Source organism: Galeopterus variegatus, unplaced genomic scaffold (genome assembly GCF_000696425.1).
Source record: "Galeopterus variegatus unplaced genomic scaffold, G_variegatus-3.0.2 Scaffold1151, whole genome shotgun sequence".
NCBI classification, from domain to species: domain Eukaryota; kingdom Metazoa; phylum Chordata; class Mammalia; order Dermoptera; family Cynocephalidae; genus Galeopterus; species Galeopterus variegatus.
This window is the reverse complement of record NW_007727262.1, coordinates 42,247-100,961: the sequence shown is the minus strand read 5'-3', so window position 1 is coordinate 100,961 and position 58,715 is coordinate 42,247. Positions and strand designations below refer to the sequence as shown.

Sequence of the window (58,715 nt, the reverse complement as noted above, 5' to 3'; positions counted from 1 at the left end):
AAAAAAAAAAAAAAAAAAAAAAAAAAAAAAAAAAAAACAATATATTAAATTTCCTCTGAGAACAATGGCCACGTCCCATCATAGCTAACATTTACTGAGTGATCGCAATGTGGCAAGTACTATGGTAAGTGCTTTACAAGTCTTACATAATCCTCGCTTCAAGCTGATGAAGAAGGTATTATTATTACCATCATTTTACAGATGAGAAAACTGAAGTTCAGAGAAGCTAAATAACTTACCCAAGGTCATACAGTTAATAATACTCATTGGCGGGAGAATTCTAATACGTACTGCCGCGCTTCCCAAGCGGCGCACTATCCAGTGCGCCACCGGGCCGGCCCGATATGTACAGTTTTTATTGTCTTCCACTGCCCCCCATCAAAGAGTTTATAATAGCAGCTTCTATTTCCCTTTTTACCCAATAGTTACTTAGGAAATTTGTTTTTATTTCCAAGAGATTAGATTACTTTGTTGTTAACTTTTTGGTATTATTTTCAAATTTTCATGCGTTATGACCAAAGTACTTGCTTGCACAAATTCTGCTTTCTGGAAACCAAAAATTTCTTTTTGACATGGAATATAATATTAAAAGACTAGATATTCTCTACTTAAGCCAACGTTACTATAGCATTCTGATTTTTGTATCTTCATTTTTTGTTATCTTTTGGCAAATCTTACAAAGGCTAAAAATGGTGTGTTAAAAATCTTCCATTGCAATTGTAGTATATCCCAGTTTTCAGTGGTGTGAACTTGACTATATAATCTACCTTCCTCGTTGTGGCTTAATTAATGTTTTTTGGCCTGGGGTCCACTTTATTGGTTTTTAATTACAGCTAACATTTACTGAGCATTGTCTCACACCTGTGCTAAGAGCTTCGCTCCTATTACTTTAATTATCAAAACAACTCTAGGGGTCAACAGGCGTGGATACAGGTTTTGCGAGGATTGGAATTTGTACAAGCACTTCTTAGAAAAAATCCCCAAAATTATAAACACAAGATTAGGTACGACGATGAATGTTTATTTAGGACGGGAAAATAAATCACAACAAATTAAGAGATCTCTTCTGGCATTTACGAGAAATGTTTCCTGGCTGCAACCTCCCCACCTGGAATACTACAAATCCCAGTGGTCCCTGCAAGTTGAATTTCGCAAATTTCGTTAGCTTCACGGTAAATCCGCCAGACGGAGTGGAGGGACAGGTGTTATCGTTAGCTCCTTTAGCTCTTTTTAGATGAGAAAACAGGACCTAGGTTGAGTAAATCGCTGAGCATCGCAGAGTCGGATTCTGAAAATCATGCAAATAGCTTCCAGAGCCCTCTCCTTTACCGGCCCGCTTCCCAGTAATAACTGAGCGTGCACGAGGGTTTTGTTAGGAGTGGCTGAGAGGGAGAAGCTAAAGCAACAGGAGGGGCTCAAGAAAGGGCAAGAGAAAACCGGGACGCAGCCCTCAGAGGGAGGCGGGCGGAAACGGGCTCCACTGTCCTAGTGGAGAAATGCGCCTTAGACAAGAGGGATGGGAAGAACGTTAAGGAGAAGAGCTAAAATGAATCCGTAAGTTCAGCGAGTTACTTAGACCCTAAATGCTTTTATTTACAAAAAGTACTGAGCCCAACCACGCCCCCGGCGTGGCGCCGGGTCCCTGCAGGGCGGTCCAGCCTGCGTGCCCAATGCAACGCGACAGACGCTGGAAGGAGGCGAATGGGGATCGGGACAGAGGCAGGGGAGGCTACAGTGGTCAGCCGAGGGACAGGACGGCAGTCCGCTGAGAACCACGCGCTTGCTGAAGTAACACCGCGGAGAAAAGGTGGGCGGGTCGGCAGGGAGCACGAGCCCCGACCGAAGGCGGAAGTGGGGCCTCCGAGCCCGGCGTCCCTCGCAGCCTATGGCTGCGGGATGCGTCGTCCGACGGTGGCCCGGGCACCTCCCGGCGAGAAAAGGCACGAGAGGGTACTATCCTTCTACGTTACCGATCGAGCTAGCAGGGCAGTGTAGCGTGTCTTCTCACCTCTCTCCCCACGGTTAACGCGGCACAGCCACCACGCCTTTATCCTGAGGCCCGCCTGACGCTGCACAGCTGCCCTCAGTAAAGATGGCTGACGGCGCGGAGGAAAAGCCGGAAGTGGGCGGGCCTGGGAGGAGCCGTAGGGCTGGCGGGTGGGAGGGGCGTGGTCAGCCGCCCCAACTGGGTTTGCCGTCTGCGAGGAGCCAGCCGCGTCCGTCTGTAGTCTCCTGGGGGCCGGTCCACCACCGGCTCCGCGCGCTCAGGTAGCTCCGTCTTGGAAGCTGCCCGCTGTGTCCCGGAGATTGTCTCTCGTGGTCGACTGCTAGCAGCGATGGAAGGCGCCCGGGAGAACGCCCCGGAGTCTGGCCACCCCGCCCCCGGGACCGAAGAGCCTGCCGGCTCGTCCAGGGGCCCCGAGGGGTCGCCTCCCGAGGGTTCGGAGAGCTGCTCCAGGCCCCAGGTGACGGCCCCCAAGAAACTCTGTGGGTATCTAAGTAAATTTGGCGGCAAGGGGCCCATCCGAGGCTGGAAATCCCGCTGGTTCTTCTACGATGAGAGGAAATGTCACCTGTATTATTCGCGGACCGCGCAGGATGCTAATCCCTTAGACAGCATCGATATCTCCAGTGCGGTGTTTGACTGCAAGGCGGACGCTGAGGAGGGGACGTTCGAAATCAAGACTCCCAGCCGGGTTATTACCCTGAAGGTAAATGGGATGGTTTTTCTCCTTTCTAGCCCGGGTGAGTTCTCGGTTCCCTAGGGCACGGCGGGACGCGGATGTGTGGCCACAATAAATTGACTCCGTGATCACGGACGTGTGCCCAGAGCTTTCCAAACCGCATTCACACCCATTTCTTCACTGGGTTCCCTCTAGGCGGGTATGACGGACCCATTTTACGGATCAAGAAAATGAGTCATAAAGAGAAGTGACTGGACCGAAGTCAGAGTCTAGAGAGTAGTGTAGTCCACACTGGGAATCCTGTCGTCTTTCTACCTCTCAGTGCTGTATCAAAACTTGTACTTTTGGGTGTGCCTAACAAGGCATTACCTTAACTTTCTTACTTGGGACTGAAGCGTAGTCAAGATGCACTCTTTCCAATCCTCTCTCAAGGCCAGAATTCTGATTCACTTTCTTGATGTTTTGGCCAAGGGGAGTGGATGCTGAGAAAACACTGGCTGGGGTTAGGAAAATAAACACTTAGGTTTCACTGATCAGCCTAGACTTTTCATCTAGGCCTGTCTAAACCTGTTTTCCCACCAGCAGCAAGGGGTAGGTTTTGTTTTATCATCATGTTTAATTGGAAATCCTGAAGCTGTGGAAAGGCCATGTACTTTGAAATCAAACAGACTTGGATTCAGATTGTACATTTGCTAGTTACCAGCTGGGCAAATAAGTTAGCCTCTTAGCATCAAGTTACTTTGTAAGCATCTGGCACATTACAGACATCTACAGTTACGGTCTGGCACCTATTGGGTACTTAACAAGTATGTGTTAAATAAACACACATGCACACACAGGGTGATGGAACCAAGGTTAGAATGCTTATGTCAAGAGGAGGTGTCCCATAACTTAATTCAAAAGACAGATCTGGGGCCGTCCCGGTGGCGCACTGGATAAGTGCGCCGCTTGAGAAGCGTGGCGGCGCTCCCGCCCGAGGGTTCGGATCCCACATACGGACCGGTTCCCGCTCACTGGCTGAGCGAGGCATGGGGGCAGCGCTGAGGGTTGCGATCCCGTTGCCGGTCCCCGGTCCGGTACGGGGGCAATACTGAGGGTTGCGATCTGTTGCCGGACACGGAAAAAGACAAAAGACAAAAAAAAAAAGACAGATCTGGGCTGAGTTCTGTGGGCGTCAGAGAAGAATGTGCCAGGAAATAGCCTCCCCTACCCCATCCCCCTCTTCCCACTCCTCCACCCCCACCTCCAGATGACTGAGTATTTATGGATGCCCACAGGTTCAGTTCCCCCTTTACTGACTGGGCTTGGCTGGTGACTGGGCTGGGGGACTCAGTTAAAATAATGGAAACTAGGAATTCCAGACCAGGGAAGGCATCTTAGAAGTCATGGGGTTCATAGGTCTTGTGTCACCTCCCCCAGGTTGAATGCTGTATACAGGGTCTCCAAGATGTGGAGCCATGTGTGTGCCTGCCTGGCTCTGCTGTAGGCTCTGGGGTGTGGAGCCAAATCAGAGCTGCTCCCCCTCCCCCACCCCACTCTGGTTCTCAGATAAATTCTGGTGGGAGAGACAGGTGGGAAAACTGGAAAGCATAGTAAAATATTCTGTAGAGACTCTACGGTAAGTCTGTGTGAGGAAAGTATGGTGACAGGAGGGGTCAGTTCCACTGAGTGAGAGGGGCTATCCAGACAGGCATCACAAGGAAGAACAACACCAGAAGCTTCAAAGAAGAAATAGGTTTTTTACAAGCAGACCTGAGGGAGAAGGGTATTCCAGGCCAAGAGAGCCCTGTGAGCAAAGACAGGAAAACAATACAGCCATGAGTGTGCAGGCAAATCACAGGAGCCTGGGATACAGAGGAGGCCCAAGGGTGGGACATTTGTGACTTAGGCCAAGGAGCTAGGACTTTGTCCTCTAGGCTGTGAGAAGTTGCCAGAGTGCCCTAAGCAAGGAAGAGCTGTGAAATTAGAATGTTTAGAAGGCTTAGTGTGGCTACTGGGTAGAGAACAAATCAGGGGAAGGCAAGATGGTAGTCAGGGAGCACATCAGGGGTGACCGGGAGAGAATGACGGCTGAGCTAGAGATGTGGCTGTGGGGAGGGAGACAGAGGGAGGGGCTCACAATGTTAGGGAGGTAGAATGTGGGGGACATCTCAGGAGTGGCTGGAGGAACTGGCTGACTGCCTGGTCAGTCACTGACAGGAGGGAACTCAGAATGAGGAGCCCATAGGACATCCAGGTATATGTCCCCTCAGTAGACTCTTAAGTTCCAAGAGAACAGGAACCATGTGGGTTGGCTCACCATGGTACCTCCAGTGCCTAGCACAGTCCCTGACACATAGAATAGGTGCTCAATATACACTTGTCAAGTAAATTAATAAAATGGGGTGCTTAGATTTGTTTAGAGTTCATCAGCATTAAGGTCATGCTGAAGCAATGGGAGGGGCTGAGTATGGATAGAGCATGGAAAGAGAAGACTGGTGGGCACCACTTTATCTTATTAATACCTGCACGACAGGCTGAGGTCCTCTTCTGTGGTGCCCACCTCTTCTGTGGACCTCTTGAGAGGCAGCATTGGCTCCAGTTGCCACATAGCCTGCTGCTGTGCTCACGTGGCTTTGATTGTGGGCAGCTCTGTGAGACTCATATCCACTCGGCGAGCTGCCTGTCTTCTGCAGCCCACTTCAACTGATCTCATGCCTTCTCCATAGAAGCTACAAATCTCTTGGCCATAATTACAACAAAGTTCTGGTCTAGAAGTGGGAGTCCCAGGTCTGGGACTGGTTCTGTCACCTCATGTCTGGGCAACGTCAGAGCTTTATTTTCTCCATCTGTAGATAGGGCTGATCACTCCTACCTTGTCTCCTTCCTGGAGGATCCAGCGAGTTAATGGATGTGAAAGTGGGCATGTGGACTGTCCACTGTTGGGAGACTAACAACGAGCATTTACCATTAACTTGTTTGGAGTGCTGTAGCGCACAAAAGTTGCCACCCTGTTGTCATAGCGTGCATGTGGTTTTCCAGTCTTCATTCATATCCATGAGATCAGTATACCCCCGTGCATGTGGTTTTCCAGTCTTCATTCATATCCATGAGATCAGTATACCCCCAAAGCAGGAGGGATTACCCTCATTCCACAAAAAGACAGCTAAGACTTAGAGGTGTCACACAGGGAGATAATGATGGCACCAAGGCCCCACCTAGGTAAGAATTCCAAAGCTCTTTCCCTCTCTCATTACCTCCAAATTCCTCTGTTCGGTGAGCGCATTTTGAGCACCTGTTGTGTGTCAGGTATTGTTTGAAGTGCTTTACTTCCCTTATCTCATTTTATCCTCATAACTGCTCTATGAAATGGGTGTTATTGTCACCATAGTACACATGAGGAAACTGACACCCAGAGAGGTTAAGGAATCTCTGAGTGGGTGACCAGAGCCTGATTATCTTCTATGGCTAAGAGGCATGAGGTATTTCAGAGTTGGGTGCCCACCCACAGTGACATTTTTTTTTCTGGAAAGGAAAGAGTTCTTAAGTCTCCCGTGACCTTCCCCATATGCTTCACTCAGTGCCACCCTGCAGGCACAGGGCCTTGCCAACTAATCCTTGTGCTTCTCAGGCTGCCACCAAGCAAGTGATGCTGTACTGGCTGCAGCAGCTGCAGATGAAGCGCTGGGAGTTCCACAACAGCCCGCCTGCACCTCCCGCTGCCCCTGATGCTGCCCTGCCTGGGAATGGGCCTGCCCTGCACCTGGAGCTAGGTACCCAATGAGCTGGCCTCCTGCCTGCACACCCGGGCTCTGGTGACAAAGCTTTTACTCTCCTTTTGGGAGTGAGTGGGAGGAGCCCTCTGCCAAGGAAGCAGAGAGCCAGGAATGTGACTCAGGATTAGTTAGGGCAAGAATATGGGCTCTGAGGCCAGGCTGCCTGGATTCAGATCCTAATCCTGTGTGATTTTAGACAAATTGCTTAACTTTTCTGAGCTTCAGTTTCCTTCCATGTAAAATGAGGTTAATAAATTAATCCTCCTTATTAGGGTACTAATTAACCCTATTTATTAGGGTTATTATGAGGATTAAATGAATCCATACACCTAAAATGGTTAGAACAATGACTACACACTGTCAGAGCCCAATAAATGTTAGCTACTATTACAATGACTATTATGGGAAGGTCTCAAGAAATGAAATTTTCACAGAGTTGCTGTGAGGAGGGTTAATGAGAAAATGCAGTGGTGTTGTTGCTTCTCACACAAATGCTTTTGTACTATAAGTTGTGTAGATCAGTGATTTTTATCCCTGGTGTTCCCATAAGACAGAATCCTTTGTCCCCTCATAACCCACAAATGAAGTTTCTTGATCCTAAATCCTAGAATATCCCAATGTGTAGGGGTCTGGGAAATCACACCCTCCCAACCCCATGGTGCAGCCAGGAACATGATTGGCAGGTTTTATAATATAGATAGATCACCCACAGCTGCCCCTGCAAGAGCACAGAAAATCAGGTCCCAGCACAAAGCAGCAGTGTGTTAAAATACCTCATCCTCAGTTGACTGGGAGGCCAAATAGGCAAGAGCAGGACTCATTACCAAGCATCTCCTGAACCTTCACACCTGGATGCTTTTTATGTCCAACACTAAGCCCATCCGTCCTTGCCCTTATTTTCCTCCCTCAGTTTCCCTTCCTTTGGTAGATCGCCCCGCATGTACCCAGTTGCTCCAGCAGCTGGGAGTTGCCCTCCACCCTTCCTCAGTCTTGGCCAGCTATGCTGGCCGTTTTGCCCTCTGACCCACACTTCAGACTCAGGCCTTGCTCACTGCCATTGCTTGGGCCAGACCTTGTCTCCCAGCTGGAAATTCACAACAGCCTCCTCTCCAGTTTCCCTGTGTCCAGGCCTGAGTGTGAACCCACTCCGCTCACTACAGCCTGAGTGAACTTTCTAAAATGAAAACCTAAGCGTGTCACTCCTCTTCCTGGCCACCTACCACCCAGATGATCCAGTCCCAGCTCCTTCACACCTGCCACTCAGATGATTCAGTCGCAGCTCCTTTGCACCTCTGCCTGCTCCCCTAGTGCCCACCTTGTGCTTGCCGCTTCAGCAACACCAGGGGTCTCTACTCTCTCTCTTTGCCTGGCCAATTCCTATATGTTCTCTACAGCCAAGCTCCAGTGTCACCTTCTCTTGCCAACCTCCTCTTGGAAGCCTTCTGGGACTTTGCCAACTAGAGTCTGTATGGGCTAGACATTTCTAAAGAGGCCTGTCACACTATGTTCTAATTACCAGTGTCCTTGTCAGTCTCCACCCACTAGCCCTTAAGGGCGGGGACCATTTCTTTGTCACCTATGTCCCCAGCCCCTGGTGCCCTGCCTAGCACATTGCATATTTGTGGTGTGAATGTGTGAGTGAATACATTGAACTTTACAGTTAAATGAGGAAAGGAATGTAAAGCCCCTAGTATAATGTCAGGCACATATAAGTGCTCAACACATGGTAGTTGTCCTAATAATATTGTTATTACATGTGTGTGTGTGTGTGTGTACACATATATATACCATTACTGTCATAATAATGGCTCCTTTTACTGTTAATAAGTAATCGGTAATTTCCTCAAAGAACTTCTGAAGGGTTTCTTTGCATCTGCCCTTGTACTCCAGCCCTTACTTTCCATCTGCCAGGAAGCCAGACAACCCCATCTGGAAAGAAAATTGCAGCCTGAGTTGACGCAATTGCCAAACATCAGCCTCAAAAAAGAAAGCCAGGAGAAACCTTCCCAATAACAGGATTCCTGTGTATCTTGAACTGAGATTTGAAGTACAAGATTGTCAGAAGCATGGCTCTGAGATCCCACAGGCCTCTTGTGCTGTGGCAGACCTGTTCCAAGTTCTTTAATCCAGTGGCTTTGCTTCAGCACACACAGCCCAGCCTCTTCTGGGCCAGCCCTGCTGTGGGCATGCAGGCAGGAGATATAGTTGCCGTGATGACTGGGGTGCTATGTTAACCAGTCTCCTAAGAAGGACGCTTGCGTAAGACTTAGGAAGCAGGGACATGGGCTTCTCCTCGTGAAGCCTTTCTCGCTCCATAGCAGGACTGCACCCTCCTGGATCTGGGCCATGTGAAACCTTTCCCAGCTCACCCAGCAGGACATTTCTGGAGTCTTGGGCAAGCCAGCAAGCCTTGAATTAGCTGCCTGGAGCAGGCTGCCCCCCTTCTCCACCCTTCCTGAGGAAGCAGGTCCTACTCCCAGGGCAGTGAAAAACCTTCTGACCCACAACCAGCTTTGAGTCACAGAGACTCCATCTTGTAAAAAGTGTCTCATCACTGCTCTTGAGCAATCTACAAGGCATGTTCTTTACAGCTTATAAGCATTTCCAGCTTTATTTTACACTTTACCTAAACAGTGGTCTCCACAGAGCCAAGAAAGATCAAAGGGAAGCCAACAGATTTACAGTAATAATAACACATTGCCAAAGTAGGCTGCAATTTACAAAGGACTTTTATAAATATATAGCATCTTAAAAATATGCATTACATTCATTGATGCTGCTCTAAAACTTTATACACATCATCATATTCAATCCTCACGATAATCTAATGAGCTACATGTTATTCCCATTTTACAGAAGAGGAAAGTGAGACTTGAAGAGGCTGGGGGCCTACCTGAGGTCCCATAGTAAGAAAATTCCATGCTGAAATTTGAACCCTAGTCCGCAGACTCACACACCCAACCCAAAGCTGAAGGGGCAACCAGCCACCTGTCCAGGGCCCTCCGGGAAAGCAGTGACCTCCTGGGCCAGGCCCTTTTCTGTCTAGGCAGTGACTTCTTCCCATTGGTGATAGGGTAGCCCCTAGGGTTCAGGCAAGAGGATAATTACAAATAAATGCTCCTGAAAATCTTGTGTGGTCACCTCACTGAAGAGGCATTTCTCCAGGTAAGAGAGGGGTCCAGAGGCCCTATCCAGAGCCATGGGTCATCAATTGTGTTTCCTATAGGATGTGCTCGTCTCTGCTGTGGCATCGCCATTGTGTGCTGTCCATGCCTTGGACACCCGTTTGTACTGGGAACTTGTACCTTCCTGGGCAGCCCCTCCCATCTTGGAATGGTCTGCTTATTAGAAAGGCCACTCTCATAAGCCACACGGTTTGGTGGAAAAAGGCAGAAGTGAGGAACTGCGTTTGAGTCTGTAACTGTGTCATCTGCTAGCTTTGACCTTGGCCACAAAACTCACCCTCTTCGAGCTGCTGTTCCCTCATTAGTAAAACCAGCCAGGGATGACAACTCCCAAGACTTAGTTCTCCGTGGCCTCAGAATAGATCCAGGGCCATAGGAGGCGGTTATAGGAAAACAGATAATGGGAGTGTATTAGTCCATTTCTGTTGCTTATAACAAAATATCTGGGACTAGGTGATTTATAAGAAAACAAAATTTATTGCTTACAGTTGCAGAGTCTGGGTCCCAAGGCCAAGGAACGCATCTGGTGAGAGCTTTCTTTGGTTGTGACATCAGCAACACAGGGTATCCGTTGCGAAATGGCAGAACAGAGAGGCTAACCTCCTCATTAACTCTCTTTTTAAAGCTGCGAGAACCACTCCCTTTATTCCAAGAATGGATCAATCCATTCATGAGAGTGCAGTCCTTAGAATCCAGTCACCTCTGGGCCGGCCCGATGGTGCACTGCTACAGTGCGCCGCTTGGGAGTGTGGCGACGCTCCCGCCGAGGGTTCGCATCCCACATACAGACCGGTTCCGCTCACTGGCTGAGCGAGGTGCGGGCGCGGCACCGAGGGTTGCGATCCTGTTGCCGGTCCCGGTCCGGTGCGGGCGGGACACTGAGGGTTGCGATCCATTGCCGGACACGAAAAAAGACAAAAAAAAAAAGAATCCAGTCACCTCTCCAAGGGCCCACCTTTCAACTACCACAGTAGGATTTTTCTACCCTCCTAACACTGTCAGTGGGGACCAAGCCTCCAAAACAGTAAACTTTGGGGAGACACAATTCAATCTATAATAGGCAGTTAGGGAGGTGCTTGCTAAGATAGTAAAATCCTAGACAAACTGTAAATTTTTTTTGGTATGCTCTGAATGAGGGAGAATAAGGATGGTTAAAGTATTGATAAACAAAATCTTATTTTGAATCAGCTCAAATACTACTTTGAAAGGTGAGTCCGCAGTATGGAGCTTCATGGTTTTCTAAACATTTTCATATACTTTAACTCCAAAGGAGACAGGGTGGAGAGTGTCCTGCCTGTTTTTTTTTTTGTTGTTGTTGTTGTTGTTTTAAGTGATTTCCAGCCAGGAAACAGGAAACAGGACTTGGCCTCAGATCTTCCAACCAAAGCCAGGTTCAGTACTTCATGCTCTTGCTCAAACCCCCGGGAGCTCTGTGTTTTCAGCCAGATAAGATCCAGCCTCAACCAATCCTTTCCCATTTGGCCTTCCCCGCCCTATCTCCCCTGGGTCTGGAACCCCTTCCTCTTGCCTCTACCTGCGCACACAGAAGAATCCTCTCTTGCTGCTCCTGCAGGTCCAAATCAACTCCAGGTCTCGAGGCCCAGCTCCAGTGCCCTCCTCTAGGAAGTCTTCCCCGGCTCGAGTTGGACTGTCTCTGTCTCCACATCCCAGAACTGCTCCCCACCAGGTTCCATGTGCCTGTTCTTGAGGAGTGCATTTATTCCCTGCTCCTAAGGCTGTGAGCTTCCTGCTCCTTTGATTCCTCTCTCTTTCTCCAGCCCTGCTTGGAAGCCTCAGGGTAGACATGCAGTCTGTGTTTGGTGAGAGGGTTAACTGAAGGAAGGACTTCAGTGGCTTTTGGTGTTGCTGAGTACTGGCCAGCCTGCCAAATCTGATGGAACTTATTAGAATTAACAAATGTATGTCTGTTATTTCAATGATTGCAAAGTTTATTTACTTAAGTAGGCCAAACAGCTCTCCCTGGTTCTTTTAATGTTTTTGCGCCCACACCCAATTTTTAGAAGTAGTGCAAAAATAAATTTCCTCTACCCCTAAATTTTTCACCCTCTCAGTAAGAGGGCTCCAAATGAAAGATGTCTGCTGTCCTGTAGGAGTCAGGGGCTGCCTAATCAAGATCATACCATCCCATAAGTGGACCTGGTTCTTTTCTACTTTTTGTAACACTCAAAATTAACTTTTAAGTATGTCACCTCCTCTCTCTCACACTTCAAATAATGTCTTCTGAGCCTTGAGACCTCCCTTAACATTAAACATTTTGAAGTCACTCACTGTAGGAGAATCATTGTTTAAGCAGAACATTTAGAAGACAGAAAAGCAGAAGAAAAAGTACCTATCACCCAGAGACAGCCAGTGTTATGACCTTCTGTCCCCCCCAACCCCCGCTTTTTTTTAAACATATTTTGGATCCTATAATAATATAAAACATCTTACTTTGCTTTCTGGTACATTGTGGCCCTACATTTTCCTGTGTTTAAAAATCTATAAAGTAAACATCTATTTTTGATGAATATATATTCTTTTTCTGTTTATAAAAGTAACCCATGTGTACTGTAGAAAATTTGGAAAAAAACAGTAAAGTATGAGAGTAGCCTGCCCACTTCTTTTTTTTTTTTTTTTTTCCTTTTTTTGTCTTTTTTTCATGACCGGCAATGGATCGCAACCCTCAGTGTCGCGCCTGTACCGGCCCGGGACCGGCAACGGGATCGCAACCCTCGGTGTTGCTCCCACACCTCGCTCAGCCAGTGAGCAGGAACCGGTCTGTATGTGGGATCCGAACCCTCGGCGGGAGCGCCGCCGCACTTCCCAAGCGGCACACTGTAGCAGTGCACCACCGGGCCGGCCCCCACTTCTAATCCCATCATGCAGCTCTAACTGATGTTAAAATTGCAAAGTATGTTTCTGTGAGACTTTTTCTATATGATTGAGATCAAACTGTAATCCCAATTTTTTTATCTGGCTTCTTCCACTGAGTATTATTATATACCATGTGCATCCCCTGTGTTCTTAAGCATTCTTCATTAACATTGTTTTAAATGGTTAAGTAATATTCCATTGAGTGAAGGCATCAGGATTTGCTTAACCCCTTCCCAGACTTTTAGATCTTTCAGTTATTTCCAATTTGAGGCTGTTGTAAACAATGCCAGGATGAACCTCTTGTCACATAAAGTTTTGTCTGCATTTCAGACTTCTTTAGGATGGATTCTCAGATGTAGAATTATCTGCAGGTCTGCATATTTTGAAGGGGTTTCTGGGAGGGCTGTAACAGCAAAATGCATCATTTTGTGGGCTGCAGAACATTTGGAGAAAAGCCTCTTTTGCTGGTGTTAATCTACAGGGAAGGTTTGTTTGTCCGTAGCTCCTCAACTCCTGCCTGCTCCCATTCAGGGCTGAGCACATATCCAGTCTTTCCAAGTGCATTGACCCTGTGTGGATTGACTTCCCTTTCCTTTGTTCACCAGGGCAGGAGGAGGCGGAGCTAGAGGAGTTCCTGTGCCCTGTGAAAACGCCCCCTGGGCTTGTGGGTGTGGCAGCCGCCTTGCAGCCAGTCCCGGCCATGCCCTTGGCCCTTCAGAATATTTCCCTCAAGCACCTGGGAACTGAAATACAGTAAGTGCCAGTGGTACAGAGAGGCTGGCCAAGCTGCAAGCAGCTCCTTCTTTGGAGTTTGACTGGTGTGATTCACCTGTAGGGAAGTGGGCCGGGGGAGGGGGTTATGGAGTTTATTTTCAATTAATCACATCATTACTTTAAAATATTACATTTGTTCATATTTGAAAAATAGTACATGTTTATTGTAGGAAATCAGAAACATCTGGGAAGGTATAAATTAAAAATAACCCATAATTCTATCACCCAGACATTCTGAGCATTTGGTATTCACATCTCTTTCCACTACTTTTTCCATATACATATGGATGTACTTCAAAAAGTTCATGAAAAATGGAATCAAAAGATAATATAGGGGCCGGCCCGGTGGTGCACTGCTATAGTGCGCTGCTTGGGAAGTGCGGCGGCGCTCCCGCCGAGGGTTCGGATCCCACATACAGACCGGTTCCCGCTCACTGGCTGAGCGAGGCGCGGGAGCAACACTGAGGGTTGCGATCCCGTTGCTGGTCCCGGTCCGGTACGGGGGCGACACTGAGGGTTGCGATCCGTTGCTGGTCACGGAAAAAGACAAAAAGGAAAAAAAAAAAAAAGATAATATGAATTTTTTCATGAACTTTTTGAAGACCCCTTGTATATGCATAATTGAGATCGTATTTGTAGTGATGGTTTCACAAATGTCTATATATGTCAAATGCATCGAATTACTCACTTTTAACGTGCAATTTATTGCATGTCAATCATATCTCAACTACTTTTTTCATTTAATTATGTATTATATATACACTCACCCGTTGGCAGGCCTTGTTTTAAATAGTTTATAAGGAGGTAGCCTCAGGAAGTAGGCTTAGGCTTTGGAGCCAAATGGCCTCGGTTTGTATCCTGTCTCCATCAGTCATGGGTCGTACTGCCATTGGCAAGTTGTTTGATTTCTCTGTGTTTCACTTACCTTGTTAATAAACATAAATACAACAGTGCTTACCTTATAAGGTTAGTGTGAGGGTTAAATGGGTATGCAAACTGCTGTAGAACTGTGCTTGGCATAGTTTTTATGTGCATAATAAATATTAGCTGCTGCTATTGTTGTTCTAGTTGAAGAAATGGAAACTTTCAGGAATTCAAACTACATCCAGTACTCATCCTGTTCAGGCACCTACTGAAGTCTGAGTGGACTTCAGATGACCTGAGACCTCTTAGAAGACAGAATAGATTGCTCACTGGACTTGGATTAGGGACCCCTGGCTGTGTCTGACTCAAGCACAGTATTTCCCTCTGCTGGCTTCAGTGTTTGAATTTGGGTGACTGGGAGGGTGGTGATGCCTTTCCCAGGAGAGAAGCAGTTGTCCTTTGGAGCCTGCTTGCTAGAGGTAGAGCTACCCCATATGCATTTGGATAGAGGGTCCTGGAGCCCAGGGGAGAGATCTGAGCTAGAGAGAAAGGCTTGGAGGTATAGGGCAAGGTTGAGCCTTCCAGGATGAATGGGCAAGAAGTGCACACTGCAGGGGACTGTTCCTCCAAAGGAGCCGAGGGTAAGTGGGTGCACTGGGAGCCTGCTGGGGGAGAGAGGAAGCCTGAGAAGTCCAGCCATTCAGTCAGCATGCACCAGGATTGTCTCTCCAAGGTGACGCTGAGTTCATAACTGATGGAAGCCACAGCAGCAGAAGTGGAACAGAGAAAATGCAGAGACCAAGAAAGGAAGGAAGTTTCAGAGGCTTAGTCAGTCACTTCCCTCCTGTCACTTGTAATAACCAACAGAAAATGCTAGGCACCATTGCAAGGAAAGTGCCCTCAGCTGCTGAGAGGCCCAGGCAACTTTATGAGATTACAGCTGCATTTATGTCCTGTACTTCTTTGCCTTGGTTGGTCTTGGAGCTTGCTGCTGGGGCTGCCATGAGCCTAGGTTATAATCAAGGGAAGGGACGGGGGAGCTTCTGAGTACTATGCTAGGTCATTTACACTCTTTTTTTTTTTTTTTTTTTTTGTGACTGGTAAGGGGATCGCAACCCTTGGCATGGTGTCGTCCGCGTCCGCACCGCGCTCAGCCAGTGAGCGCACCAGCCATCCCTATATAGGATCCGAAGCCATGGCGGGAGCGCCACTGTGCTCCCAGCGCCGCACTCTCCCAAGTGCGCCACGGGGTCGGCCCCATTTACACTCTTTTTGAGTTGTCTGGACAAACTTGTGAAGTGATGTCATAACATGGTTTAGTTCTCAAAGAACTAAGAGACATCTAAGTCTGATGCTCAGCCCCACCACTTCCTAACTCTGTGGCTCTGGTTACTTATCCTCTCTGAATCTCAGTTCTCCTCTCTGTCCAGTGAGGGTTATAATAGTACTTACATCATTGGACTGTTGTAAGGATTCAATGGGTAGATGCATTAAGTGTTTAACTTAGAACTTGGCCCATGGTAAGGGCTCAGCCATTATTTGTTATGGATATGTTCATTACCCCCATTGCAGATGAGGTAACTGAGGCTCAGGGAGGATAACTGGTTTGCCCAAGGTTATCATTCCAGAACAAGTTTTTATGACCACCAGCCCCATGCTAGCCAGGCCTTTCAGAACTAGAGCTAAACCTACACAGAAAATGTAAACTGCTCCAAGCAAAGTGGATACATTTAAGAAACAGATGGTTTAGCTTGGTGGTGGCCACCCGGACTATGCCAGAAAGTAGTGAGCTCCCCTTCCCCACAGATGTGTGCTAGGGCTCAGAAGACCCTTTGTTGCCCTGAAGTTGGAGTTTCTATGCCCTTCCACACCCCAGGGATGACTGCTTATGAGGCCCAGAACATGTTGGGGAGGTTGAAATTCCTGAGCAAGGGGAAGTGTGGGCAGCAGTGACAGTCACCCCACCCAGCCATTGCCTCTGGCTATAGGGGTGTGCCCCTGGGTCTCTCTCTAACTCATGTGGCTTATGATTTGTGAAATCCACGTTACAGGGCTTTCAGCACAGGACCCAGCACAAAATGGTGTTCAGTTAACAGAAGCTTCTATCATGGTCATTATTTTCCTTTTCAGTGTGACCACCACCCTTTTATATTTAGATGAGAAAGTAAGAACCAGGAAGGGGAAGCAACTAGCCCAAGGAGTCAGGGCTTCTTAAAAATAGATTCTGATGGAACAAAAGGAGTTAAAGACCAAATTTCAAGGTAGGATACTGGGAGTACTGAGTTCTAATTTCTTCTCAGTTCTTAGTTTATCTGATGAATTTTCCTCCATCAGTCAGCTATAATATCCACGAAAGTACAATATCATTCTTTTCTTATTCTGGACCCAACTATACCCCAAAACTGGATTTTGTTTTAAAGCTAAGTGTCACATCAAATGGTGGTTCTTTGAAAGGTCAACAAAATTGACAAACCTTTAGCTAGATAGATGAAGAAAAGAGAGAAGACTCAAATTACTAAAGTCAGAAACAAAAGAGGGGGCATTAATACCAATCTTACAGAAATAAAAGATTATAAGGGAATACTATGAACAACTATATGCCAATAAATTTAATAATTTAGATGAAATGGACAGATTCCTCAATAAGAAATAGGCAATCTGACTAGACATAGTAAATAATAAAGATTGAATTAGTAAATAGAAAACTACCCATAAGGAGAAAATTAAGGACCAGATGACTTCATTGGCAAATTCTCCCAAATATTTAAAGAAGAAATAATACCAATTCTTCACAAATTGTTCCAGAAAATAGAAGAGGAGGGAACACATTTCATCTCATTCTATAAGGCCAGTATTATCCCGATACCAAAACCAAACAAAGACTTTACAAGAAAACTACAGACCAGTACCCCTTATGAATAGAGGTGAAAAAATCCTCGACAAACTGAATCCAGCAGCATATAAAAAAGATTATACACCATGACAAAATGGGATTTATCTCAGAAATGCATGGTTGGTTTCATGTCTGAAAATCAATTTATGTAATATGCCATATTAATAGGATAAATGAGAAAAGCCACGTGATTATTTCAATAGATTCTAAAAAAGCATTTGACAATATTCAACACCCCTTCATGATAAAAACATTCAACAAACGGACTGGAAGGGAACTTCCCCAACCTGATAAAGAACATCTATGAAAAACCCAAAGCTAACATAGTTAATGATAAAAGACTGAATGTTTTCCGCTGAAGATCAGGAATAAGACAAGGTGTCCACACTGGCTCCTTTTATTCAACATTGTTCTGGAGATTCTAGCCAGGCCAATTAGGTAAGAAAATGAAATTAAGGCATTCAGATTGGGAAGGAAAAAGTAAAACTCTATTTGCAGTTGACATGATCTTATATATAGAAAATCCTGAGGAAAAACTATTAGAACTAAGAAATTAGTTCAGCAAGATTGCTGGATACAAGATCAGTGTAGAAATATCAATTGTATTACTATAGATTTGTAAAGAACAACTCAAAAATGAAAGTAAGAAAACAATAATGTACAATATCACAAAAAAGAATTAAATATTTAGGAATAAATTTTACAGAAGTAGTGCAAAATATATACTGTACTCTGAAAACTACAAAATGTTGAAAAAAATTAAAGAAGACCTAAATAAGTGGGAAGATATCCCATGGTCGTGGGTCAGATGACTTAATATTGTTAATATGACAATACTTCCCAAATTGACATACCAATTCAATACAATCCCCATGAAAGTTTTGACTGGCTTCTTTGCAGGTATTGACAAGTCGATCCTAAAATTCAAGATTCTGAAAATTCAAGAGACCCAGAAGACCCAAAACAATCTTGAAAAAGAAAAAAAAAAAAGTATGAAGACTTACTCTTTCCAGTATCAAAACTTACTGCTAAGCTATATTAATCAAGATACTGTGGTACTACTATCAGAATAGACATATAGATCAATGGAATAGAGTTGGGAGTCTAGAAATAAGTCAAAATATCTATGGTCAACTGATTTTCAATAAGGGTGCCAAGACTATTCAATGGAGGAAAGAATAGTCTTTTCAACAAATAGTCCTGGGACAATTGGCTATTCACATGCAAGAGAATGAAGTTGGACCCCTTCCTAATACTATACACAAAAATTAATTCGAATTGGAGAGAAGCCCTAATTGTAAGATCTAAAGCTGTAAAACTCTTAGAAGGCAAATAGTTGCCTAGATTAAGCAATGATTTCTGAGATATGACACCAAAAGCATAAGCAATCAAAGAAAAAAATAAATTGGACTTTGTCAAAGTTCAGATCTTTTGTGCTGTAAAGGATACTATCAAGAAAGTGAAAAGACAACCCATAGAATGGGAGAAAATATTTGCAAATCATGTATCTGATAAGGGACTTATATCTAGACTCTTAACAGCTCAATTAAAAAAAAAAATTTAAAAATGGGCAAAGGATCTGAAAAGATCTTTCTCCTAAGAAAATGAAAAGGTGCTCAACATCACTAGTCGTCAAGGAAATGCTAATCAAAACCGCAATGAGATACCACTTCACACTTACCAGGCCATGATCAAAGAGACAGATGGTAGCAAGTGTAGATGGTCCTGTCCAAACTTACGATGGTTCAACTTAATGATTGTGCAAAAGCAATATGCATGCGGTAGAAACTGATCTTTGAATTTTGAATTTTGGTCTTTTCCTAGGCTAGCAATATGCAGTACAATACTCCCTCACATTGCTGGGCAGTGGCAGTGAGCGTTTCTGTTTTTCACTTTCAGTATAGTATTTAATAAATTACATGAGATATTCAACACTTTATTATAAATTAGGTTTTACGTCAGATGATTTTGCCCACCTATAGGCTAACGTAAGTGTTCTGAGCACATTTAAGGTAGGCTAGGCTAAGCTATGATATTCGGTAGGTTAGGTGTATTAAATGTGTTTTCAACTTATGATATTTTAAATTGACCTAACCCGATGGTAAGTCAAGGACATCTGTATTGGAGAGGATGCAGAGAAATGAAACCCTCATACACTGCAGTTTCTCAAAAGGGTTAAACAGAGAGTTTCTATGTGACCCAGAAATTCTGCAACTCGTTATAGCCTCATAGAAATAAAAACATGTCTATGCAAAAACTTTATGCAAATGTTCAGAGCAACACAACCCTCTGAATATACTAAAATCCACTGAATTATATAGTTTAAATAGGTGAATTTGATGGTATTTGAATTATATTTCAATAAAGCTATTTTTATATATACACACACAGATGCACGAGGGTACTTCAAAAAGTTCTTGGAAAAATAAAATTAAACTATAATATGAATCTTTCCATGAACTTTTTGAAGTACCCTTGTGTGTGTGTGTGTGTGTGTGTGTGTGTGTTTAACTTAGTTTGAGTAGAACTATTAGGTCCTGTTGGGGAGGGGCAGGAGAACAGTAAACAAATCTTGAGCTATAACTGTATATGCATGACACCATGTTCTGCACTTTGTGTGAATTATCTCATTTAATTTGTGGAATGAAACAGCCTTTATTTCTCAGTAAGGGTAGAGCATCTTTTAATAACGAAGGTCTTGCATGTTCAACAAATAAACACTCAAAAGATTTCAGTTAAGTTGTACAGTTTTTTGCCTCCACTGTTTTGGGAGTCTTTTTTTTTTTTTTTTTTCCTTTTTGTCTTTTTTCGTGACCGGCAACGGGATCGCAACCCTCGGTGTTGCCCCCGCACTGCGCTCAGCCAGTGAGCGGCCGGTCTGCATGTGGGATCCGAACCCTCGGCGGGAGCGCCGCCGCGCTCGCAAGCGGCGCACTGTAGCAGTGCGCCACCGGGCCAGCCCTAGAGTCTTATGTTCTATTTCTGTTCATTCAACAGTTACTTCAGAAGTTTTACACTGCATATTTAACTTTAAGTCTGAAGTTGGTATCTCAGCCATTCTCTTAAACAACATAAGGTCATCAAAACACTTGAAATCTAGTCATTTTCCCGCTGTCTTGTGTTTTATTGCTGCTCAATCTTTTACTTCTCTCTGTTTTTCTCCCCTAATTAAACATTATTCATTCGAGGTGGTTTTTTGTTTTTTGGGTTTTTTTAATACTTCATATCCTTCTAAGTCATCCTCATAATTCCTTCTTGCATGCATACTTTCCTTTTCGGATTATTTTCCTTATTCCTCAAGAACATTCTCTAGAAGTTCTTTTAGTGAGGAATTATTGGTGGTAAATTCAGTTTTTCTTTGTCTAAAAACGTCTTTATTTCACTCTCAGTCTTAAAAGTTTCACGGGAATCAAATTCTCAGCGCACTGACTACATTATTCTGGTGTATTGTGGCTTCCATTGTTGCTGTCGTGAAGCTGGCTGATGGTCTAATTGTCATTCCTCTGTAGTCACCTGTCTAATTAATTTAAGAATTGAGTTCTCTTTGTCCTTGATGTGGATTTTTCTCAATTTATCCTGCTTGGGATTAGTGTGCTTCCTGAATCTGAAGATTCCTCTCATTAATTCTGGATAATTATCTGCCATTGTTTCTTTGTTTATTGGTTCTCTCCAACTTCTCTGTTCTCTCCTTTGGAAGCTCTGACGAGATATGTATAAATATATATGCCAGTGGCACTCATAATATGGTCTAAGAACCAGTAACATCAGTATTACCTGGGAGCTTATTACAAATATAAATTCTTACCCCAGACCTACTGAGTTAACAGTGGGTGGGACCAAGAATGTCTTTTTTAACATGATCTCCTGGTGATTCTTAAGCACATTAAAGTTTGAGAAGCATTGGACAGTTAGACTATTTCATTCTTCTCTCCATGTCTTTTAATGTCTCTGTCATACTTATCTCTGACTCTTTTGTTTTCTCTTTGCTGAATGCTGAATAATTTATTTAGATCTTTCAGTTCACGGATTTTTCCCATTATTTGTGTCTAATGTGCTGTTTAATCAATCATTTTATATTTATATAAAAAATATATTTATATATTATGGTTATATTTCACATTCTGTAAATTCTATTTGATTCTTTTTCAAATGTGCCCAGTTAATTTTGTAGTCCTTGTTCTGTGATTCCATGTTTTATTTATTCATTTAATATAATTATTTTATAATCACTACTTACAAATTTCAATATTTGAAGTCCTTATAATCTAGTAATTCTAATATTTGAAGTTCTAATTATACCATCTACTGCTGTTTTGCCTTCTATTCATGGTGTCTTGTATCCTTGTGTGTTTAGTGATATTATGTTGTGTGTTCATCTTTGGTTGAACTTATGGGATTCCTGAGGAGCATGGGTTGAGGATAATTCCCAGTATAGAGAATTTATATTAACCTAGGGATGTGACCAACCTGGGACCATTTTAATTTAATATCTAAGATTGAGGTTTCCTAGTAATTTCCTAGCAACTGCCTAAGGCGTGTTCCCATGATGAAAAGCAGGAGTATAGAAGGCAAGCCCTACGTGCAAGCACATGTTAAGCCTATGTTTACACTATAACTGCTAGCATACAGGTGGCCAAGGCAAGTCACATGGCCGCACCCAAAGTCAAGAGGAAGAGGTGGAAGTACTCTGCTTCCATGGAGGTATAGGGGAGGAAGTGAATATTTGCTGACCACTCATCTAATCTATACATTCATCTTCCTCTTTACATCCCACTTGAGTTTCATGTCCTTTTTCATGTTTAGTCCCTGGAGATTTCCCTTCTTTCCTGGAACTAGAGCTAGGTATTTTACAAATATGTTTTGTATTATTCAGTATCTAGGTATTTGTGGAATGAGTACTTTTCAGAGTAGTTTGTCCACTGTATTGCTAGAAGGATACATTACACATAGAGATTTTATTTTATTTTATTTTTTTTTTTTCCTTTTTGTCTCTTTTTTCGTGTCCGGCAATGGATTGCAACCCTCAGTGTCGCGCCCTTACCGGACCGGGACCGGCAACGGGATCGCAACCCTCAGTGTTGCTCCCGCACCTCGCTCAGCCAGTGAGCGGGAACTGGTCTGTATGTAGGATCCGAACCCTCGGCGGGAGCGCCGCCGCGCTCCCAAGCAGCGCACTGTAGCAGTGCGCCACTGGGCCGGCCCCACACATAGAGATTTTATAACACAGCTAGGTCTCCCTCACAGGTCTGTGGACTTCCACATCCTCTTTTTTGACTACACTGTTTCGGCCCTTTAAGTATATGCCCCCCAGTGCAGTATTTTTCAAGCTGTTGACCATGACCACAGGGAGAAATACATTTTTTGTTATAGCTCAGTACAAATGTATGTAATGCACAAAATATTAACCCTTTCTAAGTGGGATGACCTCTGATATTTTTTATTTCTCTCTCTCTTTTATTTTATTTTATTTTTGGTGGCTTGGCCTTTTTTGGATCTGAACCCTTGACCTTGGTGTTATAACACCAAGCTTATTATTGCTCTAACCAACAGAGCTAACTGGCCAGCCTTTTTATTTCATTTTTTAGATGCTGGTCATAACACTAAACTGATTCTGCAGTCCGCTAATTGGTCATAACCTGCAGTTTGAGACATACTGAGTTCATTAGAACTCCTTTAATCACGTTCTCTTCCCTGTTATTAATTTCAGAATATGTCTACTTTTATCTTTTTGCAAGGGAAAATAAATGCAATTGAACTATCTTTTCATATAGGTCATTATGAACTTCTCTGTGATCTGTGGTCTTAGGCCAGCCTTTGATGCTACCTAGTTCCTTCATGTACAATACATGAGCCTGGATTCTGGGCACACACAACCCAGTGCTAGGCACCAACAAGCATGCAGGTAGGTGAGTGCCCAGTTCTTAAAGTATTGACACCATGAGGCTTCAGCCTAGACAAATACTTGGCTATGGGGTGGCCCAGACGTGGGATGCAGTAAGCTCCTTGGAGGCTGTGAGATGATCAGTGAAGGATGCAGAGAGGATAGATCTGAGGAAGGAAAGAGAGCAAGGAGGGGAGGACACCAGGAGATGTTTGCAACTTAGCAGAAGTAGGGAGCCACTGATAGTTTTTGAGCAAGGTAGTTCTAAGACCAGTGAAGGTTTTGGGAAAGTTGATTCAGCAAGTCCATTCAACATTCATTCAATACATATGTAGTAAGTGCCTTCTATATTTCAGGCACTGTTCTAGGCATTCTAGATACATCAGTGAACAAAACACACACGTATCCCTGCCCATGTGGAGCTTTATTCCAGCAGCAGGGTTGGGAGGCACCAGAGTCAAACTTATATTACTTATAAGTAATACAGTGTGTGGCAGATGATAAGTGCAAAGAGAAGGGTGAGGGGTGTCGGGAGTGGCGTGCGTGGAGATGCGTCGTGCGGGGTACCTGGAAGCTGGGAGACCAGTCGGGATGACTTGAGAATCGGGGATGAGGCCTGAGCTCCAGCAGTCACAGTGGGAAGAGCAGAGGGACAGGACAGTGGGACTGTTGGCTTCATACTCCTCTGTTCTCCTTTCAGAAACACAGTGCACAACATGCGTGGCAACAAGCAGGCCCAAGGAACAAGCCATGGACCTCCAGGAGAAGATGGTCCACAAAGCAGGGAGCTGCAGAGGGAGGAGCAGCCCTTGGCCCCTGACCCCAGTGCCTCAGGTGAACCTCTGTCCCAGTCTGAGCTGCCTACAGAGACCAAAATGAGTACCTTCTCTCCTCCCTATCTGTTTGTGTGTGTCTTTGTTTGCTTGGACTGCTATAACAAAATACCATAGACTGTGTGGCTTAAACAACACTCACTTATTTCTCACAGTTGTGTGGAGACTGGGAAGTCCAAGATTGTGAGGTGCCAGCAGATTCCGTGTCTGGTGAGGGCTATCTTCCTGGCTTGCAGATGGCCACCTTCTCACTGTGTGCTTGTATGGCTGAAAGAGAGAGCCGTGGTCTCTTCCTTTTCTTCTAAGGGCACTAATTTCATCATGGGGTTCCTCATAACCTTATCTAAATCTAATCAGTCCCCAAACCCCCACCTCCTAATATCATTGTGGATTAGGGATTCAACATATAAATTCAGGGGGAGGAGGGGACACAAACATTTAGTCCACAGCAGTGTGTCAAAGATGAAATTCTCTAGGTCACTATTTCTGGGTTTCTAGAGGTCTAGGAGCAATGACTTTTTTTTTTTAATTGTGGTAAAATGTATGAAACAAAAGTTACCATTTTACCACTTTTAGGTGTACAAATTTAGGGACATGATTCACACTGTTGTGCAACTATCATAACCATCTATCTCCAGAAATTTTTTACCTTCCCAAGTTGAAACTCTTAGCAGTGATTCTCTTTTATTTATTTTTTTTTTTGGTGTGTGTGTGACCAGTAATGGGATCGCAACCCTTGGCTTAGCGTCATCCGCACCGTGCTCAGCCAGTGAGTGCACCGGTCATCCCTATATAGGATCCGAACCTGCGGTGGGAGCGCTGCTGTGCTCCCAGCGCTGCACTCTCCCGAGTGGGCCACGGGCTCGGCCCTTAGCAATGATTCTTGAAGTAATAAAGGAAAATACCACTCTCTTTTTTTCTTTCTTTCCTTCTTTCTTAATTTTATTTGTTTACTTATTTATTCATAGGGAGAGGGTATAAAAATACCTTTCTGGAGTGATTAAAATCAGATCTGCCCAAAGATGTGGAGCAAGTGACCTTTAGATCAACATAGCATTTTAATATTTCTTTTACAAAGTGAGTGACCCACACCATCTGGGGGCTTGGATTCTTTGGAGTTGGCATTGGTGCCCTTGGAACATATTTTAACCTAGAAACGGGATAAAACTGGCTAAGGCAGCACTGTGGGGTTGTCTTATGGCTGAGAGGACCCCTGGGCTGTGTAGAAGTGACTCTGGAAAAAGCGCCCCTTTCAAGCAGTCAGTGACTGATGAGGCCCCCGGAGATCACAATGCACAGTCCAAAAGGAGGTCAGTATTGTATCGAATCAGTAATTATAATAATAATAAAACTAGCACTTATATTGCAGTTACTTTGTGTCAGGGCTGCACTGAGCACTTTTTTTTTTTTTTTTGTATCATCTATTAAGATATAATTCATATACCATACAGTTTACCCATTTAAAGTGTGCAATTCATTGACTTTCAGAATATCCACAGAGGTATGCAACCATCCCTATAATTAATTTTAGAACATTTTTATTACCCCAAAAAGAAACCTATACCCCTTACTCATCACCTCCCAAACTCTACCTCCCCACAACCCTAGGCGACCACTAATCTACTTTCTGTGTCTATGGATGTGCCTATTGTAACATTTCCTATGAGTGGAATCTATAATGTGTGGTCCTTTGTGACTGGCTTCTGTCACTTACAGAATCTTTTCAAGTTTAATCCACATAAGCTAAGCACTTTACCTACATTAACCTGTCTAATTCTCACAGCAAGTAGAGATTTAGATACTGTTGTTATCCTCATTTGATAAATGAGGAAACTGAGGCCCTGGAAAAGTACAGTGACTTGCTTGTGGCCACACAGTGAGTGACAGAACCAGGATTCAGGCAGAGCAGTCTGGGCCCATACTGCTACCTGAAGCCTCATTTTCTAAGTCAGTGATTTTTCAAACTACATCTTTATTTATTTATTTATTGAATTGAAACATAATTGATTACACGTATTTATGCAGTACAGAGTTGACTATTATTATTTCTGTTCAATATGTGATGATCAAATCAATATTATTAGCATGTTCATCGTTACAAATTGTAATTATTCTTGGTGTCTCTTACCCGATTTCTCCCTAACCCCCCTCACTCCCCCTTTCCCACCTCTAGTAACTACAGATCTTTTCTCTCCTTCTGAAAGTTCAACTTTAAACTACATCTTTATTGCCATGAAACCTTGTCCCTTAGAAAAAAAATCTAATATACAAAGCAGATAAAACACAACTGGGGGGCTGGCCCGTTGCTCACTTAGGAGAGTGTGGTGCTGATAACACCAAGGCCATGGGTTCCGATCCCCTTACTGGTCATCTTTTAAAAAAAAAAAACACCCAATTAAAAAAAAAAAAACACCCAATTAAAAAAAAAAAAACACCCAATTAAAAAAAAAAAAACCACAATTGAAAAAAAAAAAAAAAAAAAAAAAAACAGTTGAGGCAGGTAGTCTGGGCTCCTCCTCTATAGATGCAGAATCCACAAATATGGAGGAGAGCCAAATGTACTGAATTCTGCCTTTGAGGAGTGAAAGCAGCCATAGACAATACTTAAACAAATGGGCATGGCTATGTTCTAATAAAACCGTATGTACGAAAGCAGGCTGGCGGCCAGATTTGGCCTGTGAACCATAGGTTTCTGACCCCTGCTCTAGAAGAAATTAAAGGACTATGCAGCCTTGAGGAAATCAACTATGGGAAATATGTCTCCTCATTTGGCTGGTAATAAGAATCAAATAAGAGTCTGAGCTACCCTGGGGCAAGAGTGCAGAGTACAGATACTCAGTCCATGCTGCTATCAACAGACAGATCTGTGTGCTTCGAAAATCTCCCAGCAGGTAGAGGTGGGATCCTGAAATAAGAAACAAGTCATCCTGCCAGGGCTCGTGCCTGAGGAGAAAGGCACCTGGCAGATACCAGCAGAATGATATGAGATGGACCCATGCAGGTTGGGAGTGGAGGGGAGGAGACAGGCACAACTTAGGGGATGGGCAAAATGACTCGGCCAGCACACTGTAAATAATGTTTCTGTAGTCCAGTGGTTCTCAAAGTATGATCCCTGGACAAGCTGTGTCACCATCACCTTGGAACTTTTTGGAAAGGCAAGTTCTCAAGCCTTGTCCCAAACCTATTAAGTCAAAAACTCTGAAAGTAGGGCCCTACAATCTGCATTTTAATAAGCCTTTTAGGTGCTTCTGTAGCAAGCTCAAGGCTGAGAAGTACTGATGTTATCATCAATCATAACCTCTGCCTTTCTCCTCTTGAGCAGGGAGAGAGCCAGCAGATTCTCCAAAGCCTGCACCCAGGTCCTCTCTGACAGTCAATCTCATTCAGAAAGCCAAACGTCAGAACAACACCTTCCCGCTCTTTTCCGAAGGGCTCACGTGGAACCGAACTGCCCAGGAGAAAGTGGTGGCCTTGGAGCAACAGGTTCTGATGCTCACCAGGGAGTTACAGTCTCAGAAGGTGAGCTGAGGCCCCAGGCTCCAGTGGAAGCTCTGGATCTGGAGCCTTCTGGACAAGTTAGATGTGATGTGTTAGTCCACTGGGCACTGGCCAGTCTGCGGTCTTTAAAGGTCAAGCTGCAAAAGGTTGGAAATGCGCTGTTGATTACTTAGGAACATACTGTCACTCAAACTAGATGACAGAAGGTCACCAAGGGCAGGTTATCAGTGGAGACCTACTTTAATAATTGTCTCATGGACCCCGCCTAGAGGGCCATGCATGGTCCGACCCCACTCCTGTCAGGGGAAGGGGAAAGGGTGATCTGGCCACAGGGTTTGGGAGGGGCCACTGAAGGAACTGGAGAATGTTTGACCTGGCACCTGATAACTGGGTGCAGGTATGTGCAGGACTATCACAAGACTCAAAACAAAAAAAGCAGGCAGAGTCTGTGTGGCCTCAGGGCTGAGCCAGGTCCAGCACAGCACGGTGACAGGGAGGAATATTTAGGCTTAATATAGCAAGAAGTTAATTACAGGAGATAACAAAAAGAGCTACATGGTCATTGAAGAAAACCGATCTCACACACACAGAGACATTAAAATCATTCAAAAATCCTACAACGCAAGGAGTCAATTGTGTTAGAATCCAGGGGCTACCTCTTAAAGGAGCAGGGGTCATATGGCAGTGATGTCAGGGGCTTACAGCACTGGGCAGGAACCTTCCCGTTAGCAAGATAAAAGCATTCCTATCCCTGTACTGGCCAGACGCCAAAAAAAAGTAAGTTAGCACAGTTGTTACCATAAATCCCAAGGGTGGGACCTGGTGGGGCCTGCTGCGGAGTAGTGGGCTTCACTGAGGGCCCAGGCTCTTTTTCCTTGGAGAAGAAGGCCTAAGCTTTTGTGTTAGAGCTTTTGCTGCCCAGAGTTGCTTTGTGCCTTGTTTCTAGGCCCTAGTTCCAGAGGACTTAGGCTGGGGAGATCGGGGGTGTGTACTCTTATTTACTTCTGAATATTCTCCCCCTTGTACATTTCTTTGTTTCCTTTCTGCTCTGTTTTTGGAGGGAAAAAAATCCAGAAAAATACTCTCCTTAGCTAGTTTTGCCCCTCCTCTGCCTTTCCTGACAACTGTCAGCAGATCTTAGGGGAATGGGCAGAGGCTTCATTCCCAGCAGGTCAAGGGTTACATTTAACAAAGCATCAGGTGATTAGAGTTCTCAAAGGAGGGTGCTCCTTCATTCATACCTTTTCAGCTCGTTTGTTTATTCAGCAGCACATAACTGCTGGTATTAAGTGTGGCCCTGACACTGTTCTGGGACTTTCTGTGCATTATCTCTAGTCCTTACAACAGTTATCCCCCTTTTCCAGAGGACGAAACAGGTTCTGAGAGCTTCATGCCCTGGGTCTTACAGGGGCTGAGCTAGGGTTTAGATTCTGGTCTGTCTGCCATGTTATTGAAGGCCTCTTTTATTTGCATACAGTGTTCTAGATGCTGGGAAAAGAACAGTGAGCAAAAGATACAGGCCCTGTCCTTACAGGGCTTACATGTCATGGCAAAGACAGGCATTAAGCAAATCAACACCCTATGTTGAAGTCCCTCTGCTGCCATTTAGTGGCCCAGCTATCTCTTCTTCCCATCATCTTAGTGTTTCTGTTGTGAGGCTGCTGGACGCTCCTGAGAGCTAAGAGAGCATTAAACTGAGCTGTAGCAGCTGCCTGATCCCTGGACTAGTACAGCTTAAGACCCAAACCCAAACCTGGGAAGGAAAAGAAATCCTGAATGTAAACACCGCCTGTCATTTTATCACATCTTCCCTTCTTTCTGGAATATATGGGCAGCCTCCCCTGACTCAGCTTTTCTCTGAGGCATTACAAATTATCAGATAAAGTAGAAAGGTCCTGGGAGACCTAGATTTCATTTCGATTTGCCCCTGATTTCTGTGCACCTCTGGAGGCCTCACCATTCTTCAATAAATGAATGCAAGACTCTGGAGATTAATAAGGGTTGCCCGGGCTGTTGACAACTCTCATACATTTAGAGTGAAAATGTCAGCAGGAAGTTGTTCAAGCATGAAGGAATCTGGATTTTTTTATTGGGTAACTTTCAAGTAAACCCTAACTTCATTTCCTGGGAGAGATGGTCATGAGGAAAAGAGTCTTGTGGCTTAGGCTTTGACTTGTGAGTGGATTTCCCTGCTATCCCACCCATCTCACAATGCCCTTCAGCCTGGAGGGTGACTCAGAGCACAGGCCTTTACAGGAGAATGCACAGGCCCAAATTCTAACCCTGAGCAAGTTTCTTAACCTCTCTAAGCCTCAGCTTCCTCTTCTGTGCCTCTTCATAAAGCCTAGTTCCTGGCACCCAGCAGCTGCCCAACAGATGCAGGCTTTGGTTATTTTGGCTCTTACTGCAGCATTCCTGGCCCTCGCTGTTGATTCCTTCCTGCCTTGCAAGGAGTAAGGCATCCCCCAAGGGCCTCTGAGAAGATGGGGAAGTGAGCCCATTAGGACCTCCAGGAAATGTGCTCATGGGGCTATAGCAGAGATAGGAAGAGCTCAGGTTTTCATTCCACATTAGGGAGGGGGGAACCCCAGCCCCACCAAGTCAGGGGTTTCACCTGTAGTCCAGATACCAAAGCCGAAGGGGAGAAGGAGAAAAGGAGACTGACTTTTGACCCAGAGAGGGGACAGAGAAGCTGGCACAACATTTGGGAGCCTATTGGTGCCCCAGACACTTAGATATGCTGGTTGGAGAGTAACTCTCCATCTGAGACCCTCAGAGTCTCATTCATCAGCTGGGAAAATGGCACCCTGGACTTTCCAGGGGCCACATCTACAAGATGCCTTCCTGTGTCTCTTTAGTAAGAAGGCACTATCTTTCTACCTCAAGCTTCAGAAGGACATGGGAATTAGAGGTCTTGTCTGGGCTCAGATAGCCAGGTGGCCATTGCCAGTTGCTTTAGTGACCCTTTAGGAATCTGTATCTCAAACTCTGGAGGGCACGTTATGACTAAGTTCCTGCCCTCAGAGACTTCACCATCCAGTGGGGAAGAGAAGATAAGAGCACAAATAACTGCTGGTATTAAGTGAGGCCCCAGCCCTATGCTGGGTCTTTCTGTGCATAATCTCTAGTCCTTACAGCAGTTATCATCGCCATTTTTCTGAAAAGGAAACTGAGGTTCTGAGAGCTTCCATAAGCCCGAGGTCTCCCAGGGGCAGGGCTAGGGTTTAGACTCTGGTCTGTCTGCCTCTGGAATCTCTGACCTTTTCACCATGCCATGCTCAAGGGACTCAGAGAAGGTGGGTGACTTGCCTGAGGCCACACAGCTAGAAACGGGGGCCCTAGTCTCCTCCAGCTCTAGATCCCTGGCTGCCTCCTCTCCTCTATAATCTCACGATAAGGCCTAGTATCGTACATAGCACTAGAACTGCTCTTTGGAAAAAATTGAATGCACTCCCTGTATCTCTCTGATGTAATATTAAACCCCAGGATGATTCTGATACCCATTAAGCCATTATCTATCCCAGCACCCTCAATGCTGGCCCCATGAGAGGTTTGGACTCCAGGAGATAGCACCAGATGGCTGATTGGTTGAGTGACTCCAGCCCTGAGAGTTGACAGCACTGCACCTGGTCTGAAGACTGTCTGTTCTGGCAGATGGAAGGCTATTGTCTGTGGTAATGTTGGCCATCTGTTTGCTGCTGGGAATGATGAACCCCTCCAGGGCCCTGCCTGGGGCCCTCTAGGGCCACATTAGCTCAATCAGGATTACTTGGTAGAGTTGTGTAATTGGTTTAGGAAACGTGGTGCGGATAACGCGCGGCTTCTTACTTCCCTAGAACACCAGCCAGAGAATTCATAGCTGATGTCCCCCAGCCCTGGGCCCTGACATCATGGAGGGAGAGTCAGGAGGGACCTTGGCTATTCACCTTGGAAAGGGACACTTGGCACGCTTTCTCTCTCATCCTCGCAGCAACTCTGCATAGAGTAGGGATCTTTAACTACATTTTAATTATGAGAAACCGAAGTTCAGTGAGAGACCAGCCTGAGGTCATCCTCATTAGGTACACACTCATGCATCTGGAATGGGAACCAAGGCCTGCATGATTCCAAAGCTGGTGCTCCTTCTCTTGACCCCTATTGGGCCCACCTTCCTTGATTTTAGTTAGTGATGAAAGTGTCAACACTTTAAGAAAATAAAGGATTTTTTTTAAGTTGATTTATTGCCTTTAAAAACTTTAAATAAAATGACAACTTATGACCACTTATCAAAATCTGAGATGGACCAAACAAGGATGCTATTGAAAAGTATTAAAAGTATCATCTGATCAGCTTTTCTAAGAATTGATCCTAAGGCATTGCTTATAATTGTGGAAAATGGAAACAACCTAGATGTCCATCCTTAGGGGATTCGGATTAAGGGAACTGTGGTGCAAGTACCTTGAACTGCTGCAAACAATGGTTTTGCTAGATATTCACCAACATGGAGAGAGGCCATACACAAGGACAAAACCAGCCTCAAAAACTTGATGTATTGCAAACTTCCCTTTTTGTTTTTAGTATTCTACATGGTGTGTGTATGTGCATAGATGTTGCCAACCTCTCATATTATCAGTGTAAGCCTGGCATGCGATTTATATGTTCACCTGGCCAGACAGTGATTGCATTAAAAAAACCACGCACCTTTCACTACTTTTCCACCAATCTCTGATCCTGCTCTCATTGTGCTTCTGCTAATGTCCCATGCATCATCAAAGTCCTAACAAATATGTCAACAACATATTATCTTTTTTAAAGGTGAGAATTTTTTAAGACTGTGCTAACAGGGCCGGCCCCGTGGTGCACTCGGGAGAGTACAAGATGTTCACAGGAGGGTAGAAGCTGAGGGAGGGACACAGGACACATATATTTTGTTTCAGATTCTCCAGTATGATCCTAGTGACCCTGTCCTGTCCTCCCAGAGTCTTCCTGGAGCCTAGGGCAGCCATCAAAAAAGGCTGCTTAGGGCAGTCCCATGGCGCACTCGGGAGAGTGCGGCACTGCTCCCACCGCGGGTTCGATCCTATATAGGAATGGCCGGTGCGCTCACTGGCTGAGCGTGGTGCGGGCGACACCAAGCCAAGGGTTGGGATTCCCTTACCAGTCACAAAAAGAAAAAAAAAAAAAAAAAAAAGACTGTGCTAACAGAATTAGTGTCAATCTGTTTTACATGCATTAAGAAGTCTCTAAGAATATATATGAAAAGTAAATGTTGGTTCTAAGTGGTGGTCTTATACTTCTTCATGTAGTCCAAAAATTTTTATAAAAAGCATGAATTTTTTATGATCAGGAAAAACAATATAGCTATTTTTTTAAGTTGTTCATCATGGATTTTTCGCATTAATTTGATTTTTTTTAAATGTTGAATTAAAAAATTTTTTGGTTAGTGCATTATTTTGGCACCCCTTTAAATTTTATTTTTAATTGTGGTAAAAAATGCATATAAAATTTACCATTTTAACTGTTTTTTGATGTAAATTCAGGAGTGTTAAATATATTCACACTGTCGTATAGTAGATCTCTATTTGTGACTGGCTTAGGTCCCTTAGCATAATATCCTCAAGGTTCATCCATGTCGTAGCATGTGACAAGATTTTCTTTCTTTTTTTTTTTTTTTTCCTTTTTGTCTTTTTTACTGACCGGCAACGGGATCGCAACCCTCGGTGTTGCGCCCGCACCGCGCTCAGCCAATGAGCGGGAACCGGTCTCCACATGGGATCCGAACCCTCGGTGGGAGTGCCGCCGCACTCCCAAGCGGCGCACTCTCCAGTGCGCCACCGGGCCGGCCCAAGATTTTCTTTTTTAAGGCTGAATAATAATCTATTATATGTACATACCACATTTTGTTTATCCATTAATTGGTCAGGGGACACTTGGGTTGTTTCTACCTCTTGGATATTGTGAATAATGCTGTTATGAACATGGGTTATTTCCATTTTTTAAAGAAATTGAAAGAAGCATTTCACTGCAAAACCCATGAACTACACAGCATGGAGAAGTGAAAGGATCCTGGATTATGAGTTGGGAGCCCTCTCTTCGAGTCACAGTTTTCCTACATGAGGGGATCCACTGGCTCCCTTTGGCCTCACCTTTCATTCTTAGGTTTCCATCTCCCTGTGTGACAGCAAGGTGACTGGACCAGAAGGTCCTCCAGGGCCTTTCCAGCCCCCAGGTTTTCCAAATCCTTGGTCCATTCCCACTCCTCATCTTGTACGTACTACTGGGGTCCCATTCCTCTGCCCTGGTTCCTTTTTCCCCCGAGCCTGTCTCATTCAGGTGCAGGGATTCTAGGGGTGAGAGGAGAGCCTCCTGGGCTGGGGTCTTGGTCTTAGGTCTTGAGAACCAGAAGTGGGGTGGGGTGGGGGAGAGAACTGGATGTAATGAAATGGGCTTTAGAGGAGACTCTCCCAAAGTTTGGGGTAATATACCTACCTGATTCCGATCCTATGGCAAGTCTGATCAGTGGTGTCTGTTGGTTATTTCACTAGGTAATCTCCACATCTCAGCTGAACCAGAAATGGCATAGGCTGCTTGGTCACCCAAGAGCCAGAGGAATGTTAATCTCATTCAGTTCTCAGGAGCCCTGGGAAACTGACTTCTTCATGCCAGACATGCTAGACATTCCAGTTTGGTTTGTAATTTCTGTCCCCATCTCACCTTCCTGCCACACCCAGGGACTCCACAGCTCCAGCTCTGCTTTCATTCCTCCAGGCCTTTGTCTGCACTTGTATCTTGAGCTTCCCTCATGGGGAGCCAAGTCTGGCATGCTCTCCCCACCTTTATCTCCCACCTGCTGCTTGACCATCTCCATCCCTCATTCTTTTTGGCTAAGTTTAGACAGCTCTGCCTTTCTCTACAATGTACATCTCCACCCCAGGTAGAAGTCATTGCCCGCTCCCATTCTGTGTCCACTCAAACACCTTCACTCCCCTCTCTTGCAGTAAATCAGTTCCATTACAGTAGTTCACCTTCACTCCCTCCAGCCTTTGCAGTCCTCAGAGGTGGGAACTGTGACTGCTCTCTCCCTCTCTGGGCCTCATCACCTGGCATGGGGCCTGGCACTGAGTGGATGCTTGATAAAGGATGGGTGGCTAGATGGGTGGGTGGGTGGAAAAGCAAGGACCAGAGAAGAAACGGTCAGTAGTTTCAGGAGGTTTCAGGAGATGCATGCTAATGTGGTTTTGTCATTAGCTTCTCAAATAAAGTCATGATTTTTGGCAGTTCTCCTCCAAAATGGAATTGTTCTTAACAAATAACCCTATCTAGCCGATCCATTCTTTAAATACTTCGTTGTAGGTACAGTTGATGTGTCTCTAGGAAACCACGTTGAGCACAGAGCTCACATGGCACTGAGCCCAGCAATGTGGCCTAAAATCCCTATTTACTAAGTGTGAGGTCCACACAGGCCTGGCTGCTGGGCTGCCTAGCTTCTGTCTGATATTCTGATCCTGGCCCTGAATGAATTTATGTCCTGGGGAGGCTTAAAGGTACAGGGACCAAGGAAACCTTGAGTTTCCATGTGAATCAGTTGCCCCTGCTGAGGAATAAATCGAGGTCTTTGTTTCTGAACACTCTGGTGCTTCATTGCACCAGCCTTGCAGGCATCATTTGGTGGGCTGAAGATGCCAGGCACCAGTAGATTGAATGACGCTTTCTGTGTGTGGCTTTGCATGGAGGTTGCCAATGTATTTCCTCTCTAATACTCCCTCAGCTTGATTGGTAGTGACTGTTTGGGTGCTATATTGAGAAGGATTCTGAGGCCTTAACTAGGCTTTGCAGGAAGGAGTGTCAAGATTAATTAGTGATGTCTGCCACAGGGGTGAGAGGAAAGAGTCATGCCCATGTGCCACAGAGCTGCCAACTCTGGTTTTATAACTCAGCACAGAATTTGGAGTCTGGATGATTTGGGATTGAATTCCACTCTATTCTGCTGGGCCTGTTGGTCCATCCCTGAAATGGACATGTATAAGGCAGGGTATGGGCTCAACTGCTGTAACAAAGAAGCCTCAAAGTACTGTGGCCTAAAACAAGTTAGAAGTTTACTTCCCTCTTACATTGAAGAATACAGAGGTAGAGGAGCAGCTGTGAGCGGGTGGGGCAACTCTGCCGTCCTCAACATGTAACCTCTGCTTGTAGGTCTAAGGTGGCTGCTCTAGTTCTTGCCATTTCCTAGCCTTAGTCCATCTTGTGCTGCAATAACAGAATACCACAGACTGGGTAATCTATAAGGAACAGAAATTAATTTGACATGTGGTTCTGGAGGCTGGGAAGTTCAAGAGCACAGCACTGGCATCCTGCAAGGGCCTTGGTGATCCATCATCCCATGGCAAAAGGCAGAAGGGCAAGAGACACATGGGGGGAGAGGGAGGGAGACCAAATTCATCCTTTTATCAGGAACCCACTCCAGAGATAAGTAATCCACTCCTACTAATCCACTCCTGCAATAACGATGTTAATGCATTTAAGATCTAATCTCTTAAAGGTCCGTCCTCTCAAAACTCTTGCACTGGGGATTCAGTTTCCAACATGTGAACTTTGGAGGACACATTCAAACCATAGCAGAAGGGGACCTGAACCAGTGGAGTATGTGTCGAGTGACCCAAAAGCTGCCCACATCACTTCTCAATTCCCATTTAGGCAGAATAGTCACATGGCCACAGATAGCTGTGACTTGGCTCAGAAATGTAGTTTTTAGCTGGGAACCATTTGTCTAGCTAACACTCTCTTGAACAGAAAAGGTTAGAAAATGGGTGTTGGGATGAGATGCCCCAGGGGGTGCTGTGAGTCACCTCTCAGGGTTGTTAGGGAACTGGAGGACCCTAATGGGTCTTCCCCGACTTCACAAGACACTTCTCTTTTCCAGGAGCTGGTGAAGATCCTGCACAAGGCACTGGAGGCTGCCCAGCAGGAGAAGAGGGCGTCCAGTGCATACCTGGCAGCGGCTGAGGACAAGGACCGGCTGGAGCTGGTGCGGCACAAAGTGCGGCAGATCGCAGAGCTGGGAAGGCAGGTGGAAGCTCTGCAGCAGGAGCGGGAGAGCCTGGTGCACACAGCCAGCCTGTTGGAGCAGCAGGTGCAGGAGCTGCAGCTGCACGTGCAGCTGCTCATGGACAAGAACGAGGCCAAGCAACAGGTCATCTGCAAGCTGTCTGAGAAGGTCACCCTGGACTTCACGTGCCCCTCTGACCAGCCCCCAGGGGCTCCTGACTGTGCCAACAGGGACTTCCTGAGCCAGCAGGAGAAGATGGAGCACTTAAAGGTAGGGGCCTTCCCTCCAGGCCCTGCCAGTCCTCTCCCTGGGCCCTTAGGAGGGTGCTGCTCTTGACCCTAAGCATTTTCTTTTTTATTTTTTTAAAAAATGACTGGTAAGGGGATCTTAACCCTTGAGTAGGTGTTGTCAGCACCACGCTTTCTCAAGTGAGCTAACCAGCCATCCCTATATAGGGATCCGAACCCATGGCCTTCGTGTTATCAGCACCACGCTCTCCCGAGTGAGCCATGGACTGGCCCAACCCTTAAAGTTTTCTAGATGGAGTGGGGATAACCCTTCATACTGGAATATTCATAATAACAGAAATATTGCTATGCGCTTCTTTACTTTCTTGACCAGAAGCTCCAATATATTTGACCTTTTCGTGGCGTCCTGGGCTGCTGAAAAGTGAAGGTTTCTCTAAATTATCAAATTAGAGATGCAAGAGCCCAAGACCAGCTAGGTCTGGGGCCTGCCCTGGCCAGCCTCCTTTAGTGCCCTATTGATACCCCCTGGAGCCCCAAGGTGCCAGGGTGGACCCCTCTTTAGTCCTACACACAGTACAGATGACCCGTGGCTTGTTATAATAGTGGCAGTAACTGCTGCTCCCCTTCATAGGATTTACAGAATGTTTACTGGGTGCCAGGTACTGTCCTCATTGCTTTGTTTGCATCATCTCATGTAATCCTCGCACCAGCCCTACAAGTCAGTCACTTGTATGTGCTCCACTTTATAGATGGGAATGCTGAGGCCAAGGAAGGGTAACCAGGGCCATGTGCTGAAGAAGCGGGGGAGCTAGAATGGGTTGGGGCTCACATCCACTGACTAGTCTGCCTGCTCTGCTGCCTCCCAGCTTCTCTGCCTCTTTTGGCTACTGCCACCCTGCCTGCCTCACCCTTCCTTCCCCTATTCTGTCCTTGTTTCTCTCCCTGGGCTGCCCCATCCCACAGGACCAGTTGTGGCACAGGGGACAGGAACTCTGTAAGGTGTGATGCCTGCCATGGGTTGCGGCCTCCTTTCTAAAGCGTTGTGTCAGGAGCTGTCCAACCACCCAGAGGCCTGAGGCTATGGATAGGCACTCTTAGCCCCTACTGTCTCTTAATGGCTGCCATATAACCAGGGCCAGTCCTGCCCCAAACCTTGCCATGCATGGCCACACATGTACATACATAGTAGAACCTTGGAAACTCCCATACTGCTGAATCAAGGAACTGCTGGGTCGGGGGAGGTGGAGAAAGGAAAGAAAAAGAAATCAGGAAGCTTTTGAGAGACGAGTGGGCAGTGTTGAACAGTGGCCACTGCCCAAGCTTTGAAGTCAGACAGATCAGTGTTTGCATCCTGGCTGTGCCTCTTACTAGCTGTATGGCCTTGGTCAAGTAATCTCACCTCTGTATAAAGTGGCCTAACCATTTCGCCTTCCAGAGTTGTTAGAAGGATGAAGGAAGAGAACATAAAACCCAGATTCCCTTCCTTTTCTTTCAACAAAGAATTAAAAACCGCATAACCAGTCCCTGAATCTTTTCTTTTATGTAATCTGAAATCTGTAATCAGAGATTCTTTTGGATTAAAACAAAACAAAACCTTTCAAATGCAGATGCAGCTAGATTGTTAGAAAGCTGCCAGTCCTCCACACAGCAGTGAAAATTACTTCTATCAGATTCCTTTTCTGCCCTGCACCACCTCATAGCTAAGTGTTTTCCTCTTTTTTCCACTGATTCTGCTGGAATCCACTGTTCAAGACCTAACAGACAGCCAGGGGTGAGAGACATAGATCAGCTGGCTGGCTCCAGACTGCCCGAAAGCTAATTGTAATCATAGCCTCACCTAGGAGACTGTGTGTGTCCCTGACACACACATGTTCAGGAATTTATTTGTCAGCGAGCCCAGATATGAGGAGACTCAGAATATGTGATTCATATTAACCAAACTTACATTTGCAGATGATCCTCAGAGGCCTAGTGTTTTGTGCTTTAGAGTTGCATGTACTAGGTGTTTCTTATTTTCTAGCATTTAGGAGACCGAAATATTGTCTTTAAGTATGGGAACAGAGAGTATTCACATTTCCTGCTTGCCCTGTGATTGAGGACACCCAACCTTAGGGAAATGCCCCCTTGTTGAGACTCATTTTGAAAATAGGATCATTGGCCTCTTGGATATCAGATCTGGAAAGGCTCAGAAATCTAGTCTGCCAGCTCATTTTCTGATAGGGATGGCTGAGCAGTGGAGAGAGGGAAGGACTGTTCCAGGGTCATGAAACACGCTAGTGGCAGGACTGCAGTTGAAACCAGCTCTTCCATGCCCAGTCCCCTGCCTTCCACACTCGAGCACAAGGGCCTCGTCCATGGGCATTTCGCAAAGAGAATTTCTGGGGTCATGATCCTTGCCAAGGCAGGCTGGCAGGCAAGCAGGCTCTCCTCTTCCCCCACCCCCCTCCTCCAGTCGTGTTTTCCTTTTTCGCTGCACTGGTTGCTGTCACGTGGCTTTTCTCTTCTCTGAGGTCTCTCTTTTTCCTCCCTACAGTTCTGAGCCGAGAAGAACACTCAAGGTAGGGCAATGAGCTGAATGGCAAGGTTCTGCCCAGACGCTACCCCTGCCCCCGCCTGTGCTGCGCCAAGGGTGCTCACACCTGCCTACCTGTCTGGGCACGTCTGGGCCTTCCCTGGGATGGAGGCGGGGTACCTTATGTGACAAAAGCCTTGGAACTAGCTGTGAGCAACTTCTAGGAAGGGGTAGTAACAAGGAGGCAGGCCTGATCTCCAGCACTGGAGGCGGATATGCTCTCGCTGGGTGGTATTTGTTGAGCACCTACCATGGGCTACACATACCTGGGTTTGGATCCTGGCACTTCTGTACCAGCTGCGTGACAGGGGAATGTACCTTCTCTATGCTTGTGTCCTTTTCTATAAAATGGGAATTACAGTACTTAAATACTCATCCTACGGCAGTGTGATAAAGGTTATATTAAACAAAATAATGGACTTAAGGGAGATGGGCCTGGCACATAATAGGCACTCAGGTAGTGATAGATACCTTCCTCCCTTGCCTGGGGGCTTGTTTGTGAAGAATGTACATTAGCAGCAGTGGGGAAGCTATCAGCAGACAGCTCTCCCTGGCCACAGGCTAGGGCACAGGCTAACAGCATTCTAAGCCTTTTGCACCTATTAACAGGCAAATCCTCCCAACAACCCCTTGAGGTCAGGCTGTTATTATCCCCAGTTTCCAGATGAGAGGACGAGGCACAGAAAGCTTAAGTAACTTGTGCAAGGGCTCGGTGGTGAAGACAGGAGTTTTAGGCAGGGACAGGGTTGGAGAGGAAGAGGAAGACTGGGCTGGGGAGTTGGAACAGCCTGGGTCCAGGCCAGGAGAGAACAGAGAGCAAGCTCAGCTGGAGGACATCTTTCAGCCTAGGCACAGAAAGGGAGCTGAAAGCAGGGGGACACCACAGACAGCCCCAGTGGAGTGGTGAGAGGCCACGTAATGAAATCAGCCTGCAGTGTTCACTTCGAGCTACTGGAGTCCTGGGAACAGAGGCCCTCCTGGCAGCATAGAAAAGTATTTACAATGTGACACTAAGTAAAAAAATCTCTGCATTATGATTGCAAGTATATGGTAAAATGTTAGTTTAAAAAACAAACACTACTTGAGCACTCGCTATGTTTTGGTCCCTGTACTAGTGTTAATACATATTACCTCTCCCAGCTGCCCAGTGGGGTGACTGGTTTGCCCCTTTTACAGATGAGGAAACAGTATCAGAGTGGTTCAGTATCCTGCCTGAGGCGTCCCAGGCAGGACGTCAGAGTCAGGACTTGAACTCTAGGCCTAGTACTCTCTCTGCCACTTCTTGCTGGGATCAAGAATAGAGAAGGAGAAAATGAAAAATGAAAATAAAATAAAAAAAAAAAGAACAGAGAAAGAGGCTATGGATGGTTTTTTTTTTCTTTCAGCCTTCCTTTTTTGTTGCCATTATTAGAAATTTCTAAAGAAAGGAAGCTTTGGCAGCTCATTTGAGGGTGTGACTCTCAGGACCAGGGAGATGTTTATGGTGTAGCTCATAAAATGCTTTGCTCTCTTCTCCAGGATGACATGGAAGCCTACCGAACTCAGAACCGCTTCCTCAACTCGGAGATCCACCAGGTCACAAAGATCTGGAGGAAGGTGGCTGAGAAGGAGAAGGCCCTCCTGATGAAGGTGTGAGGCGGGAGCCCTGTTCTGGCCATCTCCATTCCTGGCTACCCTCCCCGTCCCCACCTGCCTATCCCCATCTCACTCATCCTGTCTGCTTACCCTCCGCATGGAGCCCTTTGGGAGCAGGGCCTGTGTCAAGTTCTTCCCCAGACTCCTGTGGTCTGGCTGATTGGGTCATCCATTCAGCATTGTTCATAGTGCAGCTATGGAGTAGGGACAGCCAGACCAATAAGCCTAGTTCCTGCTCTCAAGAAGGGTGCAGTCTAGTGAGAGAGTTGAACACAATCGAGTTGCAGTTGGGCTCACAGGATTCTTATGGATCTAAAGGGAGGAAGGGAAGTCAGGGAGGCTTCCTGGAGGAAGTGCTCTCTGAGTTGCATCTTAAAGGTGAGTTAGTGTTATCCAGGCAAACAGAGTAGAGAAAGACCTTTCAGGAAAAGAGACAGTGTAGTAAAGACCTGTGGCCTGAGAAGCGGGGAGCAGGGCTGGGGAGGGTGAGACATAAGGCTGGAAGTGAGGTGTTTGGAGCTCCCTCCTAGGAAACTGGGGAGTTGTTGAAGGATTTTGAGTGGAGAGTCCTCAATCGGACTTATGTTCTGAGAAGACCACTATGGCTCTCGGTGGAGGGTGGGCCTGGAAGTAGGGAGAATGTGGAGTCTGTAGCAGAAATCTCTGAGAAAGCATGGGTAATGGGACTCAGGAAGTGGCTCTGGCGATGGAGAGAAGTGAAGGTGGAAAAGTTGGGAAATAGGGTAATTTAATCAGGCCCCCTCACCTCAGGTCCGGTTGGGGGTGGTGCAGCACATTCTTTGTAAGTAAGTTGTATGTGGGTGGAGTTAGTGTGCCTGTGCAGTGTGGCCACTTGGCTGGCATTGACTGCCTCGGGTGTCTGCCCCACATGGCCATGACCTCAGACCTATGGCTCCAAGGACCTTTTTGCCAGTTACCTAGCTCGTAGACCTGCATGTGAGGGGTCTGGGGACCCAGCCTGGCATGTGAGGGGTTTGGGGACCCAGCCTAGCATGTGAAGGGTTTATGACCCAGTCTGGACAATGGGCTTGAGGGGTCTGTGAACTCCAGACCCAGCCCTAGCTCAACATTTGGCCCAGTCAGCAGGATTACAGGCAGGTAAAAGAGCTCAACAGGGGCCAGCCCCATGGCTCACTCGGGAGAGTGCAGCGCTGGTAGCTCCAAGGCCGCAGGTTCAGATCCTATATGGGGATGGCCGGTGCACTCGCTGGCTGAGCGTGGTGCAGACAGCGCCAAGCCAACAGTAAAAAAAAAAAAAAAAAGAACTCGACAGGGAGCCAGGTAGGAGATCAGGCTCAGAGGATGGCTTGGGTTGATGCTTGGCAAACGTTTGGAGACAGTGACCTGGACAGGGATGCAGCAGCCTTGCTATGAGGCTCCCCACTTGCCACCCCAGGATGAGACAGGAGCCCAGGTGGCCCCAAGGCCATGGCAATGCTATGAGATTTGTACTGTCCCCATCTCACAAAGATGGAAAACAAGACCCAGAGATGTTCTCTGACTCACCCAGCACTGTCCAGCTTGTGTAAATAGAAACAGAAAAGTTCAAGGCAAGGGGGTGGGGTACATGGGGGAGTGTCCCAGGCAAGAGACGAGGGTACATGAAGGCCATGAAGTGGGAGGGATGTGGTATGTTTGAGGAACCGAAAGAGCCCATGTGGCAGCAGCAGAGGGCATAAGAGCAGTGTCCATCCCGTGGGTGCTGCTCACTCATACCACCTACAGGGAGCTGGCTCTGTGCCAAGCGCCCTAGGAAAGGCTTTACACACGTCAGCTCGTCTAATCCTCACCAAAATCCTGAGGCAGACTCCATATAAGACCCGTTTTGCAGATGAAGAAGCTAAGGTCCAGAGAGGTTAAGGAACTTACCACAGTCCACACAGCTAGCAGTGGCTGCACTAGGATGGGATTGTAGGCTGAGCGAGAGCTGTGCTGTCCCTGCCTTGCTGTAAACCACTATATTCAGGGCCCATCTTCTTTCTCGTACTTGAAGTTCCTGGAGTAGGGGAGATAGGTGATGAGAGCTGGAGGGGCCATGTTGCCTAAAGCCCTTCAGGCCTCAGGCCTCCAGGGCAGCCCAAGCCCAACCAGCTGGCCTGACCAGCCCTCCCCTCTCTCTCGCAGTGTGCCTACCTCCAAGCCAGGAGCTGCCAGGTGGAAAGCAAGTACCTGGCAGGGCTGCGGAGGCTGCAGGAGGCCATGGGGGATGAGGCCAGCGAATGCTCAGAACTGCTAAGGCAGCTCATCCAGGAGGCACTGCAGTGGGAAGCCAGCGAAGCGTCGGCCAACGATGTGGAGCTGAGCCCCATCAGGTGAGCCTCGCAGCCAGCCAAGGCAGGGCTGGCCTGCCACCCATTGCTGCTGACCGTGTGCAAGCACAGCGCAGCCTGGAGCGTTAGCCCCTCTGATCTTCAGATACTAAGTGTGGTTACAGCTGAGCAGTCAGGCTCAGGGGAGACAGCCCCTTGCCCACAGCCAGACAGTGCATTAGTGCACACATGAGGCTGCTCCCCTTCTCCAGGCTGCCTCCCAGACAGGTCTGTCAGAGAGGGGAAGAAGGGAGACAAGCCCCTGCTGAGAAGTGGGCATGGGCAATTAAGTATAACAGGGAGGAGCGTGGCTGTGCTGAAAGGCCCTTGAGGGCTGGGTGGCGCAGTGGCAGGAGCCTGGGCTTTGGAGCCAGACCTATCTCTCTTGCTATGTGACCTTGGACAAGTCACTTTACCCTTCTGACCCTCATACTCAGCCTCTGTAAGCTGTGGGCTAAGACACCTGCTTTGCAAGACCATTAGGATTAAGTGAGATGGCACATGCAGGGCACATAGCAGGGACAAATAAGTTGAATAAAGAAAGGTCATCGGGAATAGGTCCCCATCTCTCCCATCCCTGCTTGTCATTGGTGCTGTCTGTTCCCCATCCAACCTTGGGCTTCCTGGCTGTGGTAAGTGAGGTTCTGTATTAGCAGTGTAGGACTCCCTGGACCTAAGGCTCCATGGAGTAATAAGAGGGTCCTTCATATTTGCACAGAATGAATGAGTAAATATCTCTTGAGCACTTACTGTGTACCAGGCACTATTTAGGCCCCCAGCAGTTTACAACAAAGGATCTCACTGGGTCTTTGTGAGGCAAAGCAGGAGCTCCTATACCTATTATACAGATGAGCAAACAGATTGGGAGAACTGAAGTGACCTGTCCAGAGCTGCATGGCTAACCCTCAGGGAAGCCAGAGCAGGAGCTTTGCCCAGGGCCCACTGCCTCCCCACTGCCCCTGATCTCAGGAAGGGCTCTACAAGGCATTGCTAATGTGGGCTTTTGCTGACAGTGAGCATGATGAATATGGTTTCCTGACGGTGCCCGACTATGAGGTGGAAGACATGAAGCTGCTGGCCAAGATCCAGGCGCTGGAAGTGCGCTCCCACCACCTGCTGGCCCTCGAGGCTGTGGAGCGGCCGCTGCGGGAGCGCTGGGCTACCCTGGGCGAGCTTGTGGCCTCAGCCGAGCTCAAGCAGCTGCTGCGGGCAGGAGTGCCCCGGGAGCACCGGCCACGTGTCTGGAGGTGGCTGGTCCACCTCCGTGTCCAGCACCTGTACACTCCCAGCTCCTACCGGGAACTGCTGAGCCGGGGCCAGGCCTGCAAGCAACCTGCCGCCCGCCAGATCGAGCTGGACCTTAACCGGACCTTCCCCAACAACAAGCATTTCACCTGCCCCTCCTCCAGCTACCCTGACAAGCTCCGCCGGGTGCTGCTGGCCTTCTCCTGGCAGAACCCCACCATTGGCTACTGCCAAGGCCTGAACAGGTGAGCCACCATAGCCCACTGAGGGCACAAACTTTACTTTTCAGAGCACCACTTTGTCTCTTTGGAGCCTCCCAAGAACCTGGAGATAGGAGCCCAGGATTCCCACTGGACAGATGAGGACAGGCAGGTGAGAGGGCACATTCAAGACAGAGATGGGCCAGATCAGAGAGCTCAGGTCCCCTTGTCCCGTGCTCTCTCCTTTGAGTTGTGCTCAGGCACCACTCACATAGAAAGCTTCATGAATGGTCCACCAGAGCATTTCATGCATGGCCTGGCTCACTTGTTGTAGGACTGCCTGGGTCAGGAATCATTTGCTTTAAGTGAAACCCACTCAGAGGAGCCCAAGGAAAAGGGAATGTGTAAATGTTGCAGGGGAAGCTCGCAGAAACCAGGAAAACAAAATAGAGCTGAGGACCAGATGGTCATTGGAGGCCGAGGCAACTGCTCTCTGCAGCAGGGCAGAGGCACTGCACCTCCCCAGAGTCAGGCCGTCCCCTGAGGTGGTATAGCACCATGGTCCTGCCCTGCAGCCCTGTCTGTGGCCACATGGCCTCCCTCTCTCCACATGTCTGCTTCCTTTCCTCTCAGCAGACCAGCCTCTGCCCACTCATTCTTTGGACATTTAGGGTCCTTCCAGGCTATCAGAATGGAGACCTCAACCCCTGCATCTTGGGCCTTTCAGTGAGTCTTCCCACCCCACCCCTCATGCGCTTAACCTCTCATGTTCCAGTCCTAAATTCCCAAAAGAAAGAATCTGAATGGCCCAGTCTGGACTAATTTCTACTTCTGTGCCAATCAGTGGGGGAGGGGAGGGGGTGGGGTCACCTGGTTCATAGGGCTGCCCCCTCTAAGACTGTGGGGGACTCTCATGGATGCCCCAGTTATCTCAATAGAGGTTGCATAGTTTCAAATATTTCTCAAAGCAAGTTTTGACTCAATTTAATTTAAACACATATATACTCATACAAAATTTACATATGCTGTTCTGCTCTTTTTACAGAATAGGTGGTGTGTGACATTTATTTAACACAGAATAAACATTCAGAGTGTCCTTACTCAAATTTGAATGGTTCTCAACCGTAGATACTTTTGATACGCTATTTCTAGCCTGAGTTGGGTGAAATTGAGCATGTATATGTACAATTACTGGAAATGAAGAGTTAAACTCCAACAATAATACCTCTCAGTCTGAGCCTCCTTGGAAATTATGTTCAGATTTCGTGCTACTCTAAATGTCTGCTACAGGTGATGTCTGTAGAAATTTCATTTATTCATTGATTTAGTGGCCGAGCAAAAGCCTGTGTACTTCTTATCTGTCTGAACATGTTAAAATCCGGAAGGGACAAAACTTGCAAAGCCTCTTTAAGAATAGCTGTGAAGGGAGCTGGAAGCTATGAGATTAGTATGAGTAATAATTTTTATACTTCATTCAAAGGTCAGGTAGGAAGTAATGCTTAATGAGGGCCTCTTGGATGCTGGGTGCTTCCTATACCTGACATTTAATCTTCTTGAAAACCCTGTGAGGTGATCATTGGTGCCCCTATTGTTCAGGTGACATAAGAGGGAATCCAAGAGTCTGAGGAACCTGCCCAGCGTCTCACCACACATGTTGGCTGGGCCAGCTGTCAACCCTGGACTCTGGCCTCCAGACCCAGTCCTTTCTGAAACCCGACCTCACTCAGAATGGTAACTGTGGCAGAGGGTGTACTTGGGCCACCCAGAAACCTTTTTTCCTGATCACACGTGACCTCTCTTGAGACCAGAGATGGGATTAGCCACAAATAGGCTGTGGTGCTCTGGAGTTCAATCTGTGCCAAAGGGGCAGGGAAAAATCCTGAGGCAGGAGGGGGCCTTGAGATAAGCCTCGTAGGAGAGAAGCCTCTCCCTGTGTGGAAACAGGCAGCACACAGGCCACAGAAGGGTATATAGGAACACCTGAGACCAAGAGAGGTGGAAGACACTGTGTATTTTTAGTATCTTTCTCTGGATGCTATTTTTACTTAAATTTGATATGCGAGCACAGATCATTGGTATTTATGCAAATGTTTATACTACTGCTTTACATAGAAAGTTATTTGTAACAGAAAGAACCTGTTTAAATGTGGAAAGTGCAGTGTACTCTTGAAAGACCTTAAACCTAAGACTGCAGGCCACACTTGTCTGAGTTGCCATCTGGTGGTGACCATTAGTACTGCGTGTGTGGTGTCTTAAGGTGACAGACCCTGCTTCTAAGGCAGCAAATCCAGCCTCTTTAGGTAGTGACAAATATCATAGTGATGATCTAATGCTCATTTAGAGCAAAACTTTCAATGCCATTTCCTGTGAAAATAAGTAGAATGCTTTTATAGTAATTTGTTCTTGCCCCCACTGACACACTCCTCCTTTGCTGGCCTACTTGGGCCCTGAATGCCTTGGGTTGGAGTCCAGCTGTAACCCTGAGCAGTTAGTAAGCCCTAGTGGGTACCAGCCTCAGATAACTGACCTTTTAATGTGTGCAGAAGTCTAAACTAGTGCTGGCAGCCAACTCCTGGACTGAGGACATCCTGAGGTAGGGTAAGGTGGAAAGAGCCCCAGGCTGGATTTGGGGAGTTCTGGGGTCTGTTTCCACTCTGCCACCAACTGACTGTGTGATCTTGAGCAAGTCACTTCTGCTTTCTAGGGCTCAGTTTTCCTATCTGTGCAATAAGGAGTTTGTCTAGACCAGAGATGACCAGTAGGAAGCAGCTACCTGGAGCCCTGTGTTGAGAGAGTTTCTGAGGCAGCCTCTAGACTCAGTGGGAAAGAGCACTATGATCAGTCAGTCTGTCTGCTCAGCACAGACAGACAGAGTGGTCGCCAGTACCACACATTTGCTACCCTTGAACTCAGTGACCTCTGAAGGCCCCCTTCCACCCAGCTCTGTTTTGAGGCAGAGCCTCGTGTTTCCCAGGAGACCTGTGACTGTTCTCTTCATTCATTCAGCTCAGACTCAGGAGGGTTTGTACAAATATTCGAGCCGGAGTAGGGAGAAATTCCTTCCCAATCTACTGGAGGAAGAGAAGGGATTTCCTTTTTCTTTTGAGAATAAACCTTGTTTCTAAAAGAGTCGTGAACCTCAGAAGAAGATGGTGGTCATGAATCCAATCTAGTAAGAACCCAGAGAAGCATATATATCTGAACAATGAAATGTGCTCTTTAAGTCCATAGGGAGTGTGAGGCTTCACATGCTGTAAAGCGACATTTCCCTAAGGGTGCTCTGAGGAACACCAGTTCCACTAGGCCTCGGTGGGTGTCATGTACAAAAAGGCATGGACCCACTGGACAACCCTGGGTTAGCGTCACATCGGTTTTGCTTCTGCAGGATTTCTCAGAGGCTTTACCAAGATAGCGTGCATCGTAAGTCTCTAGGAGGAGGCTGGAGTGTGCAGCATTCCCCAGACATCTCTGAATATGGGACCTTGTGTTCAGCTAGCATCTGGGGAGACCAGTAGTCCATGGAAGACATTTTGAAAATGTTTTCTTAGATGGTCCTGGATAAGGCCTGACAGGGAGGATGGGAGGAATAGAGAAAACAGCACTTCTCCCAGGAAGACTTCCCTGCTCAGCCCTGTGGGTTTTTTCTTTCTTACCCATGATCTCATTAGGGCATCGCGATAACTTCTGGGGTGGGGGTAGGGGGAGTAAAGGAACAAAAGATCCTGTGTATGAGTACCTGGTGTGTATATATATAGATATATATATATATGTGTGTGTGCCAGACAGTTAGCAAGGCACGGTCGGTCTGTCTCCTCTCAAAATACCTCCCAGCCCAGGTGGAGGGGAGAGTAGATACTGTTAAACTCACTTTACAGGTCATGAAACTGAGGCTCACCCAGGTTAGTGTACTTGCCAAGGTTGCCAAGCCTGTGACTATGAAGGTCGAGAGTGGCTGACACTGATAACGAGCTCACCACGTGTCAGACACTGTGCTAGGCATTGAATGTGTTAACTCTGTCTCCTCACAACGGTCCTGTGAGTCTGATGAGGATGCTGAGACTCCGAGGGGTTAAGTAACTCACCCACCGTCACCCAGGAAGCAGCAAGACCAGGATTCACACCCAGGCAACCTGACTCCAGAGCCCCTGCCCTGAAATGATTCCCGTTGCTCTGGAAGTCTCACAGGTCGTCCTCTCCAAAAGAGTGTTCATCTCACCCCAGGTGCCAGCCTGGTTAGGGGGTGGGGCTAGACTGGTGGCCATGTGGAAGGACTCCCCCGCCAGGACCCAGGGAGCCATCTCTGCCACAAGCTGCCTGGCAGGGCTGTGACTTCTGTGGATTACTCCAGGCCTCCTTCCCTCCACTCCAGGCTGGCGGCCATTGCTCTACTGGTCCTGGATGAGGAGGAGAGTGCCTTCTGGTGCCTGGTGGCCATTGTAGAGACCATCATGCCGGCTGACTACTACACCAAAACCCTGACAGCATCCCAGGTGAGCGGGGCAGGGAGGGGACTTGGCGGCCATGCAGGGCAGTGCCCCTGAATTGTTCCTACAAGCCAGTGAGTCTGGGAAAGTTGGGAATCTCTCAGGCCTCCATTTCTCCGTCTGTACAGTGGGCCAATAACCCCTCTCTGGGACTGCTGGACGGTCCCAGTGAGCTGATGGCCTGTTGAATTGTTGGGGCCCTGCCCATGGGATAGACTGTTGTTATTCCAGTGGTGACATCATGTCATTAAAAACAGTTGCTTTTCTGGGGAGGGGAGGAGAAGGAATTCTAATGTCACTTGCCGTTTGCCAGTCAGGAATTTCAAACAAAAATCAGATAGGGTGGGCGAGGGGGCTAGGAGGATGGGAGGTAATGACAATAATTCCTGCACATTTTTGCACATGATTCTCTTCATTTTCTGCTGAGAAGCACAGCTGCCTGCACCATGTCCTCACTTCCTCGACTGCCCTCTGAGCACAGGCTAGCCCTAGAGTCAGGCACAGCTGGGTTCAGAGCCCTATCCCTCCACTAATCAGCTGTGTGGCCTTGGCAAGGGACGTCACCTCTCAGAAGCCCAGGCTTGCCCACTTTTGAATTGGAATAAAGCTGCTCCATGGGCTTGTTAAGAGGTGTAGATGGGAAAACATTTCACACCTCCCTTCTCCACTCTCCAGCCTTTCCCACCCACCCCTGCCCCATTCCTGCTGCATCAGCACCTTTCGCTTTACAGACAGAGGCCACTTTCTCACTTCCCGCCTCCCAACCTACTAGGTTACTACCTGCCCACCCATCCTTTTATCTGCCTTTCCTACTTGGGTCATCTAATACTGATTCCTCCTTCTGGGATGCCTGCATGGATGGGAGGGCAGGAGACAGTTGTTCAGGTGTGGAACTGAGGAGACAGATGGAGACTTGGGAGCTATCAGCAGATACGTGCTGAAGCAGGTAAGACTGCATCTGTCTGCGTAGAAGGAAGCCCAACCTAATGGTGGCTTCCGTGGGAGATTATTTTTCTCAGATAATGACAAGATTATACCAGCTTCTCGATGACATCAGGGATTGAGCTCCTCATAGCTTCCTGCTCTGCCACCTCTGGCATGTGGCTTTCACCTTCATGCTCGTCACCCTGTGGTCACAAAAATGGCTGCACCTCCTCTGGCACCATGGCCATTGTCTAGGCTGGAAGACCAGAGGGTGACAGGCAGGCGCTGGCTCCCCCGCCCAGCAATTTCTATCTACATCTCATTGGTCTGGACTGTATCTCGTGGCCGCTCCTGGGTGCAAGGCAGGCTGGGACATGTACCGTATTTTATTTTCACATCTTAACGTCTCTGAAATTGAGATGTGTTATCACGACCAATGTGAGTTTTGTGGGGTTTTTTCACTTTTTATTATGAAAAATTTCCCACATTCAGAAAAATACAGAAAACAGTATAATGAACCTCCATGTGTCCATCACCTAGTTTCAATAATTATCAACACAGGGAGGCCAGTGTCATTGCATCTCTGCCCCTACGCACTCCTGCTTTGATTATCTTGAAGTAAATTTCAGACATCGTGTCATCAGCTCATCCATAAATCCTTCAAGAGGTGCAATGGCATCTCAGCTTCAGTGAGTAACCTTAGGCTTTGCGCTGGACGCTTGGCCTCCACAGCTGCCTTGGGGTGAGGAAGGTGGGAAGCTGCTGGGTGTTTGCCACAGTGATGCTGAAGCTAGTAAGAGGACACCCATGGGGGCATGGGGGAGAGGGCTGAGCAACCAGGAGTTCCAGGCAAGGACGAGCAAGAGGAGGCTAAATGGGTCATCACAGAGGTAGGAGGAGAACCACAAAACCATGGAGCCAGCGAAAGAGCCAGTGCTGGGAGTAATCTCCCGGGTCCAGTGAAGTGAGGATGGAGATGTGACAGTGGCTATGCGGAGAGGTCACTGGCAACCATTGCCCAGCAGCATCTCACTTTGAGAAGGTTCCTTGAGGTCCAGTGTGGCAGAACATGATGGCTCCCCCAAACACCTGTCCCAGGACCTCATCCCAAACATCCACTGAACATCTTATATGTCAGGCCCAGACTGGGTGTAGAGAAATGACCATGGGTGTCAGCTGACACAAGTCTACAGATGAAGCTCCTGGTTCCCCAGGGCCTTTGTGCATGAGACTAGTTTCTCCAAACTTCCAAGAGGATCACCCTGGCCCATGAACTCCTGCTTATCTCACGGTTCAGGTGGGCAGAGGGGCTGAGAACTTGCCAGCCCACAGGGACCTTCTTTGCAAAGCTCAGTACCCCAGCCCAGGTGACTCACCTGTGTCAGGCAGGAGCAGTGAAGTGACATGCCGCCGCACCTCCTTCCCGGCTAGGCTGGGCTCGAGCTCCCACAGATGTTCTGTGCCACCTGGGCAGGGCAGAGTCTACTCAGCATGGCTCCGAGACTGTGTGTGGACTGACCGGGAATGACAGGGTGGGGAGGGAGGGAGGCAGTCCTTCCTGAGGCTGCAGGCGATGGACCCTGTTGCTGGCTTCTAGGTGGACCAGCGGGTGCTCCAGGACCTCCTCTCAGAGAAGCTGCCCAGGCTCATGGCCCATCTGGTGCAGCACCACGTGGACCTCTCCCTCATCACCTTCAACTGGTTCCTCGTGGTATTTGCAGACAGTCTCATCAGCGACATCCTCCTCCGGGTCTGGGATGCCTTCTTGTATGAGGGGACCAAGGTAGGGTGCTGGCAGGGGGTGGGCAGGGGGGCTCTGAGAAAATCCCTTTACCCATCTGGGTCTTGATTCTGCCCCTGGAGAATGGGGAGACATGCTCACCTTCAAGGGTGTTGAGCACATGTCTTGAGAGCATGGCTTTGTAAACTGTGAAGTGCTTTGCACCTATGAGAGGAAGTGATAGTTCTGCCTCTGAAGATGTTTCCTGAAGTTGGGGGGTTTCCCTTCCCTGGAGAGAAGGTATGAGCATGAACAGGGAGCACATCCGTGTTCTGGCCCTTGTCCAACCATCCCCTGGGCCCCTCCTCCTCATTCTCACGTTGGGATTAAGCCCTGGATTAGGAGGCTGGAGCTTGGGGCTGGTCCCAGCTCTGCCCTGACTTTGCCAGGAGACTGTGAGCAGGTCCCCCCTCCTTACCTCAGCCCCAGTTTCCATCTCCCAGTTTACAAAGCACCCTCAGATTTGTCATTTCATTTGATCCCTGCCAAAGCCCCATGTGAAGACACGGTATTCACCCTGTTAGGTCCAATGGGGCAGCACCTTGCCCAGGGTCATGGCACACAGGTCAGGGCAGAGCTGGGACTTGGTCCAAATCCCTAGATTTCAAGCTGTGCTCCGCACTTAGGGTTTTCCATCTCCCCGCAACCTCTGTGGTCTCCCCCCACACATTGTGCCCCAGGCCTCAACCTCTGCAGTCTTTCCAGGGGCTCCCACTCCCACATTGCCTGGGTCTGTAGGTTTTCTTCCCTCTGGAGATTACCTGCCTAGCCCCCCATGCCCCACCTGAGCCCCCACTTTGCCCCCCAGGTGGTGTTCCGCTATGCATTGGCCATTTTCAAGTACAACGAGGAGGAGATCCTAAGACTGCAGGATGGCCTGGAGATCTACCAGTACCTGCGATTCTTCACCAAGACCATCTGCAACAGCCGGTGAGAACTCACCCTTGCCCCCTCTACCACTCCTACCACCCACATAGCCCCAGGACACACAGCAGAGGGTGGGCTGGCCTTTGCCAAGTGGAGATTCATTAGTGATACTGATCCTCTCAGTATAGCTTAAAAATCTGTAGGGAAGTTTCACTGTCTTAGTGATCTCCCTGCCCCTTAACATGGCATTCAGGGCCTTCATACAGTTTCATTTCTTGTCTACCTTTCTCTGCCTTGAATACTCATGGCCCATCATCCTGGAAAAAAATATTATTTGAGTTCCTAGCACAACCCCACCTCTGGGATTTTGCCCTTGCAGTTTCTTCTACTTAGAATGCCTCCTTCCCACCTCCACTACCACCATCTTCTTTGTCTGGGCAACTTTCATTCATTCTTCAAAACTCAGCTTATATGTCACTTCCTCCAGGAAGCCTTCCCTGACCAACCCTTCCCTAAAGAGTTAGGTATCGTTCTTTTGGACTCTCATAGTCCTGAGCTTTTTCCCGCCTCAATACATATCGCTCTGGGTAGAAATCATCTTCATTGTTTCCTCCCTGAAAGGTGAGTTTCCAGAGAACGGGGGCCAGGGGCTCAGCCACATGGGCAGGAGGAATGCAGGGGTGTCTGGGAAAGCCCATTGGGGCCCTGTGTGCTGGGCTAATTGTGCTCTCCCCCAGGAAGCTGATGAACATTGCCTTCAACGACATGAACCCCTTTCCCATGAAACAGCTGCGGCAGCTGCGGAGGGTGCACCGGCAGAGGCTGGAGGCTGAGCTGTGGGAGCTGGAGCGGCTTAAGGCCGAGTACATGGAGAGGCGGGCATCCCAGAGCAGAGCAGTGCCTGAGGGCTGCGCCAGCGACGACGAGGGAGACGGGGAGGCCTGACCTGGCCACCTCCCCTCCCCAAAGCCTTTCTCACCCTTTGCTGGCAGGCCCACTGGAGGTCGGGCTTGGACCAGTGGTTCAGCCCTGCAGCTGCATCACTACATGACCCTGGACTAGGCCCTTCCCCTCTCTGGGCCTCAGTCTCCCCTGGGACACTGTCTGCTGTGAAGCCATTGGTTGGGTTACGTCTTCTTGGGCACTTACCTGGGGGTGCCTCCCCTGTGGAGCACTTTAGCGCGTGGACTAGCAAGAGTGCTGTTTTTATAGGGTAACCTTGACCATTCTCTAAGTTATACTACATCAAACAATATAAATGTTGGAAATAGTTCAAAAGAAACAGTTCTCAGTTACCTGAGTAAAGTTCCTGGATGGGCCCAAGGTGTCAGGATGTGCCATTACTAGTGCCTTCCAGTCTGGGGCATCTCTGGCCCTGGGATTTAGAGTTCCTCCCTTTCTGGATGGCAGCTCTTCTCCAACGCCAATTGAGTCTGCCTCCCAGGCTCACCCCTCATGTACTAAGACCTGTTTCCAGAGCTTTGCGCCTCCACCCTCCTTTCTGCTCACAGCCCATTTTGGAGGATTCCGGGGAAAACAGGGGATGGGCAGAGTGCCCTGTGTCAGATGCCCCACTTACGACCTCCCACTGCCCACTTCCCAGGCTGAGGCAAGGAGGGTCACTTCTCCTCTTGAAACACAGGTGGTTGGGAGTGTGGGGAGAAGGCGGTGATGGAGCATGCTGCAGCCCACGTCAGGGTTGGGTTGTCATAGCATCCACCACGTGCAGGAACTAGAAGCTTTGTGGCCCTGGCCTGGCATCAGTTCTGGGCTCTTCCAGGGTCTTTCCTCAGCAGACAGAGGCTTCCTCCATCTCCCTGAAGGCAGGGGTCAAGGCTGCACAAGTGATTTTGGCAGCTCATTTCTAAGCAAAACCTGAGACTGTGCTGGTGTAGCCTTGAACTTGGCTCTCTGTGGTATAAAGGGCCGGGGGTGGGGGTTCTCACATGGAAACTCCTCTCTGGAAAACCCCCCAGGACTATGTGAGGCTGCCCTCAAACCTCCCAGCTTTGACCTGAGCTCCTGTCCAGGGCTGGAGAGGAGTCCACGTTCATCACCAGGGACCAGGAACCAGGCACAGCCCTGGCTAGTCCCTAGACCCTCCTGTCACCCACAGGTGTGAACTTAAAGGGTTGGCGCACTAGGCACCGAGTTCCCCCACACTGCGCAGCCCTGGGGAGGGGGCGCTCAGAGTTTGCTTTCCTCCCACATTCACGTGGGCTCCTGCAGCCCAAGGGCCCCGGGTTTTCCGAGGGCACCCTGCACTGGGGCTTGACTGCCTTCTCATTTTTGCTAAACCTTTCTCATCGGCTGAGGCCCTTTCACCACTCAGCAGTATCCCTGAAGTGTGATGGTATGAGGTCGGCCTGAGGGGTGCTGGCTGCACCCTGACAGGCTGGTTACTGTAACTCTGAGGTTGATCATCAGGGTGACGAGGGGCCCATCCTCATGGGGCTACAGGAGGGCTAAAGGAGATAAAGCTGGTGCTGGGCCTGGTGCCTGGTACAGGGCAAAGTGCCACTAACAGCAACGATGGCCTTTTTATGAAAGAAACATCACCAAAGGTCCAGGGGAGGCTGGGCCCAGGTGGTCCCTCTGACTCCAGCCTTGAAATTCACATTCCTCGTTCAGCAAAAGAGCAGCTAGGAACAGATCAGGCAGTGGGCACAGGGGCTGCTGGATAAGTGGCACCTCCCCGTCTTTCCTTCCTGCTCTCTCCTTTATCCCTCTTTTCTTTTTCCTCCTTCCCCCTTCCCCCTTCTCCTCTCCCTTCTTCCTTCCTTCTTCCCCTTTTCTTTTTCCTCCTCTTCCTCCTCTCTACTTCTCTTCCCCTCTCCTCCATCCCCCCATTCCTCCCCTTCCTTTCCTGCGGGGGAAGGGGTGGTGCTTTGCAGCTGACGCAGTACTATGTAACCTCTGGTTCCTACGTGGCTGCACCTTAGAATCACCTGAGTGGCTTTTTAAAAATACTGGTGCTGGGGCCCACACTCAGACTGTTGTGAGGCCGATGCCCAGGTCCCCTGGGAAGGTTGGGGAACACAGGACAGTGAGGACTAACTAACTGCCCCCTTCAGCCCTGAAGGGGAGCTGGACGTGAGATCCACCTGCCTTGCAGCACCTCCTCACCCAGGTGAAGCTCAGGTTAGAGTAGACAGGGCTCAGAGAGGTTAACTAACCCATCCAAAGTTGTAGCTGCTGAGTGGTTGAGCCACGCCCAAGCCTAGAGGTCCTGACTGCAAAGCCAGGGAGGGCTCCTCTCAGCCCACCACCCCTTCTCTGGAACCTAGAACACCTCTCCCAAGGACCCAGGGGGAAGGGCAGGCCTGGCCTATGGCCTCCTCGGGGTATACTCATGGGATAGCTTTAGGTAAAGGAAAATGAGGGGAAGAGCTTCCTAATTGTTGCCTCAAGCTGGAATTGTGATATTCCCTTCAAAGATGAACGAGGGAAGCAGCACTCCTATGTCACAGGCTGTAGCAGGAATGGCGGGCCCCACATTGAGGATGTCAGCCTACTGCAGCTGCTCTTAGGAAGCCTGCCCACCCTCCCTCTGCTCTTTCTGGAGGGCGTTTGGGGCCCACCGTTGGTATCAGGTTCCTGGCCCTGCACCACAGCTGTCGCCCCCTTCCCCAGGGGCTGCTGCCTTCCAGAGCTGGAGGATCTGATTCCTCCCAGCCCCACCTTCCTACCCAGGGGATAGGACCTCTTGGTCAAAGCATCCCTCCCCCAGACCCTAGGGCCTATGGAAAACTGACATCCAGGCCCCATTTTATAGGGGAGGGAAAAAGTTATTCAGGGTACCTTACCAGGGCAACATCCCCAAGAATAAAGGGACTGAGTCAAAGGAGGAGGAAGGGTCTGGAGGACACTTTGGAGGTGCACACTCTGGAGGTGCGCACTCGCACAGATTGCCCATGTTCAAGGCTACTATCCCCCAAACACAGACCCTCACCCCCCAGGCACTGACTCATTCTTTCTCAGCTTCATCTCCCATGGACACAGGGCCATGTTGTACAGAAGCCTGAACATGGGGAAAATAGATGGAAGACTGGCCACAGACACAGGTGCGCGGGCGCACACGTATTCTAGGCTTGCACAAGGTGTCTATCTACATGTGGCAGATTAAACAAAGTTGGCCATGTCGGGAGGGAAGGAAGCAGTTTTCCTCACCCATCCCAACCAGCACTAAGTTCCAATAGGAGGTGCTGGCAGATGGGCCCAACTTTGGAACCAGAGCTGCTGTGTGGTTTTCTAGTGAGGGGGCCCTGGATAGGTCATGGGTGCAATTCGGACAGTGGTCTGGGTAGCCTTTGGTAGTCTGGGGTAGCCTCACAAGGAAGGGGCAGGCAAGGAGAACCCCTCCCCACCCCACCCCACAGAGCAACCCCAGGAAGAGTCCCAGGTGGTGTCTGTTGCAGAGGCCTCCCCTTTGGCCTGTGGGTCCATCTGCTCATGACCCACAGAGACGTCCCTGTCAAACCAACCCTTCCCCAGACAGAGTCCCAGCCACTAACCACCAAGGCACAGGGTGGGACGATGTGATACAAGGCTGGCAGTACACATCCACAGGGCATCTGGGAAGTCTGCATAGGTTTAGAAGGGGAGATGTTGATGTGGGAAGGGAATTCCAGGCAAAAGGAATGGTGTGAGAATGCAAGGGGAGTGGTGTCAGCAGGGGTGGGGGGTGCACCAGAGATACTGGACCCAGCCCTAAGTGCATTAAGACATTGAGATGCCTTAGCCTGGGAAAGGTTACGTGCCCACCCCCCAGGAATAATTCATATAAAAGCAACATTAAACCATGAGTATGAGGAATTTTCACAATTTTCTGATTTTGTCCATATACTGTTTGAAACTTCAAATACCTAACTCTTGCACACTGATCACAAAGCATGCATTCAGTCTGCCTACGAGCAGTCCATCTCCAAGAGGCCTGCACCAGGGCTGCAGGGTGGAGGTGTTGAGGGCCATGCTGCATGCTGGGATTTGGGAGGTAGGCAGGGAGCTCACCCACCTCTGGACAGGGGAGTGGCTGGCCCAGTGAACTGTGAACGCTGAGTCACAGGGTCTGGCTCTGGCCATTCTTTCTAAGGAAATCAATAGTCCCCCAAGTTCTTAGCCACTCTCAGCCTCAATTTTCTTTCTTTCTTTTCTTTTTTCTTTTTTTGCCAGCTGGCAGGTTTGGGGACCCCAACCCTTGACCTTGGTGTTATCAGCACCAGCTGTAACCAAGTGAGCTAACCAGCCAGCCCTCAATTTTCTTATCTGTAAAATGGAGATAATACTAATGACTAAATAAAAGGGTTGGTAGGATTTAATGAAATATGTAAAGTAGTACACAGCATGCTCTGTTATTCACTCAGCAGCTGTACACTGGGTGCCTACTATGTGCCAGGTACTGTTCTAGACCCTCAAGGTAGCCACTGAACAAAATCAAGAGCTCTTCTCAAGAGGTAGTGTGGTGGAGTGACTATGAACTTGGGCTTGGGAGCCACGCTACCTGGGGTTGAATTATTAGCTGTGTGATCTTTTAAGTGAGGTACTTAACCTTTCTGTGCCTCAGCTTCCTTATATGTAAAATAGGCAAGTAATAGTAACCTCATATGCTTGTGTGACAGCAAAGTGAGGTGACGTACATAAGGTGCTTAGAACGGTGCCAGGCTCAGTTAAGGGTTAGGCGGTGGTATTATTAAAAGGCTGGGCCGCGCCCCCTCCCGCCCTTCCCGGTTGCCTGGGGCTCTCAGGACGAGACTGTGCAGCAGCGCCCTCTCCTGGCTACCGAGAGAAGGCAGGAGTCCTCCAGACACTCCCGGCCTCCCCGCTCGCGTCCCGGGCGGACTGGGAAGCCTCGGTGACCATCTAACCGCCCGGGCGTAGGGAGCGCTTCCCCGGGGCCGGGCTCCGCGCGCTGTATCCGGCCGGGATCTTCTGATCCAAATCTCAGACCGCCCTCTGAGGCAGACACGGTCACTGTCTCCACTTCACCAAGGGGGAAACTAAGGCCCCGGGAGGTCGAGTCCCTTGTCCCACGCCCCGCAGCGAGGGAACGCGGGACGTGAAGCCAGGCGGGTCTGGCCGTCCCCAGTCACTGCGGGGTGTGCGCGCCGGTGTGCACGCCTGCTCCGAGCGCGTGTGCGCGGCCCGAGGCCGGCCCCGGGGGGCCA

General features: G+C 47.9%; 1 protein-coding gene across 4 annotated transcripts; it reads left to right on the top strand.

The window, feature by feature from the left end:
* Positions 1–2,221: 2,221 nt before the first annotated feature.
* On the top strand, positions 2,222–53,846 carry TBC1D2 (TBC1 domain family, member 2). 4 transcript variants are annotated; one of them, XM_008575179.1, is made up of 13 exons: positions 2,222–2,711; positions 6,295–6,436; positions 13,104–13,251; positions 23,611–23,744; positions 27,066–27,262; positions 36,141–36,536; positions 40,605–40,715; positions 42,867–43,054; positions 44,065–44,541; positions 48,866–48,986; positions 51,502–51,687; positions 52,526–52,614; positions 53,289–53,846. In XM_008575179.1, the coding sequence occupies exons 1-13, from the start codon at positions 2,337–2,339 to the stop codon at positions 53,494–53,496; spliced, it is 2,772 nt and encodes a 923-aa protein (XP_008573401.1). In that variant the 5' UTR covers positions 2,222–2,336; the 3' UTR covers positions 53,497–53,846. The 4 variants fall into 4 exon arrangements, with proteins under 4 accessions (XP_008573401.1, XP_008573399.1, XP_008573402.1 ...); XM_008575177.1 differs by having other exon boundaries at positions 52,493–52,614; XM_008575180.1 differs by having other exon boundaries at positions 2,329–2,711; positions 52,493–52,614; positions 53,293–53,833.
* Positions 53,847–58,715: the final 4,869 nt, after the last annotated feature.

What these genes read in the sequence shown, in the direction of transcription:
- TBC1D2 (XM_008575177.1), top strand. Translation starts at nt 2,337, where the DNA reads ATGGAAGGCGCCCGGGAGAACGCCCCGGAGTCTGGCCACCCCGCCCCC. An exon ending in GCCGGGTTATTACCCTGAAG is followed by an intron (nt 2,712 to 6,294) that starts GTAAATGGGATG and finishes TGTGCTTCTCAG; the next exon opens with GCTGCCACCAAGCAAGTGAT. An exon ending in GTGGAGCTGAGCCCCATCAG is followed by an intron (nt 43,055 to 44,064) that starts GTGAGCCTCGCA and finishes TTTTGCTGACAG; the next exon opens with TGAGCATGATGAATATGGTT.